The 70596-nt window shown below is 38.3% G+C and overlaps 7 protein-coding genes across 8 annotated transcripts in view; 5 read left to right on the top strand and 2 right to left on the bottom strand.

The window, feature by feature from the left end:
• The window catches only part of npr2 (natriuretic peptide receptor 2), a 66163-nt gene extending 59980 nt beyond the window's left edge, over positions 1 to 6183 (top strand). Inside the window, exons 18-22 of the mRNA XM_077585702.1 lie at positions 1341 to 1409; positions 1482 to 1656; positions 3034 to 3132; positions 4475 to 4566; positions 5676 to 6183. Coding sequence (XP_077441828.1) covers positions 1341 to 1409; positions 1482 to 1656; positions 3034 to 3132; positions 4475 to 4566; positions 5676 to 5738 — 498 coding nt within the window. The 3' untranslated portion in view covers positions 5739 to 6183. The remainder of the gene's footprint in view (positions 1 to 1340; positions 1410 to 1481; positions 1657 to 3033; positions 3133 to 4474; positions 4567 to 5675) is intronic.
• Positions 6184 to 10436: 4253 nt separating this feature from the next.
• Positions 10437 to 13749, bottom strand: spag8 (sperm associated antigen 8). Its single transcript, XM_077542644.1, has 6 exons — positions 13591 to 13749; positions 12922 to 13054; positions 12738 to 12783; positions 12251 to 12365; positions 11647 to 11709; positions 10437 to 10748 (listed from the first exon to the last, which is right to left on the bottom strand). The coding sequence occupies exons 1-6, from the start codon at positions 13639 to 13641 to the stop codon at positions 10647 to 10649; spliced, it is 510 nt and encodes a 169-aa protein (XP_077398770.1). The 5' UTR covers positions 13642 to 13749; the 3' UTR covers positions 10437 to 10646.
• Positions 13750 to 20142: 6393 nt separating this feature from the next.
• On the top strand, positions 20143 to 20702 carry pmchl (pro-melanin-concentrating hormone, like). The gene has a single exon (XM_077542558.1). It carries the CDS (start codon positions 20196 to 20198, stop codon positions 20592 to 20594), a length of 399 nt encoding a protein of 132 aa, XP_077398684.1. The 5' UTR covers positions 20143 to 20195; the 3' UTR covers positions 20595 to 20702.
• Positions 20703 to 32999: 12297 nt separating this feature from the next.
• Positions 33000 to 36725, bottom strand: ccnb1 (cyclin B1). Its single transcript, XM_077543085.1, has 9 exons — positions 36563 to 36725; positions 36219 to 36350; positions 35860 to 35949; positions 35583 to 35780; positions 35226 to 35384; positions 34918 to 35154; positions 34702 to 34842; positions 33475 to 33585; positions 33000 to 33400 (listed from the first exon to the last, which is right to left on the bottom strand). Exons 1-9 carry the CDS (start codon positions 36581 to 36583, stop codon positions 33296 to 33298), a joined length of 1194 nt encoding a protein of 397 aa, XP_077399211.1. The 5' UTR covers positions 36584 to 36725; the 3' UTR covers positions 33000 to 33295.
• Positions 36726 to 40743: 4018 nt separating this feature from the next.
• Positions 40744 to 49462, top strand: LOC144034154 (AN1-type zinc finger protein 5-like). 2 transcript variants are annotated; one of them, XM_077542720.1, is made up of 6 exons: positions 40744 to 40983; positions 44885 to 45062; positions 45523 to 45670; positions 45810 to 45913; positions 47261 to 47389; positions 48299 to 49462. In XM_077542720.1, the coding sequence occupies exons 2-6, from the start codon at positions 44906 to 44908 to the stop codon at positions 48445 to 48447; spliced, it is 687 nt and encodes a 228-aa protein (XP_077398846.1). In that variant the 5' UTR covers positions 40744 to 40983; positions 44885 to 44905; the 3' UTR covers positions 48448 to 49462. The 2 variants fall into 2 exon arrangements, with proteins under 2 accessions (XP_077398846.1, XP_077398847.1); XM_077542721.1 differs by lacking the exon at positions 40744 to 40983 and adding an exon at positions 41543 to 41802.
• A 2695-nt stretch (positions 49463 to 52157) lies between these two features.
• tmc2a (transmembrane channel-like 2a) lies at positions 52158 to 61651 on the top strand. Its single transcript, XM_077542347.1, has 20 exons — positions 52158 to 52239; positions 52761 to 52799; positions 52886 to 53306; positions 53919 to 54074; positions 54213 to 54303; positions 54389 to 54470; positions 54552 to 54658; positions 55148 to 55246; positions 55958 to 56100; positions 56249 to 56396; positions 56491 to 56679; positions 57482 to 57661; positions 57751 to 57909; positions 58126 to 58254; positions 59248 to 59315; positions 60126 to 60365; positions 60439 to 60564; positions 60665 to 60743; positions 60862 to 60982; positions 61276 to 61651. The coding sequence occupies exons 1-20, from the start codon at positions 52206 to 52208 to the stop codon at positions 61485 to 61487; spliced, it is 2823 nt and encodes a 940-aa protein (XP_077398473.1). The 5' UTR covers positions 52158 to 52205; the 3' UTR covers positions 61488 to 61651.
• A 2596-nt stretch (positions 61652 to 64247) lies between these two features.
• On the top strand, positions 64248 to 70177 carry LOC144034363 (annexin A1-like). The gene is made up of 12 exons (XM_077543147.1): positions 64248 to 64361; positions 64438 to 64535; positions 64604 to 64709; positions 65038 to 65132; positions 67040 to 67153; positions 67457 to 67547; positions 67811 to 67947; positions 68032 to 68125; positions 68351 to 68446; positions 69464 to 69522; positions 69657 to 69779; positions 69870 to 70177. Exons 2-12 carry the CDS (start codon positions 64467 to 64469, stop codon positions 69924 to 69926), a joined length of 1041 nt encoding a protein of 346 aa, XP_077399273.1. The 5' UTR covers positions 64248 to 64361; positions 64438 to 64466; the 3' UTR covers positions 69927 to 70177.
• The last annotated feature ends 419 nt before the right edge of the window (positions 70178 to 70596 follow it).

The following is a 70596-nucleotide window of genomic DNA, read 5'->3' as shown; positions in this document are numbered from 1 at the left end:
TAGCCGCACCCCGGAACCATGTTCACCAACCCCCATTGTAACTATTTACAGCAGATACATTGCAGCCACAATACAACCTTATCACGACAGCCTTGCATGTTACAATGTATAAACTAGAGTTAACCTTGGCAGTGTCACCAAGTAATCATATGCTATATTTTTATTATTCAAATCATGACAGCTCCAGTTTTGGGTTAATCAGTAATATGTTACAATAATTTCATTTGGGTAAAACATAATTCACAATTTAAAAATGTGAGTTACTGATAGCAGTTATTGTCTCTCAAACTCCGCCAATTCTTTCACTATTTTCACGATCCGTATTTTCTTCTGAGAAGATGAGTCTTCTTTTGTTTGGATGAAGATCCAACTGTCTTTTGTCCAGGTGTTCTCGATAAATCCATTCTTTCTCAATTGTCGCGCCCTTCTGGCAAAGTCAACATTTCGTTTTGTGAGATTTTCATTGACATAGACATGTTTATCTTTAAGCTTGTAGAGCAATCTTTTTCTTGCTGTCAACAAACCTGATCAGAACTGCCAGTGGTCATGTCCCCCCAGTTGGAAGCGAAAAGCACATCTGAATGTGCGCTGGATCCACAATTAATTCCAAATCTCTGAGTCGAGTTGTTACTTGCTGTTCCACCATCTCGTTCGCTGAAGCTTGGTCAGAATCAACTGCACTTGTGCTGGCTGCAGCTCTCGCCTTAGGGCCGCGGCATGGTTTAATCTGGATACCTGTAACTATCGCATCGTTGAAGATTCTGTTCCAAATCCACTTTTTGTTCAATCGTTTTCTTATGTCTCTTTCTTCACCTGCTAAATCTCCTGCAGAAGTGGCTCGATGCTCTTTTTCATTTCAAGTATTTCGGTGACCATTCCCTTGAGTTTTGCAAGGGAAGATTTTATCTCCTCAATTTCGTCAGCTCTTTTTCTGCCAGGCATATTGTAACAATGTAGTTAAAAATCCCAAAGTCACGAGCGAGTGCAGGAGCAAGTACAGATGCGTCCATCCTCGACAGATGCGTCCTTGATACTTTGCAGGTAAACACTGTTATGATGCCCAACCAGAACCAGAGGGTCACAAAGTAATGTTTAGACAAGCTTATGCCTTCATCCTCAGGGAATTGCCTTAGTTATATTTCTCTGATACATGATGCATTATGAGGCTAGATGGAAACCTGCAGTAAAGACTAAGCAACTAACTAGATTCTGTTTGTCCATTTGTGTCATGCAATTGGCAAACAGTTCTTGGATATTAAAAAAGGAGTTGACATACAGGTACAGACTGATAACACATAAACTCAATGTCATTGATATCCAGCTGCTCTGTTCCTCTCCAGGTGGTCACGTTGCTCAATGACCTGTACACCTGTTTTGACGCCATCATTGATAACTTTGATGTTTACAAAGTAAGTCCTGAGCTCTAAACATGACTCAATACAAGTGTGTGAAATGAATGACACGTACTATTTACCCCTGAGGTGGAGACCATTGGTGACGCCTATATGGTGGTGTCAGGGCTACCGGTGCGGAACGGGAAACTCCATGCCAGAGAGATCGCCGGGATGTCATTGGCATTGTTAGAGCAAGTGAAAACATTCAAGATCCGACACAGACCTAATGACCAGCTGAGACTCAGGATAGGTATTCACACAGGTGAGTGTCAATGTATGGGTGGGCATATATATGGATGAACAGTTTGCCAAACAGGATGCAGTTCTTCACCTCATATCGAGAAAACTGTTTTAGTCTGAGTGGTTGGTACTGGGAATATGGTACTGACTGATACCAGAGCAATTTTTGGGATGTGCCATCCCAAGTTTCAAACACAATGTCACCAAAATTATTGAAGAGATAATTTCTTTTCTGTAAATGTATGGTGAAAACCATCATCATTCTCTGTTAAATAAGGTAGTCCCTCCACTTTTAGACCTGTTGCCATCAGTACACGCAATAAGTTAGTGTATATGCAATTTAGCAGGTGCTACTTAGTAAAATATCACAATCTTAGTAGATCATGTGCCACATGTTCACATACAAATACATTTTCCTTCTCAAACACTATATTATAATCATGAATTATAATAAGATGCAGAGCAACATTTACTGATGCAACTTACAAATGGCCGATGACATTTTACATTCTGACTCTGTCACGGATGGGGGTGGAGGTCCCAAATGCAGGGAGGCAGGAGGACCACGGCAGGAATGCATGTTATACTGAACACGATTTATTTAACAAAAACACTAACAGGGGTACTGGGTAAAACTCTAAATAAACAAAACCAACAAAGTTCTAAAAAAAAAAAGACCAAAAAATCAAAGTAACAACAAAACACAAGAGTGGTGACAGCAACAATGATCCAACCAGGACTGAACGAAACCAGGGAACTAAATACAAGCCAAATGACGAGACAATGAGAGACACCTGGACAAGACACAAGTGGCTGGGGGAGATGATTGGATGACACAAGGGAACAGGATGACGAGTACAGGTGCAAACAAAACCGAACAAGCAAGACAGGACACCAATCATAACAGACTCACACCTGACATGTCGCAATAAACCAGCGAGTGTTGGCCTGTACTCAGCATTGTCAACATATTTTTAAAGCCTTCTAACTGCTTTTCAGTTCACCCACACATCTGTGACAAAAAAAAAAAAACAGGAGAAAAAAAACATTCTTACTTGGAGGAAGACAATGTACCATCCAATATCCATCCATTTCTTCTGCAGAGGACACAAAGCATGCTAGAGCCTGTTGTAACTGACACTGTCATCCGAGCATTATCTATCTATCTATCTATCTATCTATCTATCTATCTATCTATCTATCTATCTATCTATCTATCTATCTATCTATCTATCTATCTATCTATCTATCTATCTATCTATCTATCTAGCTGGCTCGATAACCGCTAGCAATGATTATGAAGCTAGCTAATTAGCTAGCTAGCTACATAATCCTTGTAATTTATCTACATACATAACATTCCATCACAATATGTATATGTATTTTTTTTATTTTTTAGGTCCAGTCTGTGCTGGAGTGGTTGGTTTGAAGATGCCCAGATACTGTTTGTTTGGCGATACTGTCAACACGGCATCTCGAATGGAATCAAACGGAGAGGGTGAGCATTTGCATCCTTTGTTATTGTTTTTGTGAGAACGCCCCCAAATGTTTTCACGCTTGCTGTCCCTAATGTTTTTTAAGTGACTTTTAGAAAGGAATTGAAAAGGTTACTTTTTTGGTTAAGGGTTTCCATTCCGTGTGTTTCTTATCCGTGACAATATCTCAGAGTAATATTAATGAAGTCAATTTATGGTTGTGTTAAATTGGGTCATTAAGGAAAAGGAAAACGACAAAACCTTGTCACTTTAAAACTAAGTGGCTCATTGATGAAACATGAATACACATTACATTATTATTACAGTATACCTTCTTGAGGAATAACACTTTAGAATGAAACTTAGATATATTTTAGAGTAGGAGTCAGCGTACAAGTACCATCTCTAAAAATAAGAGACAGCCATTACTGTCTAAATAGCTGACAAGAACACCGTGCAGTGAACATGTCCAATTTATGTCCAAATTGTCAGTACCGGTAGTTTGTGTGAGCACCTTTCTTTCCCCCTCCATCTGGTCCTGCCTTAACCCTTTTAGGCCTGGAATCACCGGAAGTGCACAGGTTCTTACTGGAATCCTCTTCCACTCCTCCTTGATAACATCACAGAGCTGGTGGTGGTTATAGACACCTGACTCCCTCCTCCAACTTTATTCAGAGTGTTGGCAATCTTTTTTATACTCAAGACCATCTTTGTTGAGAACAACGAAAAATAATTATTCAGTTCTCAGTGATTTCTTTGCCATGAGATGCCAGTATGAAGGAATTATCCCCGAAGCACCTGTTTTTTTTTTCATGTCTTCCATCAATCAATGCATTTTCTATACTGCTTGTCCTCATTCGGTTTGCAGGTAAGCTTGAGACTCTGCTAATGGGTGTCAATATGCAGACTTTTACCATTTGTGGTTCCTATCACCCACAAATGGCAGTGCGTAATTGAACACTGTTCTACAATGGGAAATTTCTCAAATCAAACAAGCTTCCCAAACCATGAGGTGAAATTGAATTTTCCCTCATCATCCCCTTTGTAATATGAGTCATACAAACCTTTTATATTGATGCTTCTATTCTTAACCTGCAATGACAGGAAGTCATGTTCTGCAAGTGTGGTGGGATATCACTGGAGCAAGTCATTGGACATATTGATTAGCTGCTAAGTTGCTTCCTGTATTCTGGTAAATAATTGATAGCACTTAAAGTGTAGGGGCCCTTAGCCAGCTATAAACTGCGACCACCGTCAAGATCCGCGTCTGAAAAAATGTACTGCTCAGAATAATAGAGTTGATAATAAAGATTTGTTGAAATTGTATTTATTTTGAAGAAAAAATATATAATGTGTGTTTTACAGCTCTGAAGATCCACTTATCCTCAGCTACCAAAGAAGTGCTGGATGAGTTTGGCTACTTTGATCTACAGTTACGAGGAGATGTTGAAATGAAAGTAAGATGTTAATACCCTTCATATTTACACAAGGTTTACACAATTATTGAGCGCTTTAAATGACATTCCCAGTTAGTTTTTTTATATAGCCAGATAACCATTTTATAACATAATAGATATTAGATTTGCTGGTCGTTTTTTTATTTATTTTTTATTTTTTATTATTATTTTTTTAAACTCATTCACTCCCAGCCATTTTCACTGAAGCAACCCCCTTCACTTCCGGCTGTTTTACTGCATTTTGACTGATTTTGCAAGGCCCACAGAATATTCTGTTCTATTGCTATAAAAACATGGAACCTACCAAAAGAAAGATTAGAGTCTCTTTTTTCATCAGGAAAAATACATTCTATCTGTTTCCGTTTTGCAGCAATTAGCATTGGAATATAGCTAAGTTTCATCATTATTCACAAAAAAAAAGCCTTTTTGAGACATGGCCCTGGTTGATCTCTTATACTCTGCTGCCACCTGCTGGCCGTTTTTGTAATAATTACTATTGCTTAATGCATTCTCTTCAGTTCAGAGGCTCCATCAAAGCCTTCTGTATGCTCTTGCAGAAAAAAACCATACAAATACGTCTTTGGGAGCATGGTAATATTTAAAATAGCACGTATTTATATGGTTTTGGGAGCAAATGAGCTAAAAAATATCTATCTTTTTTTTTTTTTACTATCTTGATGCTCCTTCATTAACTATCATCGACGGGGGGTCTGGATGAAATATTTTTGTTTGGCATGTGTCTGGTGTTTTGCCGTGCAAAAGAAAGCAGTGTATGGTATGCCTTCAAGAACCCATGTCCCCCCATCCCCCCCATCCCCCCCCCTCCTTTGCTTTTGAAATGTTTGACTTACAGTTGTGAAAATAAACATATAATAATTTGACCTCAGTCAGATATTCAGTGTTGGCATGTGAGCAGATTGCATTTATGTAGTCCAATGTGACAAACTGAAGAGAGTAAACTTGAGTATTTTGGCCAAATGATGCCACTGTTAGTGGTGAAATTTGATCTCTGTGATCACCTTCAAGAAAGGAAAGCAAACTGAGGATGTAACGTTACCCTCCCCCGCCCTTCGTTCCTCTTGATGAACTTATTGATTTGTGTGTTTCAGGGCAAAGGTAAAATGAGAACCTATTGGCTACTCGGGGAGAAGTCTGATGTGTATGTTATCTGAGAGGCGGCGGCGACATCAGAAGATCCGGTGGCCGAGCCACTGCTTTATTTGTTCTAGAATAAGTCTTTTGTGTGACATTTCCATGCAGAGGAACATAAACCGTACACCTAAAACATAGGAAATTCCAGGTATTTTTATGACCTGAATGCTGCAACTACAAAACAGAAAAACAGAAAGGTGTTTTTTTATGAAAAAATTTTAGGTCCTCTGAGTGAGTACTTTTCACGGAAAATATCTTATTTTTTGTGCTTTCTATATTCAGATTTGTATAATGTGTTTTGAAGTCAATGATGTATTAATATTTCCTTGGAACATACTTTGGAGGCAGTGCTTATGTACACTGCTGGCAGGCTTTAATAGTGCTATACAGGACAATGCAAGATTTGTATATATGTATATCCAAGATACTGTAAAATATTTTGTTCAATAAACTCATGAAAACGTCTCTATTTCAATCGTTATTTTACAAATAATACCTGATGATGGCATTTAAGTTTACCATTTTAATGTCATGTAGTGCTTGCGGCAGCAAGCATCTGTGTTGTGGTGACATCACTGCTCATTAGCTGCTCATTATCAGCTGTGGCACTTGGACTCGCTGTATGTGCATGTGTCTCTGCTGGAGACCATTTTCCCCTACTGCGTGAATGTAATTACCGCCCACTTCCTCCTGGTAACAGATGCCTGTTCGAGGCAGAGCAAGCGAGAGCATCAGTGAATTTCTCTGCTGAGCCACGCATTTTGCCTGCTAACTTCACACAAGTGGCCTGGCTGTCCACCATCTTGATATTTGCGACACTTTCCTTAGGCAGGAAACCGAATGAGCAACCGATGCACATTGCATTTTGCTTCAAGTATAATAATCCAACCTGAGTCTTGATTGACAAGAATATCTTGACTAGATTGACTTTTTATTTTATTTTTTAAAAAATTTTTGTATGTGGGTGAATATGTGTATGTGCGTGTGTGCGTGCATGCGTGCGAGTGAGTGAGTGTGTATTCATTAGTTCACCTAAAACCTATTGGAAAAAAAATCCCATACCGTTCACCTAAACCGAACACTTCCAGCCAGAGTCGTGAGGCCGTCAAGAAACCCGAGGAAGGACCAAAGAAAAGAAAGGAAAGTGAAATCCAGCACCGACCAGACACCACCCACCAGGCCACCAACCAGAGTCCTTCACCAACCCCAGAGACATCTAAATTCCAACAAATCAGGGAGACCTCAAGAGACCAAAGGAGAGACTTGAGGAAAGGAAGGACAGACGAAGCAGAGTGAGATCCACAGACACCAGCCTCCACCGATTCAATGACCTGAGGAAGATTGTGTCTGAGTTTCGATAGATGCTGGTGTGGTGGATCTGGCATGCGTGAAAATCTCCACCAAAGAGGGGAGCCGTCGACCCCCGCCAGGACAGAGCAAGCGCAACACCTCAGGGCCCCCCAGGCCGCGGCAGCGCCAAAGGACGACCCCCGGGCCCCGCAGGGGCCACCGGCCGGAGAGCAAACCCAGGAGCAGGAGCGCCCCCCACCCCAACGCGGCCCGCGCCCCCAACCCAACGCAGCAGAACGGGGCACTGCAGGCCCGCCAGGAACCCCACCGGCCCACAGCCCCCGTGAGAGTTAACCCTGTTACTGAGTTCGCCAGCTCGCCGACTGGCGAACTCTACCCCTAAACCTTGAATGTGACCCCACCCAGTGTATATACAAGTGTGTGTGTGTGGTGCATTAAAATTGGGAGCAGGTGAACCGGAGCAGAGGGAAATGATATCCCTAGCTAGCTTGACTTTTGATTTACTTGGTGTTTACGGTATAAAGAAAAATAAGCAGCAACAACTGAAATCAAGCATTTTCTAATACTGGGTATGAGTTTTTCACATCTCTGTAGAATTATTTTGGACCACTCTTACTTCTACACAATAAATTCTGCAGAGTAAAGTTGGCTCTAATTAGAGTGGGACAAAATAGACTCAGTTTTAGAGTAGGCTAATATTTACATTTGGAAGAGAGTACACTTGTCAACAGTTGTCAAAAGTAACCCAATTATGGATAAAAAAATGGACCAATCTACTTTATGGGTCAATTTGATCAAACTTTCTGGGTTGTTTTATGCAAAATGACCCTCTTTTTTTTTTACCCAAGTAAAGGATCTGACCAATATTTATGAGTTGTTTTACACTAAAAGACCCATTTCTTGATTCAAAGTTGGGTCAAATTGACCCAGCATCAGTCCATTTTTGACCCATAGTTGAGGTTATTTTTGACCCAACTGTTTTTAGAGTGTCTTTATGTATCTCCAAAAGGAAACCAAAAGTTTTTGGTCTCTTGGAGCTAGGAAGATTCCAGCTGGCACAAGCGATATACCAACACACAGCAGGAGCAGCGTGGCAGCTGAAGGTCGTGAGTTTGTTCCTCAACCCTTGAGTGACTTTTTCCCCCCAATTCTTTATTTTACTCTCTTCCAAGTGTAAATATTACTCAAATTTTGTTACTTGTGTTCTCTGATATTTACATGTGTTTGATGATATTAAACTTTCAAGTCGGGGAAACTGCAGAGAAGAGAGGATTTTTTTTTGTTCACAGCACTGTATATGGGTTCAAATGATGTGAAGTATTTATCTGCTGCATGGGAAAACTTTCTTCTCAATGGACCGTTGTAAAAAAAAACTAGTTACTACAGCGACTCTTTATCACTCATAAAGCAATGGAAAAATTGATTTATTTACAATCCTGATTAAATGAGACATAAGAAAAATGTTTGAGAACAGGCGGTGACAAAACAATAGAATTATGTTTGTGAATTATTTTACATGTTGAAACTAAGATATAAAGGTTGGAAGATGACAAAATTAAATAGTGACACTGGAATGGATTATTTTCATCTTGATTGATCTCTTTAGAAAATTTTGCATTCAGATGCCGATGTTTCAGTTGTTCTTAGTGTGCGCCTCCCCCAAAATAACATGACACATAAGAGACACAAATAAAGAGGAGCAAAAAAAACAACAACACAAAATTGATGTATAACATGACATCTAAAATGACACGTACAAATCCTCTCCAAGCCTTTCTGGTATCATCTAATGTTCTGGCAGGAAATCTGCATACATATAAGCTAAAATTACTTGTCGCCATAGCTACCGCCCACTAATCTTTCCTGAATGCTCAGAAAGGATCAACATCTCCCAGCATTGTCCTGTGATTGACAGAACACATATGATAAGATTCCGTTGTAAAGCCCTGTTTGATTTCCCAGTGCACATAGCTGTGTTTCACAATCTGCATATGCTGTAGGTGCATGTCTTTCAAGTGCCTTTCTCATTCACTGCCATAAATTCATGAAAATACAAATAAAAAGATTATAAAAAATTAGGGGTGACAGGCGATTAAAATTTAACATTTTTAAGTTAACTCATGATTAATTACAAATGTTACATGTCTGTTCTAAATGTACAATAAAAAACATTCTAGGTTTTCGTACCCTTGTTAACAAAAGTGGGAAAAAAATTTCAATTAATAGAAATAGTTCAAATGAATTTTTGACGTTTATAGCCGTCAATGGCAGTAATTGAATTTAAAAAAGAAAGAAAGAAAAGATTATAAAAAATTCAGGGCTTCAGGCGATTAAAAATTTTAATCGTAATTAATCGCATGATTTCACTAGGTAACTCACGATTAATCACAAATTTTATATCTGTTCGAAATGTACAAAAAAAATCTAGGTTTTCATACTCTTGTAAACAAAAGTGGAAAAAAATGTTGAACTAATAGAAATAGTTCAAGTGAATTTTTGACGTTTATGGCATGAATGAATAAAAAAAAGAATATTAAAAATAGTTCAAATGAATTGTTTATGTTTATAGCCATCAATGGCAGTGAATGAGTTAATGTACAAACATAATTTCATGATACTTCTTGCTATAGGAGGCTTTTGTGAGCAGTGTTTTGTTTTGAAGCTCTTAAATAGTTGCAGCATTAAATTTACACAAAAGGTGAAGTTAATGATGTAAAACAAACTCCACTGTCTGACAGAGGCTGTATAAACAATTGCACACTCTTGAAACCAAAAATTGAAAATCATCAGACACACTCAAAACCATGACCATTTCAAATTCAATTTGCTGTTAAAAATGTACAGTATCACGATAAAAATGACATTCAGGAGCAATTGTGTTTATGTATATAGTAAGAGATTATACATCGAGATTTTATTTTATTTTTTTGTCATAAGAGCTCGTACAGTCCCTATCAAGTGAAAATAAGGTGTGAAAGCGTGACAATGCAGCGGCCATGTTGGCAGGGGCAGCTTTCCCATCAAAAGCAATGGATGTACATAGGCTACTGTCTGTGGCGACCATGTTAGCATGCGACTGTCCTATCAAAAGCCATAGAAAACATGAACATTAGCTTGCTAAAGAGCACAGGTGTTGTTTTTTGTAAAGCTCTTATCTTTGGCATCTAATCGCAAAGGAGGTGAAAGAAAGGAAGCGCTAACATCATAGCTCGTGAACGCCACCAGATCCACACCATTATCCCCAGCCCCAACCAGCAAGCTAAGTTTGGAGAAAATTTAAAACGTTTTGAGTTTCTTATTTTTTATTTGCAATATTTGTATACAGTAAGGATGTTTTTAGCCCACCAAAAAAGTATTCAAATGTAACGGAGAATCATCTGTAAAGGACGACCCATTCCCCAAAGTAGTTGAGGTTCATCTTTTATTTAGAAGCAAATCACTGATATCATTTTACAGGGTCTTTAAAAGAAAGCCATAATTGAGTTTGACACCCTTAGTTCAACATATTAAAAGAAAAATGAGTGTCAGTGTCCCTATATGCAGTTTAGAGCTCGTCAGCATCAAAAGCATACAAGGAAAAGCTCAATTTATTGAAAAAGCATTCATTTGGACAATTATTAAATCAAGGGGTCGATGTCTTCCCGCTGCTCACCGATGGGTGTGGAAAACTGGGCTGACTTTTTAAAGGGTGTATTCGGGCACTCTGCCGGGCTCACACCCTGTAAGACAAAACAAAAGAAATATGCAGAAATGCATCCTGAACCTGATGGGCTGTGGGTTCTGTTCAGAATTCATAGAGGCTGCAGAATCTGCAAAAAGAGAATAATTGGGAGGAGAAATCTTCCACCAGTCCCTAATCATCCTCCTTTTGACCTTGGTGCACAAACACGTTTCATTCATGGAGCTTGTGCGGTTATAACTTCTCACAAATTGGATGGTACCATTTGTAAGGGAATGGAAGCTTTTAAAGAAAAAAAGACAAATACATCTTTTGTACCGGCTGATTAATAAAAGCCTACAACAACAAACGCAAATCCAAATGTATTTTTATGTACCTGTACTAGCAGCACAAACACCATAACAAGGGTAACAACAACGCTTTGATATGGTGAGGTCACTATGGTAATGCTTATGAATGACACGAGCAACACGAAAACTGGGACACTTTGTAGATATAACAGTAAACGTGAAGCCACATTTTTATTTTGCTAACTTGTTGATTGGCATCAATGCTACGACTGAGATAATTAGCATGTTGACATGCGTCAAGATTTCATCGTAAACAGAGAGAATCCGGTCACTTTTCAAAATAAAATATTTGTCAGCTTCGGCTAATCAATTAACCGGAAATACAGTAAGTTTTTTATTCTTTCAATTGTGCGGCAAAAGCAACCCAATGGTTGGGGACTGCTGGTGTACAGTATTGCATAAGAATATTGCTTCTTTTTTTTATTGCGTTTTTATTGTTTCTCTTGTATGCTGCTATTTAATGTATAGGTTGTCTTGCTCTGTTTTTTGCTGTACCCATTTTAGCACTTTGAGATTTCATTTCAAATGTAAAGTCCTTTACAAATAAAATGTATTATTGTTATGATTCCAGAAACAATTGTGACCCACCTGTATCCGCTGGTAGTTTTCACTCCAATAACTGATGGCCTGCTCAGTTTTATAATCATGAATCTGGAAATAGAAGCAACAAAATGGAGGGAAAAAAACAGTAATTTATATTTGATCAATAAATCACTGTATATATCGTACAATTTACATATAATTTAGGGGATTTTACTCTAGGAATTTACTTGAAATAAAAATTTTACTATGATTTTGTGTTTTGAAAAACGGTAAGTGTTTTAATAAATAAAGTAATAGATAAAGAGCGAGATGTGCAAGAGACTTCTGGTTATTTTATAGGCTTCCATTGTTTGGGGTGTCTTGTTAAAGGTAAAATATGTTGTTGCATGTTTTTGCTTCTAGACTCATAAAAATATTGTCTCATTTACTTAAAGACATCATGTTAAAAGTAAAGTAAAGACTAACAAAGATGGCCATTAAATAAATAAATAAATAAATAAATATTGAAGTTGCTTAAATGCTACCAAATCCAGAAGGAATCCACCTTTGTGATACAAAGTGTCCTGAAAGACGAATGCGGAACCGGCATGACTGCCATTAACACACGAACATTCAGTACGTAGCGTAAATTGTATGCAAGGATACATACGCGGTTGACTTTAGTAGTTCGGGGGACGAATCCCTCAACTCGAAAATCCCTCTGAGTTACGGAAGAGAAGTCGGTTTGGGGAAGCGGTGGGTTCCGTTCTGCATGAATCTTGTCTCTGCAAAAACATCATCAAACAACTATTGCATAACTAAATACTCACTTATGTTCTTTTAGCGTTGCTAATGTAAGTCTTGATGGATCAAGTTCATTGGGTGCCTGAAGATTTCAAAATGACTTCTGCAAAAATGATGAGTTTCTAACTGCCCACTTTCTGCCATCGTATAAAGGAAGCTTTGCCTTCGGGAGTACAATAATTCCCATGCAAAAGCTATCATCGAAGATTTAGTTGCTATTAGTATGAAGGAAGATAAAATTCATGGCCACCACAATCATCGCAATCATCCCCCGACTTCAACCCAAGTGAGAACCTGATTAAGCATCCTTGTAACAGGTACAACAAAGTTGGAGATGTAAAATGAATCCCTACCTTATTATTTGGGCAATTCTTCTTTCCAAAAGCTCAGACCTGAGGCCTGTAGACATGTTGAAGCATATTAAAAAATAAAGTGAGTAGTAGTGTCATGATTGCAGAAAACACTTCATCCATGTGACTGTTGAATTAGGACAGTCCCTTAGAGTGTGTGGCATGCCAAAATGAAAACTACACATACCCTGCAGCCTCACCCCTGGAGTCTTTGGAGGAGCAAATGCCGATTTCAGGGTGGTGACATTTTCCATCTTGGCTCCCGTGTTCATGGTGATGATTCCTTTGTGTCCATGTCTAAGGATTTGCTCCCTTGTTTGCTTGGAGTTGGATGAATATGACATTTGGGTGACAACATTTGAAAACAATATATTATTTAAGTGCACCACTTAACCACCAGTGACTTGTGTGTTTTGATTGACTATTAACAGAATGACTCAAATCAGATGTCATAATTATGAAAATGTGACCATGAGATGCAGTTGCTTATGTCATTCTAAATATGCAAAACCTGTTTATCCATTTTTTTGTTTTGTGGTGTGTGAGATTTTTTTTTTCAAAAGTAAAATGTACTTTGCTCTATAAATGTTTGGAAACACTACACTGAGAAACAAACTGTACAATGCTGACTTTTATTTTGAAACATACTTTTGAGAGCGGTAGTTCGTTCGTACAGTAGCCTAATATAAGTATAGTGTGTTTCATTGTCGAATCTCAAGTCGACGTTTTCTGCCTTTCTTGTATCACATGGTGTTTCTCCAACAAACAACAAGCTATGCTCAGTTCATTATTCCCTCCGATTTGTACATAGAAGAATTACACGTAGTGGCACCACAACCATACGTCGCACACTCACCACTTCGGGGCCGTCTTTTTGTTTACTTGCATCAACTGCGCCGTCCGCCATTTCGGCAAATTTAGGAAACTTTATCGTATAAACCAAGAGTTACATAAATCAGATGTCTGTAACCGAGGTAAACTACCGCAGGCACAAATCGGGTCCTTGCGACGGAAGTGTCTCCATGGTAACGGTAAACACACAAGACGTTAAACCTTTGAAGAAATGAGGCACGTTGTGGGCGAATGTGACGTAATTTTAATTGTCCAGCCATTCATTATTTAAACTGAAGTCCGCGTGTATTTAAATGTCTTGTTGCATGTAAACCAACTGAAATGTTTACATTTCTCTTCTTCTCAGAAGGAGCACATGCAGTATAAAGGCTTCCAAAAATTTTGGGGGGTTCCATCACAGTAATGTGCTTATTTTCAACATGCTATTAACTCAAACACACTCCTGTTACTTTCAGTCTTGGTAAAATAAAACAATGACATGGGGGGAAAAAATGTCTGTCATGTAGTCAGTTTGATTTTTTTTTTGGGGGGGGGGGGGGGAATCATTAATTTAAGTTCATTTTGCGTTATACAGCAAATGGATTTAGATGATCGTTTTGTCTTGCTTTATATACTTCCTCGATTAGTTTTATATTTGACTCTACCCTCCAAGTGTACTCAATTGTGGCCATGAAGCGCAACTGTTTTGACCATGACAGCCACAATTAAAAAGGAGTGGGTGGGGGGTCGGTGGGGATAGTTTCATCTCTGTGGAGGATGAAGGCTGAATCGTCTTCCTCACATTCCTTCATGTGTCTGCAGAGGAAGATTGCAAGGCTTTAGCAAACAGCTTTTCCCCTAGAGGTGCAATTAAGGGAAAGAAAAAAATTGTGATTGTCATTTGACCACCTGTTAGACATTTAATTGCATCCAATCATTGATCCATCGGATCTTGCTCGTAAAAGCAGGGTTAAACTCGGGCACATGTTCTCCGGTCAAATCTACAGTTACGCTTTCAAAATCTTAAGCGAGCACTATAATATATATATATATATATATATATATATATATATATATATATATATATATATATGTGTGTGTGTTGTTTTACTGTCTATTTGTTAGGGGGGAAAATAGTCCTTGGTCGCTTTAAAATTAACAAATACAAATCCAGTGGAATTATCTTAACTAACAAACTAATGAAATAGGCAGGACATTTTTCTCCAGAATATCTAGAACATCTTGCTGAGCTGTACTGTATTTCCCTTATAACTGAGCAGAAGCAGGACGTTAACTCTATAATTGAGATATAACCTGATTTTACACCTGTTTACTTTATGGCCATGTATGCATGACTTCTGTGAAAAGGTCATTTATATATATAGATAAACATTTTTTATATGAATATATGTATTTATGACACAAACATGCCAATCCATTTCTCATCACATCCCCCTCGCCTTTATTGAAAGTGATGCAGACCCTGCTAAATATAACACCCTGGTCTTGTTACAGTGGATACGAGACCAAATGAAAACCACAGCGCTTGTTGCTGAGACTCTGCGGCAGAGTTTTGACTGTCAGGCAGCCAGTATGTCTGGAACAGGCTGCCAGCTCAGCATGAAAGCCCCATCAGAGCTCTCCAAACTATCAAACTGGGCTAAAAGCTCCGACTACTAGGTTTCCAGGTGTTCATAGTAAGCAGGCATTTTGTAGGCTGTGTGTATGGGAGTAGCGATACTACATATCCCAATCTACAGCAATGCAACAAACTTATTAAAGATTGCCAACATTACCTTTGTCAAAGGCAACATTTTCATGCAGCTAAATCATTCATCATTGGAAAGATATAGTTTTAGATAGTGCAGGTGTACCTAAGAAAGTATCTGATAAATGTGTATCCCAATGTAGCCTTCATCCTTTAAAAAAAAAAAAATAATTTCTCTGCCAGATTTTTGTGAGCAAAGAGCTAATCTAAGATATTGAAACAAAAGGAGACAGCCGTTCCTGCGTGCGCATTTCCTTATAGGTCTACACCCAGAAGTCAGTATGCTGAATCTGACCTGTGTGGGCAAGGAGGATGCGATCTGCTCAACAACTGGTCTCCATGGCAACATGAACATCGGCAAAGACTCAGAAGCAGTCAGTCCCTCACTGTTGGACAGTAGAAAGAAGGAGTGATTCAGACACTTCCCATGGTGGATTATTTTAGACCTATACCATTACATTCTAATGGGTCCACCATTAGCTTGTATTAAGTAGACACCACAATAGAAACGGTATCATTATGTTCTTGTGACTAAAAGTGTCTGGGACGCTCTTGGACATATTTTAATTTGTTGGTTTTAAACAATATATATGCACACCAAAATGAAGGCTGCCTCGAATCAATATACATTAAATGAGTATTTCATGATTTTTTAATTGCACGCCTATAATCTTCAAAGCAGCCAAAAATATGACGTAGTACAGCCATGTTGTTACCTGATGGCTGTACTGTGCATGTGTCTTTGCTCCTTAAATATTACCATGGTTTACGTTTTTTTTATTAAGTGCTGTCAAAATTAAAGCGTTAACTGATTAATTAATCACAAACCATATATTACCCGTCAGCGTGACAGCGGACGACTATGTTTAAGGTAGCACTGGTTGTGTTTGAGCAACAAACAGAATTACATGCATTAAAGTAAAGCATTTAATTAATGTTTGCGTATCACATTTAGAATATTTGTTCATGTCAAAATACTGGGGTATTTTTTTTTCCATTTTAAATTATGCAAGTAATTAATTGGTTAGAAAAAGAGGAGGATGAGCGTAGGCAGTCGGTCAAAAAATGTTGAAGACGTCCTCATAAAATGTCAAAAGAATTAACACAACCAGTGCTCTTCAAATTTGGAAAAAATGTTGATTAGAAAAAGGCTTTTTTTATTACGCGATCAATCGTGATTAATCAAAATTCTAAAATGTGATTAATCTGATTAATAAATGTAATCGTTTTAGAGCTCTATTTTTTTAATGCTAAAGGATACAGAAGGCTTTGATGCAGCCTCTGAACTGAAGAAAAAGCTTAAAGCAATGGTAGTTATTACAAAAACGGCCAGCAGGTGGCAGCAGAGTATAAGATATCAACCAGGGCCATGTTGCAAAAAGCCCCCCCAGTGTTTTAAACAGATTTGTGAATAATGATGAAACTTAGCTATACAGTATTCTAATGCTAATTGCTGCAAAACAGATAGATAGATCGACTACTTCTAACCGCCGGTAACATCTTGCCAGTGACAGAAAGACGAATTGTATGCTTTTATGATCATTATGTGCAGATTATCCTTCACTTTAAGTATTAGTAACACGGCAACTATTTTTTTTTAAATTGTGCTTGCTTTTTCAGGAAACACCATGGCTATTTTAGGTTTCCTTTATCATTTTATAGCAACAGATCAATGGTCATCTTTTCTCTCCTTGCTTTCATCTTTATTCCTGACCTTGTATCAGCTCCCATTAGCGACACGAGCCTCAAATAACCGCTGAGAGCAATGTTTGGCTTTCATCTTCGCACTCTTAGGACATCTGTTGTTTTCCATCATTAGTCGGTTCAACATTCCAGGGTGCTCTTCAGGTCTTCGCAAACAGCAAAGTTATTTTGCCCCCCGTCTGTTTTAGTTTTTGCTTGCTCCAGAGTTATCTCTCGCTAGATTTCCCCCTAGTTATTCAGGATGCAGAAGAGCGCCAACTGAAATGGTACTATCTTTGACTATTTGTTTGAGCTTTCCTTGAACAGGGATTTGATTTTTGCAAAAAGCCATTGGGTCAGTTTGATGTGTGGTTTAGGCAGCACCTTGTACTGTGTGTTAGCAGCACTGCCTCAGTCTGCCTCCCAATCTCACAATGTAGTCAATACTGCAATTGACAATCTAAAGAGAGCCAATACATGAGCTGTCTAACAGAAATTCTGCCTTAAAAAAGCTGTACACCCCTTCAAAATACAACCACATCAATAAACATCATCCATGTCCACATCATTAAACAAACATTTAGCAGATTTTTGTTGAGCTCTTGTATTGGCTCCCATTCGACGTACCTACTATTTTGGCTATTGAGGATATATAACAACCTTTATCCAGCCTAATTAACAACATGAAATAAAAGGGGGGAGGGGGGGTGTAAGCATTTGTCCATGACAGCCCCAATTAAACATGACTTAAGTCATAGGTGTCAAACTCAGGTCCTCGAGGGCCGCAGTCCTACAGGTTTTGGAGGTTTCCCTCTTCCAACACAAGCTGATTCCAATCAGCAGGATCGTTATCAGGCTTATGCAGAGCTTGTTGATGAGCTGATCATATATCAGCTGTGTTGGAGAACGGAAACATCTAAAACTTGTAGGACTGGGGCCCTTCAGGACCGGAGTTTCACACCTATAATTTAAGTGGTCCCTTCTCTTGTGAACAATCTTGCTCCCATTCTTCCAGACAAGCACAGAGGAAGGCAAGCAGCTAAAAAACAACAACTTGGTTAAAAGCAGCAAAGTAGCTGAGAAAAACTGAAAGTACAAATCACTCCTGTCATTTCGCCTACTGGCGGGACTTTAATTACATCCAATTATTGATCGAGCCAATCTTCATCCATTGTTACAGTCCGAGTGCAGCAAGACTGTGGGTTAGTCTGTTTTTTTCCCCTTGATGAAAACCTCTGGTTCCAATCACTGTTTTTAGCTACAAACCCTTAGTGGAGATGGTATGTTGTGTAAAATGCAAATAAAAACAGAATACAATGGTTTGTAAATCCCTTTCAACCTATATTCAATACAATTTTTTGGGCCTGAGCTCATCTGAGATGGACTGAAGCAAAGTGGAAAAGTGTGCTGTGGTCTGACGAGTCTACATTTCAAATGTTTTTTGGAAATCATGGACCGTGATGATGGCTGCCGCCTCCTCCAGGCCAAAGAGAAATAGGACCATGCAGGTTATGATCAGCGCAGAGTTCAAAAGACAGCATCTGTGATGGTATGGGGTGGTGTTGGTTGCACATCTGTGAAGCAATACAACTGTCAATATAGGCTACATACCATCTTGTTAACATTTTTTTTTCAAATTGATGTGGAAATGTGGTCTAAAAATCCCTCGCTGTGTTTCTCTCTGCACAATGTTACAAAGTACACACAATTTTTGCAGCAACGTATGCTGCCAAATGAGCAACATCTTTTCAGGGACGTCCCTGATTATTTCAGCAAGACAACGGCAAGCCGCATCCTGCACATGCTACAACAGCATGGCTTTGTAGCAAACGAGTGTGAGTACAAGATTGGCCTTCCAGGAATCCAAACCTGTCTCCCATTGAAAATCTTTAAACATAAAGAAAGAGTCCACTGCAAAACATACATCTGTAGGCTTATTGGTTAGCAGATATTAGTTTGACAGATAGCATTCTGAAATAACTTCTTTTTTTTTTTCTCAAAAAAAGTGCATTTGATCAAATAGCAATTTTTGTGTTTTGGCCGTCTGTCAGTCATGTGACATTTGTTAGTTTTCAATCTCTGCTAGCTAATCTGAGTTGTCATGTTATGTGAGTGTTAGCATACGATTAACTTGGTGTTCAAGAATTGTTTGCGGCGCTTGTATTAACTTTGTCAGATTGTTTGCGTTGTGTGGCAGACGGCTTTTACTTATTAGCTGGAAGATTTTGGACAGTTTCTGGATTTATGATTGTAATTGTGTTAACCTTTATTGTGTTTGTCACTGCCGCTTATTAGGTCTACCTGTTCTGTTATATTCCCTTAGCCATCTTCTTGTGTGTATCAAGTAATCAGCTTCTCTGCTCCTTCTGCGCCCTGCTCAGCCTTGCCTTGTCTGTTGTTTCTGTGATTCTTGCTTTTTGATTGAGGTCTTTTCAAATTTAGATTTTTTACTAAATTTGATGTTTGCATTTTCTCCTGTCAGGCCACAAGTCTGATCCTGAGCCTCTGAGCGTTGGTTATCAGCAGTTTTAGAAACTCTGTCTCACTTGCTGGCTGTGTACGTGTGTAGGTGTATGTAGCTTCTCGTTACCATCCGGAAGCCATAATTGACGGAAGAGATCCATGCTGGCAGATTTGTCACAATTTTCTTCTTTAGGATTATCTTTAAACTTCAAACTGCCCACACGACAAACAAACACTCAGATTGTCCCACTAATCCCATTCGGTCACTGCTGTAAAAACAAGAGTGAACAATGAGGAAAAAGTGGTTAGCCTTCATCATGTATGAAGCCACAATGCTCCTATGGGTGGTTAATCCAACTCCATTCTTTAAAAGGTCAGTCATTTTGGATTAAAGTCTTCTTGCTTTCAGCCGCTCAAAGAATTCCCACTGTTTTGTTTTCAATGGTCCAAAGTCATCCACCGCAGGGCTTTAATTAATTTGTGTGAAGTCAACACACTTGAACAGTGCAATAATTCTACTCATACTTTCAGCTAATTTTCCGAGCACAATGGGAGAAGCTGTAATGACGTTCAGGACAAAAGGCAACGTGGACAATCCTGTGTATCCCAAATGGTATAAATGACCTTCCCAGGATCTTTAAGTCACAACAAGAAACTGAGACATCTGCAGTGCGATTCGTTCCTGAAGCCAAGCAGTCTTCATAACGATCTTCACCATGAGACAGTCCCTCATGTGCATCATCTTTGCTGCAGCACTTTTGCTGCACTCTTCTTGTGCGTCGCCTGTGGACCTGGCTGAAGACAGCTCCTTGGAGCAGGCTGCATTCACCTCCTTGCTGAGCGAGGAAACGACAGAAAACAACCGCGGTGAGGCAGATCCCATCGCCGACAGCAAAACAAGAGGGCAGAGGGTCATCGTTGTCGCCGATCCGAGTCTTTGGCACGACGTGCGAATGCTGCGCAATGGACTGCCCCTGTACAAGCGACGAGCTGATGACAACAGCCAAGTCATCGAACACAGAAACACCGGCCAGGACCTGAGCATCCCCATCCTGAGGCGCGACACCATGAGGTGCATGGTGGGACGAGTGTACCGGCCATGCTGGGAGGTCTGAGGACAGTTTGGACAGGATCCCGGCCATGCTTTATTGCAATATATTCCACAATGATGTGTCCATATTCTCTTGATTGCACATTTAAGATTAAAACCCATTGTAGTCTGACTTGTGTCCTGAGTACTTTAATTTTGTAAATCAGACAGACAAACTGAAAATATGCTTTGTTTAGGTAATAAGGCTAGTTTCTCTGGTCGTCTGTTAATGGCTATTCCAAGTATAATGGACTATCTGGGGTTGGGTCAATTCTCCATCAATGCCCTCTTTAAAACTGCCTATGATTGACTGGTAAGCAGGCAAGCGGGTAGTCCATGACATGACCAGGATAAGCAGTGTACAACTTAATATATGATATGTGTCTGAGTCAATCGGTCTTGGTTATGAGCCCATCCATCCACTTATTATACTGCTTGTCCTCAATAGGGTGGTAGGTAAGGTGTAGCCTATCCCAGCTGAATTTGGGCAAGAATCAGTCGTTACACCTTGGACTGGTTACCAGTTCGTTTTTACATGTAAATCAATCAAATCAACCATTATTGCGTTACAACACCTAGGGCACTATTTAGGCCTGGTTTTACTGAGTCTAAAATCTAAAATCCAAATTTTCGTCACTAATTTGGAGATGTGCAGGGGGACGTGGCAGCTCTGTGCGCCAGTACGCCCATGGAAGCGAAACCAAATTCACAAACATGCTAAACTAGACCTGCCTCTGCATGAAAATAAGGGTGCACCTGTTTTTACACTGAGCGCAGTCTACTCTCTTTCACCAAATGCCAGGTGCACTAGGGGGACATCTGTGTCACCCTAATCGTCACAAACACGGTAGACTCCACTTGCCTCAGCACCAAAATGACGATGCGTACGTGCGCCTGTCTAGGAAAACGGAGTCCCAAGAGTCAACAGGAAGAAGAATTGTTACTTTTGCAAGATACAAAGTCATCAGTAAATTGGCACCATACAGATGGCACAACAATCTCAGTTACTAATCATGATGTCCAAGCTTAAATGCTTTCTAAATAATAGGATGCAAAAAGATCCAGCTGTAGCCGTATTTAGAGTAGATTACTGAGCGCCAAAGCATAAAATGACTTGCCCACCCACCCAAGTTCATACGCCCACCAGTGTGAAAGGGTTGGTGGTTGTATGTTAGGGGTTGGTAGGGTGGACTTGCAGCTGCAGCCTGCAGTAATATAGTACTTAACTTAGCCATCAAAATATTGCATAATGTTTAGAGATGTAAAACTTTTAGGCATGATTTTCTGAGAGCTTTGTATGCTAGTCAGAGGAAAAAGCATTACAAAACGTCGTTTTGTTTTCGCGGTGTAAGCGGCATTGCATTGCGGAAATAGAAATAGAAATAGAAATAGAAATAGAAATAGAAATAGAAATAGAAATAGAAATAGAAATGCCTGGATGTTCACAACTGTCCATATGGCTATAATTCAGTTTTGTATCACAATGAAATAAGTCTGGTCTCGATGTTGACCTCACATGAGTATTTAATGATAAATGAACAGCTTTTTGTTTTTTCAAAAAGGAGCACAAATCGTTATTTTACAATCTACAAACGTTTAAGTAATGACAAACAAGCTTTACTGGCAGAGTCAAATGAGGTGGGAGAATGGACAATTTTGATGATGTCCAATTTATTTAAAAATAAACTTCCCCCACCACCATCTGTCTCAAGCAATAAAGCGTGTCCAATTGTTATTGCATTTAGTGCAGTGACAATGACTGGCACTCACTGGATGAAATCTGATTCTACAACCTAATTACAGCCATCTCATTTTTTTGGGGTGTCCTCTCACAAGATAAATCTAATATAGCTTGGTCAAACGGTTCTGTGGCATCTGACGCCAAAGGGGTCTCCGATGTCCTTTACTAATTAAATCCCACCCAGTCGTTTTAAATGATCAGTGTAGAGCTCAACATGTTGAGTCTGACGGGTGGCCACTCCCTGGAAATAAAAAAAAGGATCAAATCTGTTTGATGGAGCAAGACGTGTTCAAATGATCACATTGTCTTTGTGCCATTCATTTTGAAATGCACTTTTCTGCTTATTTCTCTTTCGCACACTGGGAAAATCAGACTAAGCTTCATGCATGTATGCATATACTGTATCTCACAAAAGTGAGTACACTCTCACAAATTCTGTAGATATTTAATTAATGTATACTTTTTCATGGGTCAACATTGGAGAAATGACACATTGACACAATGAAAAGGAGTCAGTGCACTTACAACTTATGTAGCAGTGTAAATTTATTTGCCCTCAAAATAACTCAAACTACAGCCATTAACTCATTTAATGCCATTGACAGCTGAAGACGTCAAAAATTAATTTGAACTATTTCTATTAGTTTAACATTTTTTTTCAATTTTTAACATTTTAACAAGAGTATAAAAACCTATAATGTTTTTTGCACATTTCGAACAGATATAAAATTTGTGATTAATCGTGAGTTAACTCGTGACGTCATGTGATTAATTACGATTACAAATTTTAATCGCCTGATGCCACTAATTTTTAATAATCTTATCTTTTTCTTTTCTTTTTAATATTCATTTTTATTTATTTTTTTAATAATCTTTTTTTAAAAGAAAAGATTATTGAAAATTAAGGGCGTCCGGCGATTACAATTTTTAATCGTAATTAATCGCATGACTTCACTAGTTAACTCACGATTAATCCAAAAATATATATATCTGATATAATAATAGATAAAGGAAATCTAGGTTTTCATACTCTTGTTAACAAAAGTAGGAAAAAAAATTAAACTAATAGAAATAGTTCAAATTATTTTTTTTATGTCTATAGCCGTCAATGACAGTGAATGAGTTAATAGCTACATCTCTGGCAACAAAAGTGAGCACACCCCTAAGTAAAAATGACCTTTTGTGTGGCCACTTATTGTGAGATACTATGCATTATTTTTTTTGTGCACCTCAAACTTGGGATATAAATTGGAATCTTTTTTTCTGGCTGCTCCCCGGCTGCAGTGTATCTCTCTCGTGTCTTTGTTGTGAACTGTGTTAATTTTCCACTGTGTTTTGCTTCACATACTACAGCAAAACTTCCCAGAAATGAACCAGACATCATTCCAGCAGGAGAGCAGAAAGACGTCACACAACATTGAGGGAAAAAACATGGCCTTCTTTGTGTATGCTTTCAAGATTATAAGCATACACATACTTTATAAGTGGCATGTTGGAAAGTATACAAACCCCCAGCAAGTGATAATAATGTATGTATTTAGTGAGTGTGTTACATTAACAGAGTAAATATCTCTGACAGAGTAAATGCACAACTAATAACATTTGTCTGTGAATCACGTTGTTCTGATTGCCCATTTAACACCTGCACACATCTGCCAGCATGAAGTGAATGGGAAAAAACAACAACTGCCAAGAGGCTGCATTGTCTCCCTAATACTAGCAAATCAATTTCTCTCATGAACTCACTGATATCAAAACAGTTCATTCCAAAGTCAAATTATCGTCTTTATAAAATCTTTATTAACTGTGCAGGAACTGTTTTGTTTTTTTTTCACTTTAAAAATCTTGTCTGTAATTCAGTGTTCACATTGGTTGAGATTAAACTAATTGCTGGTCATACTGATGTTCAATTTCTAATGATCGACAATGTAGTCGCTCATCATTTATATCATGACTTTTTGTTGACAGCACGGAAATCTGTCAGAACTTTACACATTAATAGCTGTCATATCTCTTAATTTGTTTCTAGAAATGTTGCATTCTTCTTACCCCTTATGCTGTGATTCATGACCACAAGTCCGTCATTCAGTCCCAGGTGCCCTTGCTTGGTTCAATGGGGAAAAGTGACATCATCCTCATGCACCCCACTGCCCACCCCCTTCTTTCACCCCCTTCAGCGTCTAATGGAGGGCCAGAGCTGGTGGGGAGGCCTTGTGAATAATTAAGGCACTTGGGTGCACTTTACAACCTGGGCTGCAATGCTTACTGTGACATTCACCCTAAGTGCATTAGTACAATAGCCCAAGAGGAAACTGTTTTTTATTGACCAATACAACCAATAACTGTACTTCTGTTGCCTGTTTTGTCCCCAGAGTGCAGGAGTATGAGGCCAATGAATTGCTACATTTTCAGAAATCCTTAATAAGAATGAATACAAATATATATTTTCAATGAAAGGTGATTGGTTCTCAAGGAATATTTTACCCAGAGAATTATTCATATTGAGCTAAGAGCTAAGGTTTAGTGTATGTTATACTGAAATGCAGCACACTACAGTGGGTGGCTCAAGTAGCACAAACATTTAATAATAAGGATGTTATCATACCTGCAGGTTAATCAAACAATAAGATCCGAGGATACATGCATTTAATAAAAGATCTGGTCAAGATCTGAAGCCAGATGATAGAAGGAGCAAGCATGACGGGAGGTGCACGGCAATCAATGTAAAAGGGAAGGAGAAATATCATCACCCCTTGTCAATCGAATGCCTTGGTGAAGGTAAAAACATTTAGAGTTTATGATCATAATTTGTTGCTGTTTTTGTGGAAAACATTGAATAAAAAACTGGACCACACTGTCTTTAATCTTTTGACTTTCCAGACCACATTGCAGAGATGATAAATAAGATATGATGAATATTTTCAGACTGTAGTCAAATGCTGAAAACAAAATCTGTCATTTTTATAACTTTTTTTTATTTTATTATTGATTAAAAACACACTCACAAATATGTTATTATCCGTTTAGCATCCATCTGTCTAGTTGCAGTGAAAATTACATCACAGTTGTTCATCACTCAGATAACGACCAATCACGTTACCTGAAACCTGAACAATTGCGATGTCATTTTCTGTCGACAGTGAGTGACAAAATGGCCGTACTCTAGTATGGATAAAAACGTTTGAATCAGAATGTCACATTTAAGACTGGTGTGGAACATATGATTGTGAAGAACATTTTTGATTTGACTTTCCCTTTAACGTAATTGGGGCTGGAGCAGCCATTTCCATGTATACTCATCTATAAATTACTGAATCAATATGCTGAGCAAAGAAAATCTGACAGGATGGGTTGCAGTGGAACCTTCGAGGCTCAAAAGAATCTGTTGTGGAACATTGGTTTACCTCCAAAATTGTTTCGATTTTGAAGCAATTTCTCCCGATGTTTCAAAATCCCTGTGCAACTTAAGAAGAATGTTATTCTTATGTTTGAATTTAGACTTGTATGATTTCGAGGACACTATACCCGTATTTACTGTATATGGGTTGCCTTAAAAATCTCTGGAACAAGAAGGTATGAGGCACACCGCATAGATCCATTGGCTCCGTCAAGCCTCGTGTCTCATACAGACAAGAATGAAGATGGCCAAACGACACAAGAAGTTGATTTACAGTGCGTCAGCATCTTCCCTCCCCTCCTCCAAACCATCCTAGGATTTATGGCCACTCAGGATTCACGTCTGTTTGGCAGTCTGGCTTGCCTGCTCAGGTCAGATTACAGCACATTAAAGATACCAGCAGACACTGCTCATGGGCAGCGGATGAATGTTCATTACCTTTATGTAACAGAAAGACATTAAACCCTTAAAGTGGATTTAAACATTTCTTTACAATAATATGTTATATGTGACCTCACTAGTCATGACAAACATGGCATTATGATTAATATTACATTTGTGGAATAATAGTTAGAAAATCCAGTTATTTTCATCCATCTCAGGGGGCGGCCATTTTGCCACTTGCTGTTGACTGAAGATGACATCAATGTTGCTCAGGGCTTAGGCAACGACCAATCACAGCTCACCTGTTTGGTCATTGCCTAAGCCCTGAGCAACATTGATGTCATCGACAGCAAGTGGCAAAATGGCCGGCCCTTGAGATGGATAGAAATGGCTGGATTTTGCTGCTTAACTCATATTCCACTAAAGCAATGTTAACCAGAATACCACATTTAGACCAGTGGGGCTGCATGGAACATATTATTGTCACACACAAAAAAAGTTGGGGTTGACTTCCCCTTTTAAACTGACACCAAGTGCTTAATGATCCAGCTATGCATTTAAATATCCTGCATCAAAAGATTCTCTTTAGTATCCTTGCCAAACTGATGATAATCACAATACAAACATATACAATAACAGTTTAAGTTAAAAGAGTCACAACTTGAGCATAACTGGTTGGTATGATTTGTTGATTTGATTTGATGGTTTGTTATTAAATATAGATAACATTTCGATACCATCTGTGTGTCCAGAATGATGAAGTAATAAGAACCATTGAAACTGTCAATGTTGTTATTGTGTTCTGAGTGTATAGTGTTATTACAAACCCCATTCCTTTGTGGTGTGAAAATCTCAACAGAAATGGCTGGTCAGTAACAGTTGTTGTCTTAAGGATTGTTGACCGAGTTCCTCTGGAAAATCCCATTCATTACACACAGTTGGGTCAAAAGTAACCCAATTATGGATCAAAAATGGACCGATCCACTCTATGGGTCAATTCAACCCATTTTTCTGGGTTGTTTTATACAAAATGACCCAATTTTTTGACCCAATTAAAGGATCTGACCAATATTTATGAATTGTTTTACGCTGAAAGACACAATTCTTGATTCAAAGTTGGGTCAAATTGACCCAAGTAGAGGATCGGTCCATTTTTTGAAACATAGTTGGGTTATTTTTGAAGTTTGATTTTTGAGTGTAAGGTCCACAAAAAACACACACACAAAAAGCAACAGAAGAACGGGGCTTTACAGTACACTGCTTGAAAACTACATTTGCACTGATTTCCATATTTCTGCTTGAAAATCAAGTTTATTCACTTACAACAACTTCAAGACTGTAATAATGTGAATAAGTACATTAGCTGGAAATGTTTTTTTTGGGGGGGGGGGGGTACAGAAGGACCATTATCAGTAGCCATCACTCTTGTGGTCCAAATAGCTACCCCACTTTAAGATTGATCAAAATACAATAGAAAAGCCTTGCCTAATTACTGTCAGCCCAGCTGGCAGCTGCTGTTGTGTTGATTGAAGAAGAAAATTGGCTGCTTAGACCTGCTGAGTATATGGCACATTAGTATTTGTGGAATTGATTGTAATCTCAAAATGCCTTGTCATGGAGTTCTTGTCTGCGAAATGATGTCAACAAAAACAAAGAGCGATATCTCATGCAGAGTGTGTATTGAATGAAGTCCTGTCCACACAGAAATCAACACGTAATTGTGGAATAGCAAGAGGAGAATTTCAAGTCAAAAACACATCAATCAGCAGCAGACACAGAGTTATGCAACCTGGAGGCAAAATACTTTATCAACGTTCTGCCAACATGATAGAAGAAACTCCCAGTAAAGTTGGACAAAACAACCTCCAAACTGGAATGAACCTAAAGTCATAACATTTGGAATTTCATGAAAAGGTTCCAAGAGAACCACAAATTTTCATACAGTGTCATGCGTATCGTAACGTAAGACTGATAGATGATCCACTACACTCTGCACGTATAAAGTTAATTTCACTTGTGCTGTTGAAGTACTGTACTGTATTGTATCATATACAAGTGATATGTGGTAGACTACTTTAATGAATCCTATTGTTTTACTAACTTACACAAAAAGTCAGGGATAATGGTTTGGGTGGAATTTCAGGATTAAATCCAAAATGCCAGAGGTGGCCATTCCGTCAGTAGGTGTGTTGTCTGTTTTGCTAACAAATGACAGGAAACTTTCAATAAAAAAAATTAAAAAAAACTGACAAACTCAGCACTGACGGAAGCAAAATGGCCACAGAGCTTAGTGTGTCACAGGGTTCATTGTAGTGGAGTGGAGGCAACAGGCAGGTGGACCCAAGCACAGAGACATAGGTAAGGTAGAGCAAGAGAGCAGGAGAATCTCAATAGTTGCATATACTGTATACTGTAATACAAAAAAAAAAGACAACAGTGATGACATAATGACATAAGCAACATATGAGCCCAAAGGAAAGGGAGTAATTAAATATACAGAGTTATGTAACATGAACTTGGACAAGACAGGAGTGAAGTAAAAGATAACAAATGAGTGATGAGACACAAGGGAAGGCCTGGATGATATGGACTTTAAGGTCCCATACCACTTCTTCTTTTTTTTTTTTTAATAAAAAATGATATTGTTTGTCCCTTATCAGGTTTACAAGATAATTTGAGTTGGAAATGCTATAGATGGTCAAAAATTTGACATGTAAAAAAGATTTGCTCTGATTGGATCACTGTTCTCCTTGATTTGAATATGGAAAACGTCTTTCCTCTGATTGGTAGTTGCCGATATCTCGGCATTTCGTGGTGGCCATCATGTGTCTTTCTATCATTGTAAAGCTGATTTTAAAAAGCATTGGCAACTCATAGGACTACTTTGATTAATGGGCACTCAGAACAGCAAGCCCGGTTAGGCTTTTTGAGATATTTTATCCTTAGATACATATATTATAAATACAGTATTGTTGTAAAACACAACATGTATTTTTGTATAATACAGTATATTCAAATGTGGGAGCACCCGGGAACAAAAAACAACCACACATTTTTGCTTATCCCAAAATACCTTTGGACACCCTCAACAATGGCCCTCTTTTCAGACAGTTCAACAAATGTGAGCTTAACCTTGATATTAAAGATAACTTTCAGTTTGTCTAAACCAAACATGAAGAGGCTTAAGAGGTCTGGGGAGAAGCCTGGAAGTAAGCCCTCTGCTGTAATAAGCCACAATGGGTTCTTTGATTCTCTCAAGACACAGAAAAGTAAAATATTCCAAAAGTTTAAGAGGCATATGGAATTTACTTGAAAATCTATACGCTGTCGAAATAAATGCCCCTGTGTTTATCTGTGTTATGCTCCATTCCACTCCACAGAAATGCTAACAGTACTGGCCGTTTGTTTGACTTTGTCAATCATGTATTAAGATACAGAAATGATGGACAGGGCAATTTGCTCCTTGTGAACGGTTCATTTGTTCGACGGCTCGGCCATGTTTAGACTGGGAGGAAGATTCAAATGTTTGAGACTGATCTCTGAGTTGCTGGAATTTGAGAAGTTTGAGACCAAGAATTTGATTCTTGGTGGACCTCAGTGCTGACTAGCAAATTCTCGTAATGAGAGCTTAAACCTGTAAAGGACAACAACAAAAAGACTCTGCTAAAGACACTCAAGAAGACAATGGCATCTCCCGTGTATTGCCCAAGACAGACCTCAGCAAAGTATGGCCCGGGGGCTACATCCCGCCCGCCCACAGTCTCTAACCAGCCCTCACAGTGACCATGAAGTCAAACATAAAATATGCAAAATGTTTTTGTTTTGAAATGTGTGCTTTTAGTTTGTGAGATTAAGAGCTACAACTTGTATCTGCAGTGTTGCCAACTTGGCATTTTTTCCAACCCCTCTAGAAAAAAAAGACACCAGCAAAAATGACAACAGAGGTCCTAATGTTAGCAACATTACTGGGTGTATCATTATTTTCAATGCATCATTATACATCAATGTCAATAATATTTGTAGATAAATTATAATATATAGAATATAATTTTTAAAGTGTTAAGATGCAATTTCAATGGCTGCATATAATTTTGTTTAAAATTCATATTTCCCAAACAATACATACTATATCTACACACCTTGCAACAAGACTATATGCTGTTTCTAAATACATTAAAATTATAATAGTCAAAGTTGGTGTTAGCATGTTGGCCTGGTCCTCGGCATGCGCTGCATTTTCAAATGTGGGCCCTTTGCAAAATTACACGCCCACCCTTGGCCTATTTGAAAATTGTTAGTCTAGGGCTAACACAGACAGGCTAACAGAGGTCGTGGGTTCAAATCCGAGCTCCGGCCTTCCGATGTGGAGCTTGCATGTTCTTCTCATTCTACGAGAACTCTGGTTTCCTCCTACATTCCAAAAACATGTGTGATAGGTAACTGAACACTAACGCAGTGGTGGCCAAGTCCAGTCCTCAAGAGCCCCTATCCATCTTGTTTTCCATGTTTCCCCTCTGCATTACAGCTAAATCTAATGATCAGCTAATCAGCAAGCTTTGCAGAAGCCTGATAATGATCCTGATCATGAATCAGGCGTGTTAGTAGAGAGAAACATGGGGAAAAAAGCTGGATAGGGGCTCTCGAGGACCAAACTTGGGCACCCCTGCTCTAACGCCACTGGATTGAGGACTACTCTATAGGTGTGAATTAGTGTGAATGGTTGTTTGTCTATGTGCCCTGCATTTGGCTGGCGACCAGTCCAAGGTGTACCTAGCCAGCCTCTTGCCCAGTCAGCTAGAAAGGGTTGACTCCATGTCCCCTGGTTGTGACCTTAATGTGAATAAACAGCATAGAAATTGTTTTAGTTTTAATTACTGTGTTAGTGTGAGACTATGCTACATTTCAATTTACAGTTATGAGCACAACTGTAAATGTACACAAGCGAAATGTTGCTTAACACAGAAATATGTATGAATCAATTCACATGCGCATCTCTATTCCCATCAACTTCAACCTATAAATATCAAAACACTATTTACTTTGGATTTTATGGGCATTAAGCCTTTTTCTCACCATACAGTGTGCTCATCAGTTTACATAAATTTTCTCACATAATTATATGTACAGATACAGAACTCATGTAAATGCTGCAAATTCAGAATACAAATGCAATATATAGAATATCATGTACAGACATGCGGGGCTGCACTGAACAAATAATTTTTTGGCGTGGACTTTAAATATACACGTATGTAGAGTTTTAGGCATGTTATGCAAGTATACATGAATTTTTAGTTCACTTTTCTCCGTTTCCTCCGAGGAGACCCCTGCGCACCAGAAGCTTTGGTGGGCTGGGGTTCTGACTCATAGGCTCCTGGTTATTGTACATGGAGGGTCCTACTGCACGACTGAAGTGGGGGCAATTTCAGCCAAGATGGCGCCTGAAGTTGGTTACTTGGATGCGCTGTACCCAGCCTAAGGTCATTGACAGCATTATCTTTTAACCTGTGTTTTTGTCTGCTTCCTTGTGGAAATGGGATGGGTTCTTGATTTTGTGCCGCAGTGAGTTGCCATTTTTATGTACGAGATGCACTGCTGAAAGTTTAACATTTAGTGTAATGGAATTTGAATTGCACAGCTGTATACTCATTTCTGAATCATAAATGCCACATGACTTAAACATCGAGCAAGCAGGAAAACGTGGGTTTCAGGCAGCTGCAAATGTAGGGTTTGGAGACCAACTAAGAAGGAATCTTTTGTAAACCGATATATCAGCACAGTCATGACCTCAGCCTCCAAGCATGAATTCTTTGTATTATCAGTAAGTTTGAAGGCATAGCTTTCCATGATAAGACAAATGATGTGACATGCTGGAACATAACATGCAGAAGGTTCAACGCTCGAGTGTTTTTTGTGTGTGGAGACTGTTTCTAAACATTCACAATCCAAATTTGATTAATGCACTTAATTGTGTTACAATTCAAAAAGCTGATGTCCTTTTGGGTATGACTAGAGCATAACAGTACAGCAAAGTTCAGGAGCGAGTCTGAACCAAAACAGCCATTAAACCATTAGCAGGAGACCTTCCAGGAGTGATGCTCTTGTGAGCCTGATGAAGACAGTGACTTAGCTCATGTATACAGCTGGTGTTGCTGCTCAGAAAGGCTCTCTGTAGGTCTCCAGGGAATGTATGATGGATTGGGGTCAAACTGTGCCTCCAGGGTCTCAGCTGCGAGTGTGGCCATAAAAACACTTGGGCACTAGCATACTCTGTCCATTAGCTTAAAAAAAAAAAAGTCACGTGGCATAATGAACTTCCACATGGCGCTATGACCCAATATCCCGTTTTAGTAGATACAGAGCTCAATGAGTGGATAATTTGACTATAAAGCATAGCCAAGTCTGTTACTGTTAAAATATATATAAAGTTATTTAACTTGTTTGCAATTATTTTTTAACATATCAGCAATGTTTTAAAAAAGTGGCAAGTATTAATTTTACAGCAATATTTAAATACCGCCAATGGCATGTACACTTAAGTTCAGTGAGCTTAGGCCGTTCAAAACATAACAAAAATAAATAAATTGCAGAAATGCCAGCTTGACAATTGTATAGAGTAAAAACAAACACCAAATCATCTAGAGCAGTAGTTTTATATTGTGGCAGAGAATGTTTATTTCTACACATTAAATGCAAAGAGGGCCTGATTGTGTCAAACCCCAGAGTGGAAAAATAGTGTATTAGGTTACGCAATATAAATTTACCATTACAGCTCAAGACTATTGCAAATTCTTCACGAGATTTTAGAGTAAAGAGTACCCTCTGCTGGTAGGAAACTCAAAGTGCAGTGCCACGCGTGAACTCAACATCAACCTCTAGTGGTGAACAAAATGTAAAAGAATCAAACGTCTGGTCAAAACATTTAATTTGAAACAGTCAAGAATGTAAAGCACATCGAACGTTTGCTGTACATGGTACATAAGTTGAACAGCATATTTGCAAATAAGTTTACAGAAGTCTTCCGGGGCAAACAGTAACAACTTGCATAACCTGGTGCAGGTGTAAAAATCAGGAACGTGAAACTCTCAAAGTCAATCTTTACACAGAAATATTTAAAAAGGGAATAAAAGCAGCATAAAATTGATTAAAATGTGTGGGGGGGCAAATCTGTACAAAAAAAAAAAAAAAAAACACAACCCCAAACTCACTTTGAGATTTGCATCGCAAGCTCTTTGACTACAGAACTCTTCAGATGGGCGATTGTTGCAATCCTCATCTGCTTTGATGTAGAGTACTTTTCTTTGACAGCCTGTGAAGTCAGATCAGAACCTTCTCATACATTGTTCTAAAATTGAAGCAAAAACAAAAAGGTCAGCCTCTTACCATATGCTTAGTTTGTCCTTCATTCACCTTCACAACAATTCTGGCAATGTGGGCCATGACTGGAACCAAACTGTCTAAGGTGTAGTCCATGTAATGCTGCAGCGTTGCATCCTGAAGAGAATTCACATGCATCCTCACTTCACCCATAGCAATTATGACAATCCAAACATAATTTTACTACAATCTTTGGTGGTGTATTCCAGCAAGACATAGTGAAAGGCAGAACAATGAGATTCTTTCACAAGGAAGAAAAACAAGAAATGTGGGAATTAAACATGCATTGCCTTTTGCTAGGAGGTGGCTCTACTGCTACAATGAAAATTAAGTTTATACATGTCTCCAGAATGAAAATCATAGTTTAAAATGCTATCAAAGTGTGGGAAATTTTAGTTTATTTGGCTAGAATAGAGTAAAGTGTGTGGCAGTCTCAAGTACATTGCCAGCGCAGCACTTTTTCCCCCACACATACATATAACCACAGGTGTCAGAGTCTGGTCCTCTAGGGCCTGCATGTTTCTCTACTCCAACACACCCGAATCAATGATCAGGATCATCATCTGGCTCCTGCAGAGCTGAAATATGAACTAGCAGTGTTGAAACTTCTAAAACATGCGGGACTCAGGCCCGCGAGGACCAGACTGCACTAGATTAAGTCTCAACTGGTTGAAAGCAAAGACCTAGCCGCCATCTTGAAATCAGGAGTCTCCTAGACACTTTTGAGGTACTATAAAAACTTAGCTCAAGTAGTTCACCGATTTGGACAAATTGATTGAAACTGACATGAGGTTTTGATGGCACTTTTGTGTACCCAGACAAAAGGGTAATTTTAAAATCCACATTAACAGATTTTAGTATCTAGTTGAATTTTTTTTATTTCATGTTTTGAAAAAAAAAAAGCTGCTTGTTACTTAAAAGCCAGAATACATTTTGCTTGCGCGTTAGAGCAGATCTATAAGGGTTCCCTTGCTACAACATTCACTTTTCATGGCCTTGCTCATTTGTAAAGTAGTGTACCCATTTATTTTATGAAGGTTCGAACATTTAAACAAGAGAAAAGTGTGCGGTGAGGGGTTTTGAAGCCTTAAAATATTTCCTAGCATTGAATGAGGGAACCATTTTTCTTAAAAACAAATAAAAAATAAACACGCAATAAAGAGTACATTACAAGGTTTTTTGTTGATAGGCCCCAGAAATACTGATCATGGAAAGCCCAACGGCAACACTCACCCATTCACCGGCATCCATGAGCTTGAGTGTAAGAGCCAAAGCTGCGCTTGCCGTCATTGAAGGTGGGTAATGAACCATTTCGTAGTCGATCATAGTCAGCTCCAGCAAATATTTTGCCATTGTGTGTTGCTCCGCAGTCACCTTTGTAGACATGCCAGACAGTTAATTTGAAAGCTTTTCTTTTATATAAATTTAAAAAAAAAATCTGTAACACACTTCATGAATTTTTGAAGCCCTCCTGAGGAAGTGCAGGGGAAGAGGGCGACCGAGTTGAAATTTCAGCACACGCAGGATCATCATTTCCATCTCTCGGATTTGGGCAGTCGTGTAAGCCTGGTCTGTCACTAAGGCGAAGTCCATGATCTCTGGTGGATACATCTCCTCATACTTTGAAGCAAGGAACATGGCAGACACTCCGACAAGCTGCAACTTATTCTTGGTGACTGGGTTGTCCTTTGAAAGTGAACACAGATTTGTTAGTCACATTTGACGTCTCACAAAGCAAGCACTTCATGAAGATTTACCTGGAGAAAGCGGTCAATTAGTCCCACAGTCATATACATTGTCTCTTGCAGCAGGCGGAACTTCATGGCTACTTGGACTAGCCAGTCAATAAGTATGGCCCGCATATTGCCGGTTACTTCCTGGCCATTGAGATAACTGGGTCGGACATTCTGCTCAGCCTAAAGGGGGAACAGACAACGTGACATCTTTGCAAAGTGTCATAGCTCAAACTTCCAAGTCCACTAGTACAAGTCAAATATGCATTAAGCTGTACGGGTTAAAAAAAATAAAAAATTAGAACACACCTTTAAAATGTTCCAATAAAGCCCCAGTTAATAATAGACAAATTAGTTTAACAACTCAAATTAATTTCTCACCTCCAGCTGACGCAGATACTTGTATATATCCTTTACATATTCACTGCAGAGCATAGGGTTGTCACTGTCATCGGCATCCACATCTTTGACAGTGCTGTACAGAATGACATCAGAAAATGCCTGACACAAGTCAGCCGGCTCACAGCCTGAAGTCTCCATTGGAGTCGGCGATACAGACTCAGGTACCAGCGGCTCAACCTAACAGCCATGAAGGGGTGGTTTATCAGTTCAACTGCTACAAATTGACAACCTCTGATGGATTAGCATTACAATTTACCTTTGCCACAGCAACATTTTTTGGTTTGGGCTCAGCTTTTTCAGTCACAACGGGAGGCTTGGTCTTTTTAACAGCCTGGGCCTTAACTACCTAAAAGTGGACACCAGAATCAAATATTACACAGTGACTAATATGTATTCGAAACATGCACTGTGGAAAAAATTTAAACCAACAGACATTTACTACACTAAAAGCATAGTTTCTCAACTATGGCCTGCTTCAGAAATGGTGGGGCATTTCAAGATGGCCGCAGGGTTTTAATCATAGCAGTTACAAAAGTGTGGCTATAAAAATGCTAAATGCTTTAGTTGAGCAGTTATTAAAACTAGATTACAGTAGGTGGGAAAATACAACATTACCTTCTTCTGGGGTTCTTTGTTAACTGGGACGTTACCAAGGTCCCCAAGAGCGGCTCGACTTTTAAGTGTGGGCCCAGTCACTGAGCATGTCTTTTTTCCAGGGAGGTCAGTTCTGGTGGAAGCCAAGCGGTTCTAAAGACAAAAGGGGGGGAAATGAAATGAAAGTTGATCAATTTAGAGGTTACCGTCAAATATGACATCGACGAAAGGAAATAAGACAACTAAAAGCAACAAGTGCACAGAAACAGAAGCTGTATCACGAGCACGAACATGTTAAGAATAAGATCAAACGAAAGTTCAACATTTACGCCGTTGCCACGCCGATAGATTTGTAAATTACTTACTCTGGTAACACGAAATGCCATGTTTGGTCGTTGCTTCTCAGGCTCAGCGTTCGGTAAACTGCGATGCACAAAGCACTTTGATAGGGAGCTGCTTGTCTTGGTTTAAATCCTTGCACGCTGCTACCTGATTGGCTGGCTCAAACTGTTGGAGCACCTGATTGGTCGAACGCATCTGCTCTAAATGCGCTCCCTAGACTCCAGCAAAAAAAAAAAAAGAGCGAGAAACGAAAAAAAAAGATGATAGTTAAAAACATAAAACATAAATAAATACGACCCACTAGCCTGATATGATAAACATCAAATATAAATATATACATACAAATATCGTATTTTATAAAGTCTTTGGATTCTGATGGTCACGTGGCCTCACTTCACTTCCCTTTCCTGTTTTTCTGTGACGTAAATATGTTACACGCTCACGCACACAAAAATCAAACCATCTGTAGGCTCTGTCACTCTATCAAAATATTTGCTATATAAAATAAAATAATTTAAAAAAAAAAAGAAATTGTTAAGGATTAAGGATTTCGTTTCACTTTTAATATCGTGAAAGGGCCCAAATTGCCGTATCCGGAAATCAATGTAAATCAGATGTAAATCATCAAATTTGTTACAAAAAAATGTACTCTTGGCAAAATGTCTTATTAGTTGAGGAAACACCATGTCCCCCACGCGCTCTCCATCCCTTTTGTATGGGGAATTAGCGCGCCCCCTGTGGATCCTGTGTAGAAGGGATGTTTCTTATGTTTATGAATGTATGCAACCTTTCATGTCCACTCAGAGTGCAAACTGATGGTCAGATTTGCACTAAACTTCAAATAAAACAATAGCAATAATAGTTAATCACGCCGACTCGACTTACCTTTTAATTGTGTCAAAAAATCTATGAACGTGTGATTTTGACAATCATGGGGTATTTTGACCTCCGGAACAAGCACAGAAAATCTCAACCAAATTGAGTTTACTGTGACGGGTCAAATACAGAGGTCAAATTTCGTGTGTTGACCTTTGTGCTAAAAATAGTAACATATCCCACAATCCCATGCAGTTATCCATATTTAGAGTCTGCATTTACAGGAAATCTTATGTTCACGATAGCGCGTGCCATCTCGCATGTAATCTACTGTATTCCGAAATTAGTGGAACATTAAAATATCACAAAAATCAGGACAATGATTCACGAAACAAGAAGTCTTTCATTCTCTTCAAGGAGTAAACTGCTGTAATTTGGGGTGGAAATTTCATACCTGGACGTTAAGCGTTTTTTCTTTTTTTTACCCAGATTATTTTACACCATTTTACACGGAACTACTAGAGTCTAGAAAGCTATGACCGGTATGTTTTGTAGGTGGGTTTGTGACGCTGCATAAACCAAGTAGACACTATGGGCCGAATCCATTAAATGTTTGTGTGGCTTTTGCACGGCGCTAACCAGTATAAATGGAGCAATCCGGGAGTGTCTAATCCACAAAGCACGTGCGTCACTAACTGAGCAGCCAAACAAAATGCAACTCGTGCAAACTGCACTCAACTGTGAAACTTTGTAGGCGTGTTTGCGCCGGTATACAATTAGAGCAATATCCTTTTTAGAGGGAGCAAACTGCGGATGCAAATGAAGAGCAATTTATGGAGCTATCAGTGGATTTAGCATTTTTAGTGGATTTGGGCTGATGTTTGAGTGACCACTAACCAGACATCCTGTTTTGGCCAGGACCTCCCTGTTTTTGAGCCTTGAGTGCTGGTGGATTTCGCCAACCTCATTGTTTTGTCCCGTTATTAGACTTTTTTTTCTTTTTTTCCCCCATGTGTATGTCAGTGACATTTAGACATAGTTTTGTGGCTCCCAATCAGAGACTTTTGTGCATCTGTTTTGGAAATGTACATATGCTCGCAAGCTATGGCAAGATGTTTATTTTTGGACAATATCTTTTGTAATTTTGAGCTTTCCTTACCAAATGTTTTTTTTTTAACTATGACAATTCATTTAAAAAATAATATTATTTGATTAATATTTTTAATATATCATGCTAAGTTTTGTATTCATAAGTGTAAATTTGTAAAGTCTAAACCAATTTTTTTTTCTGTTTTTGAAAGAGATAGAAGTATATTTACAGTCCATTTCTACTTCCAAAACTAAGAAAGCTGTCAAGACCTTAATATTGTGTTCTCATTTTGGTGTTTTTAATATTTCTTAGTTTAAGACCCCTGGGAATTTATTATTATTATTAAAATTATTATTATTATCCTTTTCCTTTTACTGTTATTGTGAGATTGTTGTGAATGTTTGCCATGTTTTGGCTTTTGATTTCAACTTGTTAAATAAAGCAATTTAAAAAAAAGTAGTGACAGTAGGCTCCGACATGAGAAAATGCGTTAGGTAATTACGGAAGCATATTTGTATTTATGGAGGCGTATTGCTTTCCACACCAAGAAACAAGACCCATATCACGTTTTAACATGATAATTTTCACGTTTTTACATAAGTTTCATGTTTTAACATGATCATTTCACGTTTTAACATGATAAATGTTAAAACATGAAAACTATCATGTAAAAACGTGAAAACTATCATGTAAAAACGTGAAAATTATCATGTAAAAACGTGAAAATTATCATGTAAAATTATCATTGATGCATATACCGAAAGGTTTTAGTTTGTCGTGTCGAGTCGACATGCCACATAAAATTAGGCCCAGTGTTAACATAAAGACGTCGGATCAGGTGATTTCTCCACCTTTGCTTAACACCACGGGGGTCTAAAAACTTCAACACGTCTCACAGTATTCTGGGTCACAACATAACCGGATGCAGTGGAGATGGTGTAGGACCTACGTAGCCGTGAAGCCGTCCGTGCCCCTCCAGCTGATCCAGGATAAACGACGCTACCTCCAGCAGGTCCAACTGATTCTTCCTCCTGTACAGTCCCATGCACTTTATATTCCGTCTGAGAGTACGCATACTTATTATAACTCCTGCTTAGCAATTGTAAAATCTCGCCATGCCTTAAACCAAGCATGAAATAGAACTTAATCAAATTGTTTAAATGAACTGCGTTATCCATTCTGCAGACGCGCCGCCGTTCCTCTGCTACTACTGCTTCATAGCAATTTTTCCCGTTTTTACATAATTTTCACGTTTTTACATAAGTTTCACGTTTTAACATGATAATTTTCACGTTTTTACATGATAAGTTTCACGTTTTTACATAATAAGTTTCTTGTTTTAACCTAATATTTATCATGTTAAAACGTGACATGGCTCTTGTTTTTTTTTCTTGGTTGGCAGCATTACGCTTCCGTAAGAAATAACCTTTTAGAATGTTAAAAAAAACAACATTTTTGCCCTTTCCACCACAATTGTAGCATTAAACAATGGCACACGTAGTAAGCTTTATCACTGGGTGAATGGGCAACTACAATGAAAGCATCAATGCAGCCTCTCATCATGGCTTCTGGCTAAGCATTGTGGGAAATGTGGAAAATTCCTAATCCCTCATATGGCTGTACATAAATGGCAAAAAATAAACCATGAATTAATTTCGTTCATTCAAATTTACAACAGTTTATTTATTTTTTTGTGGTCGAGTTGAGACTAACCCAGCCTTCAAGTGCTATGGGAAAGATGGAATTTACCACTCGGAATCTTCTACTTACGACCGAGTTCTGTTCATGTTGTTATAGAAAAAAATACACATAGCAACTGATGTACTCTTTGCTCGTAAAACCGAACAATTATGGCAAATAATGAGTTGTAAAGGACATGACATTGAATTGTGTATGCTACTTAAATATGTAGATTCTAAAACAACCTGCTAACAGACGTTAACGCCCTTATAAATGTTAATATTTCTTGCCATTCACAAATCCTTCGGCGCTTCCGCCATGTTGAAACTTGAAAAGTCCTCACAGCTCGGAAACTCCGGTATCAAAATAAATTCCCAGTTGTCCAGTGCAAAAGACGACATGAGGGGGCGTTCACGTGCAGTTTTCTACTCGACATGTGGTATTTACCATAATTTCGATAACACATGAAGGCACCAGTATTGGTAGTATACCAAGCAGCAAATTATTCTATTTCAACCCTTTCATCAGTTTCAAATCTATTCTTGAGTTGTGCACTCCATAATCCTGCGACAGCACCCAAACGCATCTGCACGGACTAATCCGTGGTCAAACGTTTACCATTTCCATGACGTCCACCGGAAGTGGAGTCCCTCAACGCAACATGTAACAAAACAGATGCAACCTCGGATCAGCTAGCTACACAGTTCATACTAGGACGACAAGGACCCTAGCCGGGGTAGAGTCCAATCGTGGGACAGACGACGAGAAAAAACTAAATAGACGGCCCTAGTTGTGTTCCAACATCAAATTTGTTATTCCGTTTATTCTGAGTAAACCAACAGTCATCTGACATAGGAGGTAAGTCAACTTCACGTGAGCAAGCTAGCATTGCTTGTTGTGTCTTGAGTTTCCGAGGTTACTTTAACATTATCGAATTTTCTTATTTTGAAATTATATTTACATTTAATTAAATTGCATCGTCCTAGACGACGCAGAAATTGACTCGTTTAAAAGTTGTTTCGTCATAAACTTGTAAATTAAATCGCAAATTAATGATGTCGATAAATACATGCAGCGCGGTTTATTGTGGTTGTTTTGTCTATATATTCACCGACATTTCTGAAATTAAAACAATACTATGTATAAATTGATTTAGTGACGTTAGTTAAACTAGAACGAACAAGACATTTTCAAGAGCGTACGAGTACATTCTTGTAAATTTTGCCCCTTTCTTTGTACTTTTAGAATTTGGTTAGTATGATACGTACGTACACATAAAAACAACAAAAATCAGAAGCTAAGGGCTTTCCTGCTAACATCACTACTAGCTAATATTAGCAAAATCACGAGAAGCCCCTCACGCAGTGTATTTGGCTAACTATCGTTAGCTTATTAGCTACTAGACGCAAAGTTGTGTCGAGATACATTTAAAGTAAACCATATGTTTTGGCACTTGACGCTAAGATAAATTCGTAATATATATTGTTCATCTTTAAAAAGCGAATGTTAAAAAGCGATTTAATACGAAAAAGTAACTGTTGGTGACAGTCATTAGCGTGCTAGCATGACTCAGTGGATTTCCTCAAGTGACACGATTGTGGCCTGTTCGGAAGGAAGCGACTGGTGATTGCAAACGTGTTTATTTGTGTATTGTTCAACTCCCTAGAATATAGCCAGGTAAACAGTCCAATTATATTTGTATGTGCTGTTAGCAGGCTGTGTTGTAAACGTTTTCAGGTTACAAGTTCGTTAACATTTGGTGGGATGATTGGTAGCCTTTGTGTCGTTGTTGTAAGCATGCTTTGTATATTGTGTTTATTCGCGGAATATCCGTAAGTATATACATTTTGCGGTGCGTTATAGTTTTACTGACGCAACACAGTCATGTAAAAAATGAAGGAGCCATCCCCAAACTGTTCCCTTGAAGTGTGTGGCATGGCATCGTTTAAAATGTCTTGGTGTATTGAAACCTTTAAGAGTTCCTTTCACTCCAACTGTGGGGGGCAATATTTTGGGGAATTCCACACTTTACTTTACAGAAGAGTTGAATCTGTTATACAGTCCTGCTCACCGTTATTGTCACCCATTAAGTTAAAGTACATAACCTGGAATATTTTCTGGAAAAAAATGAATCAAGTAAATCATTTTATTTTTTATTTTTTATTTTTTAAAGGGAACTTGTGTTTTAACCGAAAGATCAAATGATAAGAAAAACTATTTAAAACAATTGGCAAAACAAATAATAGAAAACTTATGTCTCTAGTATCGGCACCCTTTCCTGTAAATCAGTATGGAAACACATTGTGACTCACCTTCGGTAAAACACAAATTAGATTTCCCTGTTCTAAATTATCTGTGCCCATTTGGCATGAATTAACCCATGAATGATGACTTTGATGTTTTAAATAGCCACCTATTTTCCCCCTTTCCTTTGATAAAATCATGAAAACAAGGGAGCTGTCTCACAAACACAAGACCTCCAAAGGGCATAGAGCCATCTCCAAAGATTTTGGTAGCCCTGTTTCAGCAATGCGTAATGTTATTAAGAAGTTTGACGAGCATGGAACTGTCAAGGACCTTCACGGACGTGGGGGTGAGAGATAAATTGATGACACATCTTTAACAGTTTGTACGAATGGTAGACACATCTTCAACAGTTGGTGCGAATGGTGGAAAAAACACCACGTCAAACATCCAAAGACCTGAAAGCCAAACTGGAACAGTCTGGGATCATGGTTTCAACAAGTACCATACACAACACACTGAACCAAAAACAGGGCTTCATGGTTGAAGACCATTCCTGAGACAGACATAAAAAAGAATGGCTAATATTTTCCAAGGAGTACCTGGACAAACTATAATTCTTCTGGGAAAATGTTCTTTGGACGGATGAAACAAAAATAGAGCTTTTCGGCAATGCACGCCAACAGTTTTTTTGCAGACAGCGCAATGAAGCTTCCAAGGATAAGAGCACACCTCCCTACAGCATGCTGGAGGATCCATAATTCTGCGGGGCTGCATTTGGTACTGGAGGCCTTGATCATATCAAAGGAATCATGAAATCTGAGAATTTTCAAGACATTCTAGGGCAGGGGTGCTCAAGATCGGTCCTCGAGAGCCCCTATCCAGCCCGATTGAAAATCTTTGATATGAGCTGAAATGTGCCATTGGGAAAAGAAAGTTGCAACATTCAAGAGCTTGAACAACTTGCAATGGAAGAGTGGGGGAAAATACCAGCGAAGAAGTTGCAAGGAGCTTAGAAATGGCTACAAGAAATGTTTGGAAACTACCATCACTGCCAAAGGGTGTGCAACCAAATATCAAAGAGGGGTGCCATTATTGCTGCACATGCTGTGTTTTCTATTTCTTCTTTAAAATTATATTATGCAAGTTGAAAAACAAATTTCTTTGTTGAATTACTTTGGACATCCAATTAAAAGGTCCTAATGATATAAATTTGATACAATTCTATTTATTTCCGAAGATATTGTCGAGATTAGTGTTGTTCCGAAACTGTTTTGTGGCCACCGATACCCAGTTTTGCAGTATCGGCCGATCCCGATACCGTACCAATACATTGTTTTTTTTTTTGGAAGGAGTGCCAATAACAGTGAGCAGGACTGTAGCTGCAAAGGGGGGGATTGATCTGCTATAGAAGCAAAATTCGATTAAACCCAATGGATTAAAATGAGATGTCACTTAATTAAATTCATATGTGATTCAAGGCAGGTGAGTGAATACATATGGCAATATGCATTGTAATTGCCTCAAATTTCTTCTATGAAGTGTATATTTTGCCGTGAATCACGCAAGACACAAGTACCAGTTCTGCGCCAGTGAATGTGTAGTGCCTCGTGATCGAGTGGTTTCCGCCATCGCCCCAAAAGTGCGAGGCGACAGGATCGAACACCGCTTTTTACATTTTATTCGTATTTATGGTTAGAGTTATGCTGCTAGGGCCGATAATGGCCTATGCTCCGATGGTTATGGCAGGGTATGTCGAAACAAAATGAAAACTTCGTGAAAAGACACATAAGGGCCTGAAACAAGGCAGGGACCACATCTAGTCCGGCGATTGGCCAATAAGAGCTGTTGACGGCAAAATAGCACTAACAGGAGAGTTGCCGGTCACGGCAAAATATCCACTGCCTTTCTTTTTAGTAAACATTTAAGTATTAACGGAGCTCAGCAGATGACAATTTAAATTGCCATAAACTTTTGCATTCAAGTATTTTGGTTTTAGTGTAGTCTGGTAGAAATGAGACAAGTCACACAACTCTTGATAATTAGCCAGCCATCTTGAGAAAACCAGCAAAGCGTGGTACAGGCATACCTAATTTTCTGCATTATACCAATTATTAAAACTTGAGACTGCACACATAATAAGGGAAAAATCAGGATGCACGTTCTTCCTGCTCTTATAGTGTGTAGTGTTGTATAATTGATGACCAACACAACATAACCAACCTTATGTTATCGCCACCAACAATCATGAGTCTCCTCACCCAAGTCTGATGTATTATCTAGACTGGCCTGTGAGAGGCAGCATTTTTTGCCACAGGGCATCCAGACTGTCTTGTAGTAGAAAAAGAAATGAAAGAAACCAAACAAACTGGACCTTTTGTGTTTAAAATAAGGCTTTGTCATTGACAAAAAAAATCCTTAGGTTTGTTCAATTTCATAATTGCACTTTTACATACCGTACACACACACACACACACACAATGCTTCAAAAAATTTTTTGTCTCTCTCTCTTCAGGTCAGTTCACCAGACATCACTATGGCCCAGGAGACCAATCAGAGCCCAACTCCTATGCTCTGTGCTACCGGCTGTGGTTTCTATGGCAACCCGAGGACTAATGGCATGTGCTCGGTTTGCCACAAGGAGCACCTGTCACGACAAAACAATGGAGGAGTCAGTTCCCTGAGTGCTGTGGGTAAGCCCTACTGTGTCTTTTTTTGTGTTTCCACCTGCATGGACAAAAGTGCTTGCACTTCGGTGCATGTTGTCCTCACCTGACATGAACATATTTTTTTTTGACTTATGTCTGTGATTTGAATTAAATGTTAGCTGAATGTTTGGTAGTGGAAGACTAAATTGTCATTGCGTTGGTTGTTTTGGCCACTTTTACATCTGTTGCCTACTTTGCCTGCAATTTGTTACAGGGAGTGAACGTGCAATTTAGTGCCTGCTGTTTGGTATCTGTAAATCAAACCGAACATCATCCTCCTAAAAACTTTTAAATGTCCAAATGACATGGATTATTACAACAGGTTTACCCATGATTTCCAACTATATACTAAGCAAATAGCTAATTTAGATGCATACAAGTTGAGAGCCACACATTTGGATCTGTTGTGTGATTGTTTTGTCATCCTATCTATCCTGTCTGCCAGGCAGCAGCAGTGGCCCCACAGTCGAGGCTTCAGCAATCCAGAGGTTAGAGGCCACCTTGAATAATGCTGCAGCAGCGGCAGTGGCTGCAGCAGAGGTTGCAGCTGAGGCGGCAGCTTCAGCCAAGGCTGCTGCAAATGAAAATCTCAGGTGAAATCTGCTACAGAAGCAAAACTCTATTAAAATGTTTAGATAGTAATTTTCAATGTTGCCTAGATAAATGTGATACATGGAATATGGTTTGATGGTCATAGTGTACTTCATCTCATAGTGCGTTTCTGTTTTAAAGTGGGATGTCAACCACTGTTTCTATAACACAAACGATGGCTGAGATGAGTCTCTCGTCAGAGGACAAAGAAGCATCGGGGAGCAAAACAGACCTCACAGATCCTGGTGGGTATCACATTTTGAATTGTTTGTTTTTGCCATAGCTTTAAAAAAATCAATAAAGTTTCCAAAACACAATTGCCTGTTAAAAAAGTGAACATAGTCTTTAATGTCAAAACACACATTTAGGACAGACATGATTGAATAATGAGACTTCTTCTTTCACATCGATTGGGTATGTTCCATCTTCAAACAGTAGCACCTTCAGGGTTACAAATCCTTAAAACTAACATTTGAGTTGGTTTAAACTGGTTATAAACAGGTTGAAATACAATAAGCTTGCTCTTAACAATAGCAAAAATTAGTTCTACAAAATATTAGTGCGATTTGAAAGAAATCTCTCCTATAGTTTTTGGTTTATGAGACGAAGTGACGTCAGAACCACAGTAGCGATTTTTCTGTCTTGTGCAGCACATTTGTGTACGCTAAGCCTGGTTTGTTAAAAAAGTGGTCAGTAGGAACAGCAACTGTGTCGGCTGTCAGAATCAAAGGGTGCAGTCATTTTCATCTATTAAACTGTCTTTCAAAAGTAATCCATCTCTCGCCGTATTGCTTGCTTAGCGGCTAAACGCTGGCAATAGGTGTCGTAGAATACAATTTTAGCGTAACTAAGTAAATCTTTTTAGCGTCCTTAATTAGCGATTGAACTTGATTTCAGGCACGGTTTGCGAGATGCCACAACTCAAAAAACGAGCCAAGTTAGCCTTTACGCCACAACATGCTGCCGGTAGCAACTTCAAAATGGACATATCTCAAGACACTAATGTATTACTGCATTTGGAAAGATTTTATTTTGAATTTGGCCTCATCACTTTAGATACACGTTCCGTCAATGTTGAGCATGAACAATTGTTGCTGCTGCTGGCTTGACTAGGTTTAGCATTTCAATGCATTATTATTTTTTCTTAAAAAAACGTTTTTATTGTGTAGTCAAAACTAAATTAAAAAGAGTTGTTCGACAATTCATGTAGGTGCAAAAGTAAGTTAACCCTGAGCTGTGTTAAAACAAGCAGTCAAGTAGGATTAATTGGTAGCTAAACTAACCACTGAAATGAGAGGTTTAGCAAAGAAAATTTTATTTTTTTAAAAAAAAATTTTTAAAGCTTCTTCATTCCAGTGTGAAGCAGATCATCTGCAACTAGAGAACACTGAAAATTCTTAAATCAACAACTTTTGTTCCAATCCATTATTTTCAATGTCAGTACTGTAGATTGGGGTATGACTAAACATTTAATAAGGGTATTTTAATATTTCATACAAAAAATCTGACAATGCCTGCAGGGTTCACAAACTATATAAAATGCATCTTATTCATGGAATTGAACGGTAAATGTTTTAATTGCATGTTTGCAGTGGCAAGTCAGACCACAATGACAGCTATTCATCCCTCCACTGCTGGCAGTGAAGAGTCCCAAGCCCCGGAACCTCCTAAACCCAAAAAGAACCGTTGTTTAATGTGCCGCAAAAAGGTTGGCCTTACAGGTGAGTCGAGCCTATGATTAGACTAGGAAAGGGTGATACGACCAAAAAATGATATATTTTTTTTGTATTTTAATTTTTTTTATTGAAGTAATAAACCCAACAAACAATTATTTTAATAGTTTGATTTATTAAAATAATAATAATAATAAATGTTCATTCTGATTTTAAATCTGTTTTAATGTAAACCTAACATTCATGTTTGTGCGAAATAAAATAGATATTCACATTCCTTGTGCATAGTTGTTAATTATTGTTAACACTTCTTGTAAGGCACCCATCCAGCATTCTGCCACTTAAAATTACAATTGCTCACAATAACATTTGGATATAACAGAATTTAAGAACGACATATTTTAATAATCCAGAAGAAGAGTGTATTCATTTATACCCACTTTGATTTCACAATTTAGCTTATTTAGGATTTTGGATGCAGCATCTTGTGCCTTGCTCATGCACGACATTCACTGGTGTGCGACATGTTCACTGCATGCCGAGCTAAGATATTCTATTGGCCCTTGAAGGCTCTGAACCAATGGCAGGACAGCTTTCTAATGTTGAGAAAAAAAAACTTAGGTATCGGTATCGGCCGATACTGCAAAGCTGGGTATCGGAATCTCTATCGGGGGCCAAAAAACGGTATCAGAACGCTATTAATTTATTTGTAGTTTTCATGTCACGTGAGACCACTGATATTTTTGCCCTAGCTTGATTGTGTTGGCTCACGTCACCGTAAATATTACTTTCAATACCGAGGTGAGTACTTGATTAAAAATGTAATAACAATGTAGCATCTGCGGGTATATTTATCTTTAACACTGGGTCACTGTTGTAATAAGGCCTCATCTGGTCGTATCCTCAGCAAGCTGTATTTCTTTAACAAACTTAAGTTCTCCTCTTGTGGCGTTTCAGGGTTTGAGTGCCGTTGTGGGAACCTGTTCTGTGGCTTTCACCGTTACTCAGACCAGCACAACTGTCCATACGACTACAAAGCTGAAGCAGCGGCCAAGATTCGCAAAGAGAACCCTGTGGTTGTTGCCGACAAGATCCAGAGAATATGAAAACTTTGTACACAAAATGGACTTGAGCCCAACCTTCACTGATGGACCCCAACTGTCGCCATCAGTCATGGTTTTCTTTCCGTTGATTCATATTTCCAGCTATTGTTCGTTGTGTGATTTTATTTTTAGAAAGTGTTAGATAACGGTTAAGAGGGTTAATGAGGTCATGATCATGGTTTTCATCCATCCGTTTTCTAGACTGCTGCCCTTGATGGAAAAAGTGATTTAATACAAATGTGTTGAAGGTTGCCAGATGGTTGTTATGACCCCCCCTTCGTGAGAGCTTGGAAAGATGAGACAGTTACTGCTGTTGGCTCGTCATGCCATCCCAACCATGCTTGCGCTCTGCTGGCATGAGTAGCAAAGTGGATATTGGAATTATCTCATTTCTTCTTCGTTAATCAGGCCCCTTGTTCAAAATTGAACCCATCTGAGATGGTCAGATAAATGCATACTCTATTTGCAAGTCTGTCATTAACACACATCCATGTTGCTAACACAATATGACAAAACTTTTGCTATGTGGCCATGTGAATTTTTTTGAAAAATATATGAATGTTGGCATATTGGCTTCATGCTCTTTAGGTCCTTAATTAACATGACTGTTGCTTGTATTGTCATATACCCCCACTTTTTTCACCAGTGTGTGTGCGAGTGTTGTCATATGACAAGTAGCCTAAACTTGAATAAGTTGTTTGCCTTTGACAGGGTTTGGTCCCACTAATAGTTTTGTTTTCACGTCATTTCTGAATGTTTTCTGCTGTTTAAATGTGAGTTGATGTTCACAATGTTGGGAGTGTTAAATTGTTAAGATATGTTCATTTTGGAAAATATGTGAATGTTTGTTGACTGAGTATATGCAATGAGTAGTGTTTGCGTTTGCTCATGAATTATTTTTGTGGGGAGAGGGTCTGGCTGCAAGTTTGTACAAACATCTTTATTTATATACTGCAGTGTGTGTAATCTTCCAATAATACAGTTGTATGATGTAAATAAATCGTGTTCACAAAAATTACAGCAAGAGTTTTTTGGCTCTTTCATTTTCAGATTTCTGAAAACGAGTATGTTTTACCTACAGTGAATATACCATAGTGTGGGTCAGAAAATTAGAATATTGAGGAAATGTCCATTTATTTCAATAATTTGTTTCAAAAAGTGGAACTTGTATGTTAGATTAGTTAACCATGCACAAAGTGAAATATTTCTAGCTTTTGTTAAAATTTTGATGATTATGACAGACAATTAAAAACAATAATAATACAGTGTTTAACAAATTTAGAATATTTCATGTGACCAACAACAAAGAATCGCAAACACAGAAATGTTGACCTTGTGAAAAGTCTGTTCAAGTCATATGTCCTCAGTACTTTGTTGGGCTCCGTTTTTCGTTGACAGCATCAAGGCGGCGGCGCATGGAGGCGATCAGCGTTTCTCAGATTTTAGTTGTTATTGTAGCCCAAGATTTGATATTGGCCTTCAGGTCGTCTGCATTTCAGGGTTTTGTTCTCTCCTGTTCCTCTTGACAATTAGGACTGGCCCAGGGCATAGGTGAACTAAGCGGTCGCCTAGGGCGCCCTCTAGTGGAGGGGGCGCCAAATTGCAGGGTAAAAGATTTCCCCCCCTCAGGTTTTTTTTTAATAAAGTATGTAAATGACCCTGCTATTATTTTTGTTTTTGTATTGCAGATTTGCGGTGTTTTATTGTGCTATTATAATATAGTTCATACTTTTATTTAGAAGGATACAGGAAAAGGTCTCATAAACCGGTAGGAACTGACGTAAATAACCGACGTACTTATAGAGCATTTTATTTTAATTATTTGACATTATTATATTACATTATTTATATACGTTATATTATACCGCATATATATTCATAATTATTTTTGTTATAACTAACAATCTACACTTTCGCCTATGGCACCAAATCACACTGGCCCTGTTGACAATACAACATCAATTTTCAACGGTGTTCAAGTTAGGTTAGTTTTCTGGCCAATCAAGTGCTGTTGATCCATTGCTATTAAAGCAGGTATTTGTAGTTTTGGCGTTATCCAATTGTGATCCCACTTGAGCGCTCACTCCTACCTTCATGTCATGTTTGCTTCTGAGCTATGACATGCGTGTGTTGATGATGATAAATGAACCGATCCTTCGACAGGTGTATGTGTTACAACATCCAGTTACACTGATTAAGCAGATGCTCATTAACTGTCATTGCCTGGTGTCTGCACGCGAGTGGAAATAGGATCTCTTGCATTGAAGCGTCCATGGCCACGGGTCACATTTCCACACCTCACCATGAAACGGCAGGTTTGGATGCACCCATCCGACCGGCCTGAGTGCCCTCTTTCAACAGCACAAGGAGCTCAGGGTGGTACAAGCCACGCAGGCCTCGCACCATTAACAAACAAAGGAAATACAAGTAAATCATAACATTTGAAGCTTCCTTATTTTAATGGCATATTTGTTCAATACAGAATTACATCATCAAAAAGAACAAGCCATTTCCAACATATTACATTGGTCGATAATTTGTAAACCAAATTGTGACTTATGAGGTTTCGGACAGTGCTTTACAACATAAAATGGAATCTTGTCCTAGCTGTGTCCAAGGGTTTTTACTTTCTGGACCTGGATTTCGCAACACTGCATATGTGATACACTCATTTTGTAGGCTACAGTATTGATAAAAATGGAACTAGTTACTGTTACTTTAACCATTGTGTTAGATGACAGGCTTTTCCCCCATTCATGTAAGACAACAAACAGTGGAGCATGGCCACAAGAAGGATGAAGTGGAGAAGTTAGTTAAAATAATAATAAAATTGTATCTTGATTATTAAATAAAAATTATATTAAATTGTATTTCACTCAAATGGAATATCTTTATCCTTCACTTCCTAGAAGTTCTCTCTCTCTCTCTCTCTCTCTCTCTCTTTTTTTTTTTTTAAACAAAATCTTGTTAACTGCTATTTAATAATTTGTCTCTAAATTCCTCCTGTGAAAAAGGCCTCCACTGGGTTTGTTGTTAGTAAAACACACGACCACCTATTACTCAGCCCACACCTTGAATGCAGGAAAAAGTATCCTCAAGAATGAATTTTAAATGTGAAAAATGATCCCGTATTGTTCAATGTGATGTTCTGTTATACTCTGATTCAAGTTGCCTAATGTGTTAGGCCTACCTACTGAACTTTGTCCATTAACAGTCAGGCGTAAAAGGTGAGGTATTTACTGTATAGTCTCAAGTCTCCGCTTTTAGAAATCCAAACCTTCATTAAATCTTAAAAGTGTCTAACTGTTGCTCATGCGTTTGTGTGTGTGTGTGTGTGTGTGTGTGCGTGTGCGTGTGTGTGTGTGTGTGTGTGTTTTCGTGTGGTCTAAAACAAGTGAGAGTCTGCCTAGCACTTAAGATAATGGGGTGTTTTGTGCGTTTAGGCCAAGCAAATAGGAGATAGTCATGAGCTTTGGATGCATCCACAACAATGACTTATGGTTAACTTTTATTTGCCTATGAACCGAACAGCACATCTGAGCGGAAATACAAACTTTATGAATGAATCTCTTTGGAAATCTGTTTTCATTGCACACATTCAGAACATCTGATGTGAGCAGATCATATGCTACTGTCGTCATAGTAACGGCATTGTGAGACACCTGAGTTGGGTACTGGCGGAGAGCTGAGACGTAGGAGATTTAAATGGCTGCCACGAGGAAGCCACTGTAGAGGACGACGAAAGTCATTTGTTTTTCAACATGCCAAGAAAAAGAGATTTGTCAGTAGATGAAGGTGAGGTGGATGGATAAACGTATGTGAATATTTCTGCACTTAGAATGCAAGTTGATGTAAAATTGTGTTTTGAACTGTGAAGAACTAGTAGTTTAACAAACATTAGTTCAACTTGAAGACAAAATATCAAACCAATTGTGCTTTTTCTTCTTCCTGTTTTGCATGTTGAGCAAAGATTGATGTATACAGTTTTTTTTTTTACACAAAATATTGTGAACGTGACCATATTGTATACTAGAGTGTTCTTATTAGATGATTATCTCGACTGTGAGGGAGAGTGCTGACCGCTAATGTAGCGTGCATATGACAGCAATAAATTAGAACTTTGTTGTGCTTATTAAAAAAAAAAAAAAAGAAGCAGATCCTGCTGCACTAATCTACAGAGACAGATTCTCTCAGTCACAACATGACCAAAAGCGTTCCCTAATTTACAACCACCAGATGCATGCATGCATTTGTACCATTTAAACGACAATGTTGTCAATTATGTGTGTGTGGGTGTGTGTGTACTTATCACACAGTTGGGATTGATATAGAAGATGACGCAAGTGACAGTGATGGTAAGTCAGTAACAATATTCCATTTCATGTGCACGAGTCTGAAATCTATTGACCTCCTCCATTATACATCTCAACTCTCAATATAGACGGCGCCACCCGGAGGCGAGGCAACAGGCGGCAAGCAGCTGGAAGAACCGCTGCAAAGGGAAGAGCCCGTGGCAAAAAGGCAGCCAGTGAAGATGATGAAGATGAAGAGGAGACTGAGCCTCGTAGGACGAAAAGAGGAGCAAATGCAAAGAAGCCGACCAAGAAACGCGTGGGTGACGATGATGAAGACGATGAAAGTGAGGATGGGGGCCCTAAGAAGAAGAAGCGAGGAGGAGCTACCAGTAAGAAAAAATCAGGCAAAACCTTGGACAGTGAGGAGGAGGACAGTGAGGAGCAGAAAGGGAGGAAGGGAAAAAAGGGAGGAGGAAAGAAAGGCGGAAAGGAGGAGGATGATAGTAAAGGCAAGAAGGGAGATGCCAAAGGGAAAGACAAAAAGAAGAAGAAGAAGAAAGAAGAAAGGTAGGTTGAATATCCACTATTTTCTCAAGTTATTGTTGAAGAAAATAATCTTTTTCTTCCGCGTGTTCGTTTTCTTTCGGGTAGTGAGAATGTTGGTTATCCGAATGCAGGCTGGAGATCGATGAACAGTCACTTCGAAACTTTTATTTCTACAGAATATTCCGGGCAAAAGTGAATTCCCATACAATAGCGGCAGCCTCTCACTAGTGCGAAGTTACAGCGGACTCACAACATTCTTAAACTATCTTGATGGGCGGTACCACAAAAAAACCCAAGTCCCCAGCCCCCAGGAAACAGCCCCCCCGGAGTTCACCAGACATGAGATAAGACTTTTTACAGACATAATTCAATACACATTGACTTCAACCACAGACAAATGGTCTATTGTTGTGGAAATAGAGGAGGCCCCCCAGACCTGCCGGCAGCATGCAGAAATTGTGACATCACTCACAAAGACACATGCACAGATAAAAGTTCTACTGAGGAAATAAATAAATTAAAACATTTATGACTAAATCTGGGCAGAATACCCTCTTCATTATGAAGCCTCCCTTCCCAGTAAGAATTCACAAAATCCAAAATCTGTTGCCTCTTGTGCCCTTCCACCCCTAGTTCATCTGACTCCAGTTCAAGCACCGATGACGATGAAGAATCTTTGTCCGAGGGAGAGATGGCCCTGCTGATGGAGGAGGTGGAAGAGAAGAAGAAGCTGATATCCACCATCAGGAACAAACCGTGGAGGATGAAGAGGCGACTCACACACCTGAAGTAATGTCCATGACAGTACTTCTGTATTTGGAAACATTTCATTACAGCCTATTGTTTTGTCACTAAAAGTTAAAGTCAGCAAGGTCCAATTCAAACTAATTGTTAACCGACCGTGACATCCTCTATTTATCTTCGCAGGGAAGCTCAAGAGTTTGTGGATAAGTTTGAAGGAGCTCTCGGCAAAGGAAAAGGCAGGAAGTGGTATGCCTACAAAGTAATGATGACAAAGGTTAGTCAAATATTTACTCTTTTTACATAAATGTCTTCAAGCCTCATAATGAAACATCTCTTTTTATTTTCATATTTTCCCAAAGAAATGGATTAAGTTCCAGAGGGACTTTGACAATTTCAAAACAGCCTGTATTCCCTGGGAGAGGAAGATCAAAGAGGTGGAAAGTGAGTTAAGTTGCATGCTCAATTTCCTCTTTAACAGCGACCACTGGTGGACAGATATTAAACACTTTTCAATGTCCTCAGGTCACTTTGGGTCATCTGTGGCTTCTTACTTCATCTTCCTGCGCTGGATGTACGGGATGAACCTCGTTATGTTCGGTTTCACTTTTGGACTGGTGGTCATTCCAGAGGTGCAGTAGTAATAGTTTAGTCAATATATCTTTATACTTTTCGTGACATTTGGTGCTGTTGTGAGATTTTTCAAAAAAGCAGAGCTGGGCAAAACTATGGTCACATCGGCCTGTTATTGATGGATGGCCACCTATCAGCGAGTGGTTTATGACGCGAAGCTTCAAAAAAATATACAGAGTGACCACAGGTTGAAGCAGGTACACGTCTGCCGATCCGTGTCAGAACGGATGGTCCTTTGGATTTTTTATGTCTTCACATAAAAAATGTGGAAACACTTGCCAAAAGGTGGGAATCCGTTAATGACGGCCGATGGAATGACGGTTTTGCCAACCTCACCTTACAATGCATAATTTGCATATCACGATACAGGGGTCATGTGTCGTGCATAGTAAAATGTGTATTGTAAAGAGTCCCGCAACAATATACTGTATTCCCGTATAGCTTTTCTGAGCACACCCCTAGTTTATTTTTCTTCCTTCATAATTCAGGTGCTTATGGGCCTTCCCTATGGATCCATTCCTAGGAAGACTGTTCCTAGAGCAGAACAGGCAACTGCTCAGGACTACTCTGTCCTTATGGACTTCGATGTAAGTTTGAGATGTGATTTTGAAAACATGTCATCTGTTTAAATATCTCAAGTGGCTTATCGCGTAGTACTACTGTACTGTTCCTGACTTATTGACAATGTCGAAACTGATTTTCTTAGATTTTGCAGGTGATAAAAGTGTTGTAGAAGGTTATGTATATTCACAAGATAAGCAAACTAGATATATACTTTGCATTCTTAGTTACATATTGGTGTAATTTTCCTTAAAATGGAAGTCAACCTTAAATATTTATTGACAATAATATATTATTTGGACCTCACTAGTCTAAACATGACATTCTGATTGATATTATATTTGTGGAATATGAGTTATAAAGCAAAATCCAGCCGTTTTTATCCATATCAGAAGGCGGCCATTTTGCCACTTGCTGTCAACTGAAGATGACATCAATGTTGCTCAGGGCTTAAGCAACAACCAATCACCTGTTTTCTGAAGCTGCGCTGTGATTGGTTGTTACACAAGACCTGCGCAACCGTGATGTCATTTTTACAGCAAGTGACAAAATGGCCGCCTTCTGATATTGATAAAAACTGCTGGATTTTGCTGCTTAACTCATATTCCACTAACGCGATATTAACCAGAATACCATATTTCTTATTGTAAGAAAAGGGTTGACTTACCTTTAAACATTATGAATAAAATTAAACAGATCTGTAAGGAAAGAGGAATGAAAATATTTCCCCCCCTCAGGGATATTGCAAGTATTCTGTCCTGTTCTATGGCTATTACAACAGCCAGAGGACCATCGGCTTGCTGAAATTCCGGCTGCCTCTGGCCTACCTTATGGTTGGGATTGGAACATTTGGCTACAGTTTGATGGTCGTAATCCGCACGTGAGTCATGTGCAGTCAGATTTGGTTTAGAATTGAATGAACTAAACAGAGATGAACACATTATTCAAACTATAGAACTGAGACCAGTTTTATTTGGATTTTCTCTCACAATCATGACATATGCAGTCATATTTGTTTCATTGGTCAGAATGGCAAAGAATGCAGACCTCGGTGGTGGTGATGGAGAAGATGGGGAGTTCACCTTCGCCTGGAAAATGTTCACCAGCTGGGATTATCTTATCGGAAATGCAGAGACTGCCGACAACAAGTACGCATCCATCACCACTAGCTTCAAGGTAACCATGGAAAGCCCGTTTATGAATGTGTTCTTTACAGTACATAAAGAAACTACATGTAGCTGCTTTTTCTGCTAATCCTGTGCAAGATCAGGAGTCCATTGTGGATGAGCAAGAGAACCAGAAGGATGAGAACATTCATTTGAGGAGGTTCCTCAGGGTCCTGGCTAACGTCCTCATTACCTGCAGCCTCGGAGGAAGTGGATACCTCATCTACTTTGTGGTGAAGAGATCGCAGGAATTTGCCAATAGAAATGATCTCAGCTGGTATGAGAAAAATGAGGTAATGTCAAGAAAAAAACAACACACACACATACAGTCAACTAGTTGCAGAGTCGACTTTACTACTCACCATCCACATTTAAAGTCTTGAATCGACTAATATGTTGTCTTCCATTCGGGCAATTTACAGAGCACTTTCGACTCACCTGTCTGCATCTGTCGCCTATGGAGGGCCAAAAATGCCTAAATAAATAAATAAGAGTAAAAAAAAACGGATATAAAAATATAGTTCAATAATTAAATACAAAAAAATATATATAAATGGAAATAAAAACGACAAATAAAAATAAATAAATAAAAGTAAAAGTAAATACAAAAATAAAAACCGAGATTCAGAAAAAATTAAATAAATATAAAAATAAATGTGGAAATAATGCAAAAATAAATATATAAATAGGTTTAAATGTCAATCAATAAATTAAAACGCTCTGCTCTCATATTTATTTATTTCATGCTGCAGACACTGCCGCTCTATGGAGCAGCAAAATGTCCAACCAACAATGTTTTCATACGTATGCATGGTTCAGAAAGTGCAAAAATAAGATGGCTGTGGAAGCCCATAGTTAAATGTTGTACTATGTTAGTTTCTCTACATGTGTAGGTACATAACAATGAAGTTTAGGAGGGCTCGCCTCGGAATCCCTGCAGCCTCGCTGACCTGCCAATCTGCTATTAATGCTGTAAATAGTCAGCGATGATGAATTTCCCTACGGGGACCAATAAATCTAAATCTTTTCTAATCTAACCAGTGATTCAAGTACAGCAGTGTCTTTCTTTCTTACTTCCTTATTCTCATTGTCCAGTTGGAGATCATCATGTCTCTGCTGGGCCTTCTGTGTCCCCCTCTGTTCGAGACCATTGCAGAGCTAGAGGACTACCATCCTCGCATCGCCCTCAAGTGGCAACTGGGACGCATCTTTGCTCTTTTGCTGGGAAACCTCTACACGTTCCTGTTTGCCCTCTTTGATGAGGTCAACACCAAGGTGTGCGTTATGACCTTTGCCCCGCATTCCTCAGTAGTCGCACGTGTTCTTAAACAGCTCCAATGCTATTTCACATTACTCACCCTAAGCTTGAAGAAGAGCAGTCCATAAAGAATGCCACCATATTGGCTCTGAAGGAATATCACGCCAATTACACACTCCTGGTCAATGACACAGAGGCCACCCCACCCCCGATGAACCCCGGTGATGTCATCAGAGGACCCTGCTGGGAGACTGCTGTTGGCATAGTAAGGATAGGATCGATATTTTCTTCACTGGATACTTCAATTTTACCATCAGGTTACGCTTAAATATATTTAACAACATGCAATAAAGTAATTCCTGGTCTTGTTGAGCTAAGAATTTTAAGAAAGCTCAACATAATGTATATGATTGTCATCATCAGTAAACATGACTGTATATTGTCACTTCCTATTCTTTCTTTCTTTAAATGCTTGTTGTAGGAGTTTGTGAAGCTGACTGTGTCGGACATCCAAGTCACCTACCTGACCATCCTGATAGGTGACTTTGCTAGAGCTGTCATTGTGCGTTTCCTCAACTACTGCTGGTGCTGGGACTTGGAGGCCGGTTTTGTAAGTCGCAATGTTAGACTTTAACCCTATAAAGCCCGAACCATGAAATATATGAGAGAAAATTCAGATTATTTGTAAACAGAGTATTTATTGGTCCTTTTGAACAAACAAAACTTTTTTTTTGAAAATCAACTTCCACATATGACTTTTGATTTGTGTCATATTTGATACATCCGGTCACAATGTTTTAAATTTGTACATTTATAACTATCAAAACTATAATAATAAACAGGCATATCAAACATAGTATATGCAAAAATCAGAAAGAACATTTCCCACTATAAATAAGTATTGGTGTCTCTCCTTTCTCAATTGGGGCGATCTTGCAAGGTCGCTGGAAAAGCCATCAGCCGCGTGATACTGCCCTCTAATGGATTATCTGTGCATTGCATGTGTCAGATATACGTCAGGGTTTTAATGTGGAAAAAAATATTATATTAAAGAAATAAAGGGCTAAAAATGTCTCGTATTTAATATGATACGTTTGGCTATATAGGGTTAAAAGTGGTTCATCTACAAGGTACAAAACAACTACTCAAATAGCTTTGAGTGCATACTTTTTCGAGAAACTGCATTTTTACTAGAGGTACTTTTACTATGCATTGTTAATCCTGTAAATTAAATGAGCAATGGCAGCATGTGAACAATGTTGTCAAAGATTTGGCAATATCGTATGTTGTCCTAATACGGTTACATACTGTACATGCTTTAGAGCAGTTTGATTGAAACAGGAAGGCGCAGGCATGTTTATTTTATTATTGCAGTGTTGAGAATGCATTACATACATACAGTACATACTGTACATACCGTGTTTTGATTATAATATTGTGTTCGGTCCTCACTATTGCAGAATAAGATAACTATAACAATACCACATCATCACTTTTAATCTGCTCCAGCAAATCATATACTGTGTTTATTTTGAGTTATGTTTCTGGTAGATTAGCCATTACAGACCTGTTCGTACTTAATTACAGTCTCTTTTCAATTTAGCCATCATATGGAGAGTTTGACATCAGTGGAAATGTTTTGGGACTTGTCTTCAATCAAGGAATGATATGGTATGAACTTTTCTGATCCTACTTACTGTATCTGGGAATATATGCAATCTATACATACTATGTGGTTGGAACTTCGAAAACTATTGCAGTGAATAGGAATGGCCTTTAAAATAATTGATTTAATATACAATAGGCTAGTACGTGTCCTTGATTACAGCCTAATAGTTTCATTACCCCCACCCCTACACTATTTAATTGGATTGGATTTTGATCAGTGGTTCTTTACCTTGTTGGAGGTACCAAACCCCACCAGTTTCCTCTTGCCCCCCCCCCCCCAAATTCACGATATATTAAATCACGCAATTAGGACGCTAAGTCCAATCACTCAATTCAACTCTGTATTTATAGAGCCCTTTACAACAGCCATAAAACACCAGACGTTCCGTTATACATGGGAATCTATATTGCACATATTAGGCAATCATCTGACTACTTTTTTTTTTTTTGCTTGACATAGTTAGTATGAAGGGATGAAAATATATTTTTTAAATATCACACGATGTATCATCACAACAGTCAAAGTAGCGTGATTACCTGCAGCCAATGATGGCCAAGCTGAGTGTATCATCACGAAAGACCTCCACTGAACCCCTGAGACTGACTTACCGAACCCAGGTTAAGAACTACTGATTTAAATGACAGATGACAGAAGTGACACCAATGTAGCTCTGAGCCAGCCTCTGAGTGACCTACTTTGATACTGTGGTGTATACCGTACACAACCCGACAGAATGTAGAGCTCGATGTTTTCATTTGTACTTTGGCTCTTGTTTGAATGGATTTATATGATTTCACGTGGGGATATTTTAGGATGGGGGCCTTTTATGCACCCGGTCTGGTCGGCATCAACGTACTCCGCCTGCTTACGTCCATGTACTATCAGTGTTGGGCCGTGATGGCCACCAACGTCCCTCATGAGAGAGTCTTCAAGGCCTCCAAATCCAACAACTTCTACATGGGCCTGCTGCTCCTCATCCTTTTCCTTAGTTTATTGCCTGTGGTCTACACCATCATGACCCTCCCACCCTCATTCGATTGTGGACCCTTCAGGTAACACAAATAGAAAATATATCAAAAAGCACATTTTCCATGTACTGTATATTGAGGATTTTGATTTTTGAAGTGGGAAGGCAAAAATGTTTGATGTGATCATTGAGACGATCGACCTGGACCTGCCAGCCTTCATCGGGACACTGTTTGGCTACGTCGCCAATCCAGGCCTCATCATACCAGCTGTTTTGCTCATGGTGTGAGTACAGAGGCCCTAGACGCCTCAAGGACACCTTCGAATAGATCAGCTAACGTGCTGTCGCTGAGAAGGACCGAAAATATCTCACTTTCCTCTCCAGACTCGCCATCTACTATTTGAACTCCGTTTCGGAAGCGTACAAAAACTCCAACTTTGATCTGAAGAAGAAGATGCAGATGGTAAATAGAGAAGACACATTAGATCTTCTTGTTGTTAAATGCAATAAACAGAAGATTAGTCACACTTTTCTGTCAAGGTCCACACCTCTCTCCTGTTTTTCTGTCACACCACGGCTAGGCTCGCGATGAAGAAAAGAACCGGCGGAACAACACAGACAGCACCAACGAGGTTATGAAAGACTTGGAGGATCTGCTGCCAAACCGTTCTTTGGCCCCTCCTGCACCACCACCAGAGCCTGGTGAGGAAACCTTTGATTGTCAGTAAATTATTTTGAGCAATTATAGACAACTGTTTTTATTGGTGATATTGATGATAGATTACCATAACTGTGTGGTGTCATGTTTAGGATAGTAACAAGTTAACTATTTGAAGGTCCTAAATAATTAATTTGCCAATAAATATCTAAATAAGCTAGAAGCGTTTCCAAAAAGAAAAATATTTTATTGAAATGATTGTGCCTGCTATGTGTTTTACAATGTCAAAATAAAATGAGTCATTATGCCCCCTCTTTGATGTCCTCTTGTTAAACAGAAAACAAGACATCAGATTCCAAGCCAATGAAGACAAAACCCGGGGCAGCTGGCAAAGGTGTTCACCTTCAGAAAGATGTGGCACTTGCAGCATCCAATCCTGACGCTCGAGGCCCAGTAGTTCGACCGCCTGGACCAAGAGGTCCAGGACCAATGTCCGGTCCTGGACGAGGACGAGGACGAGGAAGAGGACGAGGACCCCCTCCAAGATAATGACAGCATGACCATCCTTTGCCATAGTTTTCAATTACCACTTGACAGGTTGTCATATGGGGTATGGAATTTGACTCACATTAGCCTTTTTCTTTAAATCTGTGTTGTAATCCACTTTTCAGATCCAATTTTACTGCCACTAAAATGCATGGCCTTTCATACATATCCTCATTTATTAAATATCCACTGTTCAATTCAATAAAAAACAGAAAATGCTTTTTCTGGATGGATTTGTTTGATTTTATGGGGGATCATTTCAGAATAATTAAGTCTGCTTACTGTCATGTGTTTGATTTGTTCTAATTGTAATAATCTTATTGTAACCAACAACCAAGTAGGCTCTTACATAGAACATCATCCCAGCACACAGGGAAACTACACTAACTGGCCACAACATTAGGTACACTTGCACACTGGCAGTTTCTGGCATGTGCATTATGTGTGGCTGCACCAGGGATGTTATGGTTTGGGATTTTTCATTAGTTAATTCATATTTTATTTTGACTTGTTTTTTTAAATTTAGTTAATGTAAATTAGTTTTTAGAACACATTTGTCAGTTTATATTAGTTCAGATCGCTGAAAAAAAATACTTCGTTTTAGTTTAGTTTTTTTTAGCTTTTTTTTTTAATGAATGAAGTAGGCTCTGATGAGTGCAAACTAAGTATTTTGTAATAAAGTAAAGTAAATTACAATTCTCAAACAACTTTTTGACCTTTCTTCTTCTGTACGGACTTACAGCAACATCGAAATAAATACTGTACATTTTTTTTTAAATTTTATTCCGAACATGTATATATATTTAAAAAAAACTGGTTATAAAAATACATGTGTAAAGACAAATTATACAAAACATATAAAACAACAAACACAACGTCACATAGGAAAGTTCCACACACTGTAAAAAATGAAATAAAATCGCAATTTTTTTACCAGCAGCTGGGGCGCCAGAAAAATACTGTGAAATAACAGAAAATTACTTTCTCGTTAAAACAAAAAACAAAACGGTAATTTCCCCTGCAGCTGGTATGCCAGAAAATACTGTGAAATAACAGAAAATTACCTTCTCGTAAAAACAGTTTTTTCCATAATTTAAGTTAAAAGTTTTTAAGTGTAATTTTAACAAGATTGTATGTATTATAACAGTATATGACCAAAAAATAATGTGATTAATCTTTCAAAACATAGCCAATAACTGTTAAAAAAAACAACAACCTAGATATTGGGTTTAAAATTGCAACACTTTAATGTTAGGGTAATTCATTTAAACAGTATAGCGTTTTTACCCCTTACGAGGCTCTCAAACAGATTTACATTTTGACTACCGGTAGTCACTCACCTTGTGATGACACAGAATTAGGAGTTCAGTATTTTGCTCAAGGTAAAATACAGTTCACAGTTCACCAAGAGGATGGAACCCACAACTTCAGTGATACCAGACAGTCACTCTACCACTGATCCACGTTGCCACTGGTGCTTTCAATATTACATCTCATGAAATGTATACTTGATAGTGCTGATTCCTCAGCAGAGGCAGCATTCATAAGTCCAATTGTTTGCTTTGCGTATTATTTTCCCTCTCAAGCTTTCTATTAACTTTTTTTTTTACGAGAAAGTAATTTTTCTGTTATTTCTCAGCATTAAATTATCGTGTTTTTACGCTTTTGTTTTGTTTTGTTACAGTGTATATCTCAAGATGTCTTTTCAAAATAAATGTTAATACAATGAATGCTACCATCTACAGGACATTACAGAAATTATAGTTATTTTCACTTTTAAAAAATTGTCAATTCACCAAAAAATTATGGTAAAATTACAAATTACAGTTACAGGGATTTCATGTTATTTTACATTTGACATGTATAATGAGAGTTTATTTTTGTAAATTACATGATATTTTTAAAATACAGAAAAAAATGGTAAAATCAAAAGTAAAATTCTGTTATATTACAGTTTTTTGGGCGTTTTTTTTTTGTTTGTTTTTTACAGCGCAATGTTTCACCCAGTCATGAGCTACACATTTACACATACATGTTTGAAAAGGAGAAGGAATAAGTATTTAAAAGCATTTAAAATGAACCATGAAAAGCTCATGTATATTAAATAACAAAAATGATGTAGTTTCAGTTCATTAAAAAAAAAAAATCAACCATTTTTTTACTTTCTTAGTGTATTTGCTCTTTGCTGAGGCTATATTGTTATTTGTTTATAATTCAATTAATTTTAAACAAAATACTCCGGTGTCTTTTTCATCTGTGTGTGTGTTGGTGGTGGGTGCCAAAGGTGGGTATCGCACAGGGTGCCATGTGGCTCGGACCTGCACTGCTTGCACAAAAAGCTTTGCTAGACTTTCAATAGCGTGAACTTATTTTTTAAACGTTCATTCACCCGTGTTAAAAGTGTTTGCCCACTTTGCTGACTTCGGACAGAAGAGAAAAATGTAGATGATCAGGTTTAGCCACGTAATACAACAGCACATTGTCATGATGGTTATTTCAGAGAAGCCTTTACTCAACATTAGTAAGTTGGGTAAACATACTGTTTGTTTGTTTGTGTGAGTTACAACCTTTCCCTCCAGCATTGCAAGTTCATGTGAGTTGCGCATTGTTTGGTTAAAGGGTTAAGCGTTTATTTACAATACAAGCCTGAACAGAAGTCACCCAACCTGTCAGGGATGTAAAAACCTATTGATTGTTAGGTCAGGGTGTGTCGTGTTTGGAGAGGCGGCAGACGATTGGCTCATCTTGTGCAGGTGACACGAAAGTCTGACAGATTTTTTTCTGCATAATCATCTGATGGGTGGAGTTACAACTTCAAAACTTCTTTACCTTTCTCATCTACAAAGTGCAAGGTGAAGACCGTCTTGAATAGCACAGGTAAGTTTCTCAAAGCTTTAAACATGAAGAAGAATTCATCTTCCTTCATTCAATCAGACTTTTTTTCCCCTCCAAGATCATTTTTGATCATCTTGCCCAGGAAATATGTCTTTCTTCAGGAAATTCTACCAAAATATCATTCATGACAGAAACCCTGAGAATGACACCATTAAAGTGAGTAGCACTGACGCTTCCGTGGATTCTCACTGTGAAAACAAACATTTCTGTGCCTATTCTTTTAGGTTAAAGGAAAGGCGACGCCTGTGTTTTACGGAACAGTGGCCCCGTACCCGAACTTCAGTGCAAGCGCAGATGCTGACGTTCTGCAGACTGCCATTGAAAGTAAAGGTATGTGTCATCTTTCAAATCTGCACATTTGATTATTAAAAATACTGAATGGCAGGCCTTAATGCAATGGATGCACAATATAAGCTATCGCTCATTTATTGTCTAAAGAAACTAAACATAGCCTACGTTATTGGCCCATTGAGGGTGTGTCGAATTTGAGTACCGGAAACTTGCAGTCTTTCTAATGGCCGATAGAAGGTGACTTCATTCGTTCTTGAAACTACAAAGGCTGTCTCACTCTGAAATAGGCTCAGTATAAAGCTTGAAAGGCTTACTTCTTCTACTTGTTGTGACATAATAACAGAAAAGTACATTTTCTCTCTTGCAGGTGTGGATGAGGATGTGATCATTTCAGTTTTGGTCAAACGAAACAATGAGCAGAGACAGAAGATCAAAGTTGTTTACGAGGCTGACCATAAAGAGGTAGTTCCATACAGGGCTGGGAATCAAACCCACACAAGATGTACACACACACTACCAATGATCATGTCAATTTTTGGGTTCATCCAATGCATCTATTTTCAATAGCACTTTTCCTTATTATGGTTTTGGGTGAACCGGACGCCTATTCCAGTTGACTTTGGGCAGGAGGTGGCTTACTCCCTGATTGGTTAGCAAATTACCCTAACCCAGCAATTTGACAATTTTTTTGTGTTTCCTGAAAAATCTCTCTCGCAAAAAAAAAAAAGACTTAGGCGATTGTTTTAACTCATGCACTCCGAGCCATTTTCTCTGAAGCAACCCCCTTCACTCCCAGCTGATATACAGGATTTTGACTGATATTGCAAAGTCCACAGAATATTCAGTTCTATTGCTATAAAAACATGGACTCTACCAAAAGAAAGATTATAGTCTCTTCTTTCATAAGGAAAAAAATTACATTTGTACATCTGTTTAGCATTAGAATATAGCTTTAGATATAGATAAGTTTCCTCATTATTCCCAAACCAGTTGAAAACACTGGGAAAAGGAGCTTGTTGCAACATGGCCCCCGGCTGATCTCTTATACTCTGCTGCCACCTGCTGGCCGTTTTTTTTTTTTGTAATAACTACCATTGCTTTAAGCGACCTCTTCATGTCAGAAGCTGTATCAAAGCCTTCTGAATGGTCTCGCATAAAAAAAGGGATAAATACGTTTTTGGGAGTGAAGGACAAAGTATTAAAAAATTGATTTATACGTTTTTAGGTTTGAATGAGTTAAGAAAGCGTCGATATTCAGAATTTTGACCTATGAATTTTCAATTACCATGGATGTATTTGAAATGTGCAAGGAAGCTGACGAAAAACAAACCCACCCAATCAGAACTGTGAAGCATGAAGAATGTTGACCACTAGTTCAACATGCTTCTGTGTGAATCCAACTCCCAGTATAATTGTAGCAACAAGGTACCGTGTTACAAATCTACAGAATCATAACAGTGCTGCTACCGCAATGTCTAATTTTGCATGGCAATATATTTGATTTGAAAGGTTTATAGACATTTACATTAGCCATTTCACTATTAGCCTATATAATATATACCATATATAATATTGGTTTGTGTTTAATAGGGGTGCCAGTTGATTAAAATGTTTAATAATTAATTGTATGACTTCAATAGTTAACTTCTAAATTTACAATAAAATGTACAATAAAATAAAAAAAAGTTTTCATACTCTTGTTAACATAAAAATGGAAAAAAATGTGAAACTCTTAGAAATATGGCCACATCTTTTAGTCATTGACACAGAAATTTCATAATAATTCATAAAATTGAGTTCAAATTAAAAAGATGTACTGTACTGTAAAAACCGAGTGTGATATTGATTTGTGTTGTCATTTTTCTGCCACCAGATGGTGGTATTGCATATGTAAGATGGTGACAGCTCAGTGCATTTTTCTTTTCATATTAAGAGCTATCTAACCTTTAACATGAAGTAACTTGTGAAATTGTGCATATTTTTGAAATTGTAAAATACAATTCCCCCAGTACAGGGACAAGTAAGGGTCATTAATTGCAAGTTTTAAAAAAAATAGTGGCATTAAAAGAACTTTAAACTAACTCTAAATGAACACACTAATTTTGATACCACTAGTTCATAAATAATGTAACTAAATTATTTATAATAATATTTATAATATATTATTTTCAAGATAATAATTTGTTTTTGTTTTTTTTTTAAATCACAAAACGACCCACCCGTTTAGTCTGTTGAAAATCAACAGTCAACATTGGTTAATGTTGGAAGAGTTGAAAAGTGTGGCAAGAAAATAAATAAATAAAATGTGGACTAATTGAATATAATTGTTGTTTGTGTGCTGCTTTTCTTCTTCTGTCAATGTGTTGCAGCCATTGGAGCGAGCGCTGAAAAGTGCGCTCAGGTCAGATTTAGAAGACATCTGTCTGGCCTTATTGATGCCGCCAGCCCACTATGATGCCTACCTGATCAGAGATGCAACAAAGGTACATGTCAATGTTATGCTTAGAAAATCTAATATTTGTATATATTTTTATTACAAATATTTTTATTTGTAATATATTTTTGTAATAATATTTTTTAGTCCAATCTAGTATTTTAAACATCTCATCAGCATCATCATTTCTGAAAATTCTGTCACAATAAATTCAAATATTTTTACTGGTAAACAAAATATGAATGAGAGACTGTTAACTTAAAACCAGTTTTAATTGTAGTGTAGTGTCATAATATCAAGAAATCTTTCCCTGAATTGTATAAATCAATAACATTTCACTTTATTGCAACAGAGACTGGGCACAGATGAAGATGTCCTCGTGGAGGTTTTGGCAACCAGGTCAAATGAACGGATCAGACAATTGAAGAGGGTCTATAAAGAAGGTTTTGACTATCTTTTCGACACCCACCACAACCATTTTTAAATAGCATTGCGGGCCATGTCAAATGTTATCTTGTCGGGGCCCGCTAAAAAATGCCGGGCACCCACAAATGGCCCACAAGCCATAGTTTGGACACCACTATTGTCCAAGCATAACAGTGGAGGATGAGTTGCAGTGTGCCCAAATAGCTGCAATCATTCAGATGTCATTTTGAAGATTGCATTTGTCTAATCTATTCAGCATTTCAACACTGTTTTCCCTCAGTGTATGGGGATGACCTGGAGGATGTTATAAAGGATGAAACCAAGGGTGATTTCACCACAGCCCTTCTGGATATGTTGAAAGCAAACAAAGATGAGAGCACAGAAGTTGACATGGCTCTGGCCCAAAAGGATGCCGAGGTAAAATTAGATAAGCACCTCTTTTAATCTTTGCATCAATTCCACATTTATTACCGGTATTCAAATTGTGTTATGTCCCTGCAGATACTGTTTGAAGCTGGTGAAAACAAAAAAGGCGTAGACATCTCTGCCTTCTTAGACATTATGACTACACGCAGCGGACCTCAACTCACCAAAAGTAAGTGAGCGCCTGAAAAGCATGTGAACGCTTCACCTGCTATGCTTGACTCACAAGATCTGGCATTCATTCTGAAGTGAGCAAACAGGTGGAGCCACACCCATCTTGGGTAACAGGTGGAACATGCCTTGCAGAATAGAGACTTCAAATGTGCAGTTACTGAGAAGTTAACTGTGTGGCAGAAAAAATATTTCATATTTGATAGTGTGACCCTTTACCTGATAGCATTCCAGAAGTACGCCTGTGTCAGTGACATGACACTACCTAAAGTTCTGAACATGGAGCTGCGGGGAGATATTGAAGATTGTCTCCTTGACATAGGTAAGCATGTACTCAGTGTTACTTCCATTCAAATAGCGTACACAGACACATACATTGAAATAAGTGTGTGGCTCTCTGGTCCCTCTCTCGTGGCCCCCTGTGGATCTAAAAAAAAAGAGGAAAAAAAGAAGCAGAAATTAATATATATATATATATATATATATATATATATATATATAATTTCTTTTTATTAGTTTTTTTTAAGAAAACATTATTCATTAATGATATACTGTAGATAAAAAAAAGAATAAATACGTATTCCAAAAATGTCCGCATGTTGTCAGAAAAAAAGATTTTTTTTAATTACGTACCTAAAAATGTGCAAAAAAGTGATCATAAAATGTCTAAAAAGGAAGAGAAAAAGCTGAAATTTACTATAAAATGGCCATGCCAAAAATGTCAGTGAATTGAATTGCAAAAAGACAGAAAAGAAAAAATGTCCAAAAACCAAAGAAAGGCAGAAAATTACCATATAATATTTTAGGAATTTCCCCAAAAGTTCGTAAATTTACCTTTTTTTTGGGGGGGGGGGGGTGTTCAAAATGTATGGAAATGTTCAAAAAGTAACTATAAAATGTCCAGAAACAAAAGAAGAAATCTATTAAATTATCTACTATTAAATGTCCAAAAAATTGCCTAATATGTCAGAAATTTGCTAGCAAATTGCAGAAAAAAATGTCAACAAAAATAGCCATAAAATGTCCAAAAAAGGACGAATAGAGGCAGAAAATTAACAATATGCCCATAAAATTGCCAAAAATGTCAGAAATTTTAATTTCTAACATTAACACACTATTTCCTTCATCACAATCTTCAAATGTTTTGTGGCTCCGGACACACATTTGGTTATTTATTTGGCCTAAAATGGCTTTTTTGTTTACCCCTGTACTTATACCAACCGTTTTCTAATTGTCTGGATAATTTGGTAAAATACATCAGATAAGAAAGCTCGATAACCCAAGGATTTATGAATGGATGCAATCTAAAACCACAATATTTTGTTTCTTTTCTGTCAAGTGAAATGTGCATGGAGCACACCTGCGTTTTTTGCTGAAAAGCTCCATCGAGCTATGGAGGTATGAATGAACACAACAATAGGCTTTCTTGTTTATTTAATTTTGTTTTGAAATATTGTCACCAGGGTGGTCTGGTCCATTAGCTTAGCCCTCTGCTTGAACAATCTTTTTGGATGACTAATGTGCTCTCACAGCGCCACGGCACGTGCGAAGATACACTGATCCGGGTGCTGGTGAGCCGCTCTGAGGTCGACCTGAAGAAGATTTTGGAAGAATACAGGGCCATGTATGACAGAACACTACAGGAAGACATACTGGTAAAATCAAAGATGCAACCTATTTTGAGAAGCAAAGTTGTAGTTAAATAATAGTCATAAAATTTGCATTTCTTTGACTGTGTTTCACAGGAAGACACAAAACATCATTTTGAGAACATCCTTCTTGGACTGTGTGGACCACACTAAGAAACCACTTCACTAGAATTTGAGTCAAGGGTCTCATATCTTTAAATTAGTAGACATGACATGATCATTGTATTTTATTTAGTTGATGTTCTAGCGAAGTGGATAACTAGCAATAATAGCAGACACTACATAATTTGACCATGCTGTATGGGAATGAAGACAAGATGAAATGATCAACAATTGTTTGCAAGATGCTTTAAACTAAACATTTTGGGTTTCTTTCACATAAATAAAATTCTTGAGTTGATGGATTTTAATTTTATGGTTAATTCTGAACACAGCCACATTACATTTATAATAGGGTGCGCACACTTGTGCAACCACATTATTTCAGTTGTTTATGTTTAACGTACTCTCTAGAAAATAAAATAAAAAAGTCAATGGCACAGCGCCATAAAAGCCATAACAATGCCTTTAAATGAAGCTGTTGACTGACATTTTGCAATACGTCTTGAAATATTTTTTACAGTACATTTCAATGTTAATGTCAATGTCAAAAATGGCACAGCAATTTACGCTTTATGAAGTAGGTTGACTTTGCTCCTACCTTAATTCAGAAATGTATCTGTATCAGGTGTCAAACCAAAGCATAGTAGCAGCCAATTTCAGATTTTTATAAGTGGCTGTCAGTACGCCCTCCAATGGACAAAATTTAAAACAGTTACTGTAC

The sequence above is a fragment of the Vanacampus margaritifer genome, chromosome 14 (genome assembly GCF_051991255.1).
Source record: "Vanacampus margaritifer isolate UIUO_Vmar chromosome 14, RoL_Vmar_1.0, whole genome shotgun sequence".
NCBI lineage: Eukaryota > Metazoa > Chordata > Actinopteri > Syngnathiformes > Syngnathidae > Vanacampus > Vanacampus margaritifer.
This window is presented reverse-complemented; position numbering and strand designations above follow the sequence as displayed.

Coding starts and splice junctions, on each gene's coding strand:
- spag8 (XM_077542644.1), bottom strand. CDS start 13,641: ATGGCGGACGGCGCAGTTGATGCAAGTAAACAAAAAGACGGCCCCGAA. Junction 13,055..13,590: donor AAAAAGACGGCCCCGAAGTG/GTGAGTGTGCGA, acceptor TCCAACTCCAAG/CAAACAAGGGAGCAAATCCT. Junction 12,366..12,737: donor AGAATTGCCCAAATAATAAG/GTAGGGATTCAT, acceptor ATGTTTTTGCAG/AGACAAGATTCATGCAGAAC.
- pmchl (XM_077542558.1), top strand. CDS start 20,196: ATGAGACAGTCCCTCATGTGCATCATCTTTGCTGCAGCACTTTTGCTG.
- ccnb1 (XM_077543085.1), bottom strand. CDS start 36,583: ATGGCATTTCGTGTTACCAGA. Junction 35,385..35,582: donor AGTATCTGCGTCAGCTGGAG/GTGAGAAATTAA, acceptor TTCCCCCTTTAG/GCTGAGCAGAATGTCCGACC. Junction 34,843..34,917: donor GGGCTTCAAAAATTCATGAA/GTGTGTTACAGA, acceptor ATGTCTACAAAG/GTGACTGCGGAGCAACACAC.
- LOC144034154 (XM_077542720.1), top strand. CDS start 44,906: ATGGCCCAGGAGACCAATCAGAGCCCAACTCCTATGCTCTGTGCTACC. Junction 45,671..45,809: donor GCTGCAAATGAAAATCTCAG/GTGAAATCTGCT, acceptor TCTGTTTTAAAG/TGGGATGTCAACCACTGTTT. Junction 45,914..47,260: donor AACAGACCTCACAGATCCTG/GTGGGTATCACA, acceptor GCATGTTTGCAG/TGGCAAGTCAGACCACAATG.
- tmc2a (XM_077542347.1), top strand. CDS start 52,206: ATGCCAAGAAAAAGAGATTTGTCAGTAGATGAAG. Junction 55,247..55,957: donor CTGTCCTTATGGACTTCGAT/GTAAGTTTGAGA, acceptor TCCCCCCCTCAG/GGATATTGCAAGTATTCTGT. Junction 56,101..56,248: donor TTGATGGTCGTAATCCGCAC/GTGAGTCATGTG, acceptor TTCATTGGTCAG/AATGGCAAAGAATGCAGACC.
- LOC144034363 (XM_077543147.1), top strand. CDS start 64,467: ATGTCTTTCTTCAGGAAATTCTACCAAAATATCATTCATGACAGAAAC. Junction 67,548..67,810: donor GAAGAGGGTCTATAAAGAAG/GTTTTGACTATC, acceptor GTTTTCCCTCAG/TGTATGGGGATGACCTGGAG. Junction 69,523..69,656: donor AGCTCCATCGAGCTATGGAG/GTATGAATGAAC, acceptor GTGCTCTCACAG/CGCCACGGCACGTGCGAAGA.